This window comes from Hemiscyllium ocellatum, chromosome 45, assembly GCF_020745735.1.
Source record: "Hemiscyllium ocellatum isolate sHemOce1 chromosome 45, sHemOce1.pat.X.cur, whole genome shotgun sequence".
NCBI classification, from domain to species: domain Eukaryota; kingdom Metazoa; phylum Chordata; class Chondrichthyes; order Orectolobiformes; family Hemiscylliidae; genus Hemiscyllium; species Hemiscyllium ocellatum.
Genome location: NC_083445.1, coordinates 30,759,202 through 30,831,290, shown reverse-complemented (window position 1 = coordinate 30,831,290; position 72,089 = coordinate 30,759,202). Strand labels below are relative to the sequence as shown.

The following is a 72,089-nucleotide window of genomic DNA, read 5'->3' as shown; positions in this document are numbered from 1 at the left end:
GACAGGAATCAGAAGGCTGGAAAGCGAAGGCATTGAAATAACTGCCCAGAGGCCGGTACTTCGTCACCAAGTCACCATTTATTTACCGGTGCCCAGTATCCTGGCTGTGGCCATCCAGCTCTGAGTCAGCGCCCTGAATTGAGGAGATTCTCTATCCTTGCCACACAGCGGTACTGCGCGTTCCTCCCCAGCCCCCATGTCATGTGCAGGTAGGTGTAGGACGCAGTGAAGAAATGAGTGCAGAAAACTTGATTCATATCCCACCACCAGCGAGGAAAATCTCCCGAGTGTCCAGAGACAAGCAGTGCCCTTCTCTTACATTTTTATATTTTCAAAATTTCATCCAACTGTACAAAATACAAACAAACAGTTAACAATAAACAAGAAGCAGTTTACAAAAACCAGCAATTTACAGGGGCAAGGGGCACAAGGCCAAACCAGTTCACAGGAACCTCAAACCCCACAGTACCTTGTCAAAAAGGAAACGGAAAATACAATCCCAAATACAACAGTCTGAAAACGTGAACAGTAAAACAGTGCACAGACACCCCTGGCAAGCCAGCAAACCACACCCCCCGCCCCCCCCCCCCCCCCCCCCCCCACCCACCCCCCACCCACCTTCGGCTTCCCTGACCACTATTCTGCACCTTCCAGCCACCTCTAGGCCAGGCCGTCCTGGTACCTTCCCGGGATGACAGTGCTGAGGATGGCCGACCCAACTTTCGGGCTCTCGCTCTGCCCTGACATACCTTCTGGCTTGCGCCCACTCTAACGCACCATCCAGCCTGTTGACTGGCCTGACCCACCTTCCAGCCACCTCTAGGACAACCCAACCTACTCCTTCCTCGTGACAACAACGCTCAGGATGGCCGGCCCACCCTCTCGCTCTCAAGGCAGCCTACTCAACTTTGGGAACATGGGACAGACTACCTGTCTTCCGGTTCTTGGGGGTGACAGCTTTTGGGATGACCTATGAGCCTCCTAGCTTACAGTAAGGCCTGCCAGACCCAGGGATACACAAGACACAGTGGAGGTGATAAACCCAACAAGTAAAAAAGCAGACTCCATTCCAAAACAGAGCACACTTCAGTTTGCAGGGTCCATTATCAGAAATGGAGTCCACGCCCAAAGGCAGAGTCCACTCCATCATTCAAAGTCCACTCCTGAAGGGAGCAAATGCACACACCATAGCATACACACAGGTGTTCACTCTCTACAGAGGCCTAGTCCATCCACAGAGGATGGTCCAGGATGGTCCAGGATTGGCTATCCACACGGGGATACAATTCATTGTAAGCGTCCAGTTCGCTCACAGGGGCTCAGTGCACCCCCTGAAGGCACAGTCCACTCCCAAAGGCAGCAAATGCTTACCTCCCAGCACACACATAGGTGTTCAGTCTCTACAGAGGCCTGGTCTACCCACAGAGGCCTAGCCGCATTCACAGAGGAACAGTTCATCCGGAAAGGGGATGTTGACTCACAAGGGCTCAATCCAAAACACCAAAAAGTGAAAAAAAACATGCAAAAACACGAAGTGCAGACAGTAAAAACCGGAGTACAAGAGCTAAGTCCTGCCACAAAATCAGCATAGTCCTTTCTCAAAATAAAACAAAGGGAACAGACAGGCTGCAACAGGCCAGTGAGTTGATGTTGGGAAGAGGATGTGCTGAAAACGTTGGAAAACATAAGGATAGATAAATCCCCTGGGCCAGATGGGATATACCCAAGCTTACTACAGGAAATGAGAGAAAAGATTACTGGTGTCTTTGATGATGATCTTTGTGTCCTCAATGTCCACTGAAACAGTGCCAACGATTGGTGGGTGGCCAACGATTGGTGGGTGGCCAATGTTATTCCCTTGTTCAAGAAAGGGAATAGGGATAACCCTGGGAATTACAGACCAGTCAGTCTTTTGTCAGCAGTGGGCAAAAGTATTGGAGAGGATTCTGAGAGACAGGAATTATGATGACTTGGAAAACCATAGTTTGGTTAGAGATAGTCAACATGGCTTTGAGGCGGGCAGGTCATGCCTCACAAATCTTATTGAATTCTTTGAGGATGTGACAAAACATGTTGGTGAAGGTCGAGCAGTAGATGTGGTGTACATGGATTTCAACAAGGCCTTTGATAAGGCTCAAAATATCGGAAAGTAAGGAAGCGTGGGATACAGGGAAACGTGTCTGGATACAGAATTGGCTGGCCCATAGAAGACAAAGGGTGGTGGTAGATGGAAAGTATTCAGCCTGGAGCTCAGTGTTCTGCAAGGATCTGTTCTGGGACCTCTACTGTTTGTAATTTTTATAAATTACTTGGATGAGTAAGAGGAAGGGTGGGTTAGTAAGTTCACCGATGGCAGGAATGTTGGTGAGTGGTGGATAGTGTGGAGGGCTGTTTCAGGTTGCACCGGGACATTGACGGGACGTGGAGCTGGGCTGAGAAGTGACAGATGAAGGTCAGTCTGGAAAAATGTGAAGTCATTCACTTTTCAAAGGTCAAATTTGAATGCAGAATACAGGGTTAAAGGCAGGATTCATGGCAGTGTGGAGGAACAGAGGGATCTTGGGGTCCATGTTCACAGATTCCTCAAAGTTGCCACCCAGGTTGATGGGATTGTCAAAAAGGCATATGGAGTGCTGGCTTTCATTAGCGAGGGATTGAGTTTAAGAGCCGCGTGGTTATGCTGCAGCTCTATAGAGCCCTGGTTAGACCACACTTAGATGTTGTGTTCAGTTCTGATTGCCTCATTATAAGAAGGATGTGGAAGCTTTACTGAGGGTTCAGAGGAGATTTCCCAGGATGCTGCCTGGACTGGAGGGTATGTCTTATGAAGAAAAGTTGAGGGAGCTAGGGCTTTTCTCATTGGAATGAAGAAGAATGAGAGGTGACTTGATAGGGGTGTAAAGATGATGAGGCATAGATAGTGGATGGCCAGAGACTTTTCCCCAGGGTAGGAATGGCTATCATGAGGGAACATAACTTTAAGAGGAAGATTTAAGGGTGATGTCAGAGGTAGGTTCTTTACACAGAGAATGGTGGGTGCGTGGAATACACTGCCAACTGTGGTAGTAGACTTGGAGACATTAGGGACATTTAAGTGACTCTTGGATGGGCACATGGATGACAGTAAAGTAAAGGGTATGTGGTTTAGTCTGATCTTAGAATAGGATAGAAGATCGGCAGAATATTGAGGGCTGAAGGGCCTGTGCTGTTCTATGTTCTATGATAGGACTCTGAGAAACACCAAGAATCAGAAGTCCCTTGATGTCCATGTCCCACCGGTCCTTTAAGTGTGGTGTTGGAAAAGCACAGATCAGGCAGCATCCGAGGAGCAGGAGAGTTGACATTTCAGGCATAAGCTTTTCATCAGGAATGTGGAGGGGGAAGGGGCTGAGAGATAAATAGGAGGGTGGGAGTGGGGAGGATGTTAGCTGGGAAGGCGATCGGTAGTTGCAGGTGAGGGGGGGGGTGAAGAAGATGAGGCGTTCTTCCTCCAGGTGTCGGGTGGCTAGAATCTAGAGGTGGAGGAGATCCAGGACTTGCATGTCCTTGGTGGAGTGGGAGGAGGAGTTGAGGTGGTCAGCCACAGGGCAGTGGGGTTATGGGGTGCGTGTGTCCCAGAGATGTTCTCTGGAATTTTCCAAGAGTTGGCATCCTCTCGCCCCAATGTAGAAGAGACCACATTGAGAGCAATGAACACAGTAGATGAGGTGTTTGGAAGTGCAGATAAATCTCTGTTGGATGATGAAGGATCCTTTGGGTCTTGGATGGTGGTGGAGGTGGGGGAGACGTATTGGCACAGGTTTTACACTTCTTGTGGTGGCAGGGAAGGTGCTGGGTGTGGAGGGTGGGCTAATGGGGGGGGTGCACCTAATAAGGGAGTCATTGAGGGAATGGTCTCTGTGGAATGCTGATTGGGAGTTCTCGCCTCATTGAATTCACCCCTTGTTTAGAGTTCTCACCTTATTAAGAGTTCACACCTTTTATTGAGAGTTCACGCCTTTCACTGAGACTTCTCACCTTTTTTGAGAGTTCTCACTTAATTGAGAGTTCTCGGCTTTATTGGGAGTTCTCACATAATTGAGATTTCTCACCTTTTTGAGTTATCTCCTCATTGAGAGTTCTCAACTTATTGAGAGTTCTCACTTTACTGAGAGTTCTGACCTTGTTGAGTTCGCAACTTATTGAGAGTTCTCAACTTACTGAGTTCTCACCTTACTGTGATTTCTCACCCTATTGAGTTCTCACCTTACTGAGAGTCCTCGCCTTATTGAGAGTTCTCACCTTATTGAGCGCTCTCACCATATTGAGAGTTCTCACTTGATTGAGAGTTCTGACCTTATTGAGTTCTCACCTTATTACGAGTTCTCACCTTTTCTTGAGAGTTCTCACCTTATTGAGAGTTCTCACCTTTTCTTGAGAGTTCTCACTTTATTGAGAGTTCTCACCTCATTGAATTCACCCCTAATTGAGCGTTCTCACCTTATTGAGAAATAACACCTTTTATTGAGAGTTCTCACCTTTTTTGAGAGTTCTCACCTTATTGAGAGTTCTCACCTTTCTTGGGAGATCTCACATAATTAAGAGTTCTCACCATCTTGAGTTATCACCTTATTGAGAGTTCTCAACTTATTGAGAGACCTCACATCATTGAGAGTTCTCACTTTACTGAGAGTTCTGACTTTGTTGAGTTCACACCTTATTGAGAGTTCTCACCTTACTGGGAGTTTTGAACCTATTGAGTTCTCACCTGACTGTGATTCCTCACCTTATTCAGAATTCTCACCTTATTGAGAGTTCTCACCTTATTGAGAGTGCTCACCTTTTATTAAGAATTCTCATCTTATTGAGAGTTCACACTTTTTGAGAGTTCTCACTTTATTGAGAGTCCTCACTTATTGAGAGTTCTCACTTTATTGAGAGTCCTCACCTTATTGAGATATCCCACCTTATTGAGTTCTCATCTTTTATTTAATGTTCTCACCTTATTGAGAGTTCTCACCTTTTCTTGAGAGTTCTCACCTTATTGAGAGATCTCACCTTATGGAGTCCTTATTGAGAGTTATCACCTTTTCTTGAGAGTTCTTACCTTATTGAGAATTCTCACCTTTTCTTGAGAGTTCTCACTTTATTGAGTGTTCTCACCTTATTGAGAAATCACACCTTTTATTAGAGTTCTCACCTTTTTTGAGAGTTCTCAACTTATTGAGAGTTCTCACCTTATTGAAAGTTCTCACCTTTTATTAAGAATTCTCATCTTATTGAGAGTTCACACTTTTTGAGCGTTCTCACCTTATTGAGAGTTCTCACTTTACTGAGAGTTCTGTCCTTATTGAGATATCCCACCTTATTGAGTTATCACCTTTTATTTAATGTTCTCACCTTATTGAGAGTTATCACCTTATTGAGAGTTATCACCTTTTCTTGAGAGTTCTCACCTTATTGAGAGATCTCACCTTATTGAGTCCTCACTTTTTACTGAGAGTTCTCACCTCTTTGAGTTCTCACCTTATTGAGAGTTATCACCTTTTCTTGAGAGTTCTTACCTTATTGAGTCCTCACTTTTTACTGAGAGTTCTCACCTTTTTGAGTTCTCACCTTATTGAGAGTTCCCACCTTATTGATTTCTCACCTTTTATTTAATGTTCTCACCTTATTGAGAGTTCTCACCATATTGAGAGTTCACACCTTTTATTGAGAGTTCACGCCTTTTACTGAGAGTTCTCACCTTTTTTGAGAGTTCTCACCTCTTTGAGAGTTCTCGCCTTTATTGGAAGATCTCACATAATTGAGAGTTCTCACCTTCTTGAGTTATCTCCGCATTGAGAGTCCTCAACATATTGAGAGTTCTCACCTTACTGTGATTTCTCACCCTATTGAGTTCTCACCTTATTCGAACAGAGATGGCGGATGAATACGCATTAGTGCAGAGATGGTGGATGAATACGCATCAGTGCAGTCATGGCAGGTGAAAAAGCATCAGTGCAGAGAGGGCGGAAGAATACGCATGAGTGCAGAGATGGCTGATGAACACATATTAGTGCAGAGATGGCAGATGAATACACATTAGTGCAGAGTTGGCGGATGAATACACATTAGTGCAGAGATGGCGAATGAATACGCATTCGTGCAGAGATGGGGATGAATATACACTAGTGCAGAGATGGTGGATGAATATGCATCAGTGCAGAGATGGCGGGTGAAAAAGCATCAGTGCAGAGATGGCGGATGAATACGCATTAGTGTGGAGATGATGAAAGAATACAGATTAGTGCAGTGATGGCGGGTGAATACACATTAGTGCAGAGATGGCGGATGAATACACATTAGTGCAGAGATGGCGGATGAATATGCATTAGTGCAGAGATAGTGGATGAATACACATTAGTGCAGAGATGGTGGATGAATACACATTAGTGCAGAGATAGTGGATGAATACACATTAGTGCAGAGATGGTGGATGAATACACATTAGTGCAGAGATGGCGGATGAATACACATTAGTGCAGAGATAGTGGATGAATACACATTAGTGCAGAGATGGTGGATGAATACACATTAGTGCAGAGATAGTGGATGAATACGCATTAGTGCAGAGATGGCGGATGAATACACATTAGTGCAGAGATGGTGGATGAATACGCATCAATGCAGTGATGGCGGGTGAAAAAGCATTAGTGCAGTAATGGTGGATGAATTCGCATCAGTGCAGTCAGGGCGGGTGATAAAGCATCAGTGAAGAGATGGCGGAAGAATACGCATGAGTGCAGAGATGGCAGGTAAATACACATTAGTGCAGAGATGGCGGATGAATACTCATTAGTGCAGAGATGGCGAATGAATACGCTTTAGTGCAGAGATGGCGGATGAATACACATTAGTGCAGAGATGGCGGTTAAATTCGCATTAGTGCAGAGATGGTGGATGTATACGCATTAGTGCAGTGATGGCGGGTGAATACACATTAGTGCAGAGATGGTGGATGTATACACATTAGTGCAGTGATTGCGGGTGAATATACATTAGTGCAGAGATGGCGGATGAATACACATTAGTGCAGAGATGGCTGATCAATACACTTTAGTGCAGAGATGGCGGATGAATACACAGTAGTGCAGATATGGGGGATGAATAAACATTGGTGCAGAGCTGGCGGATGAATACACATTAGTGCAGAGATAGTGGATGAATACACATTAGTGCAGAGACGGGAGATAAATACACTTTCGTGCAGAGATAGGGGATGAATACACATTTGTGCAGACATGGTGGATGAATTCACGTTAGTGCAGAGATGAATAGTCATTAGTGCAGAGATGGCAGGTGAATACGCTTCAGTGCAGTGATGGCGAGTGAAAAAGCATCAGTGCAGATATGGCGGATGAATACGCATTAGTGCAGAGATGGCGGATGAATACACATTAGTGCAGAGATGGCAGATGAATACACTTAGTGCAGAGATGGCGGATGAATACACTTAGTGCAGAGATGGCGGATGTATACACGTTAGTGCAGTGATGGCGGATGTATACGCATTAGTGCAGAGATGGCGGGTGAATACACATTCGTGCAGAGATGGTGGATGAATACACATTAGTGCAGAGATGGCGGGTGAATACACATTAGTGCAGAGATGGCGGATGAATACACATTCGTGCAGAGATGGCGGATGAATACGCATCAGTGCAGCGATGGCGGATGAATACTCATGAGTGCAAAGATGGTGGATGAATACACGTTAGTGCAGAGATGGGGGAAGAATACACATTAGTGCCGAGATGGCGGATGAAGACACATTAGTGCAGAGATTGTTTACGAATATACATTAGTGCAGAGATGGCGGATGAATACACATTAGTGCCGAGATGGCGGATGAATACGCATTAGTGCCGAGATGGCGGATGAATACGCCTTAGTGCAGAGATGGCGGGTGAAAAAGCATTAGTGCAGATATGGCGGATGAATACACATTAGTGCAGAGATGGCGGATGATTACACATTAGTACAGAGATGGTGGATGAATACGCATCAGTGCAGTGATGGCGGGTGAAAAAGCATTAGTGCAGAGATGGCGGATGTATACACATTAGTGCAGAGATGGTGGATGAATACAAATTAGTGCAGAGATGGTGGGTACATACGCATTAGTGCAGAGAAGGGGGATTGAAACACGTTCGTGCAGAGATGGCGGATGAATACACTTAGTGCAGAGATGGCGGATGTATACACGTTAGTGCAGTGATGGCGGACGTATACGCATTAGTGCAGAGATGGTGGATGAATACACATTAGTGCAGACATGGCGGACGTATACGCATTAGTGCAGAGATGGTGGATGAATACAAATTAGTGCAGAGATGGTGGGTACATACGCATTAGTGCAGAGAAGGGGGATTGAAACACGTTCGTGCAGAGATGGCGGATGAATACGCATTAGTGCAGAGATGGTGGATGAATACAAATTAGTGCAGAGATGGTGGGTACATACGCATTAGTGCAGAGAAGGGGGATTGAAACACGTTCGTGCAGAGATGGCGGATGAATACACTTAGTGCAGAGATGGCGGATGTATACACGTTAGTGCAGTGATGGCGGACGTATACGCATTAGTGCAGAGATGGCGGATGAATACACATTTGTGCAGAGATGGTGGATGATTTCACGTTAGTGCAGAGATGTGGGATGAATAGTCATTCGTGCAGTGATGGCGGGTGAAAAAGCTTTAGTGCAGAGATGGCGGATGATTACACATTAGTGCAGTGATGGTGGATGAATACGCATCAGTGCAGTGATGGCGGGTGAAAAAGCTTTAGTGCAGAGATGGCGGATGTATACACATTAGTGCAGAGATGGCGGATGAATACGCATTAGTGCAGAGATGGCGGATGAATACGCTTCAGTGCAGTGATGGCGGGTGAAAAAGCATCAGTGCAGAGATGGCGGATGAATACACATTCGTGCAGAGATGGCGGATGTATACACATTAGTGCAGAGATGGCAGATGAATACACTTAGTGCAGAGATGGCGGATGAATACATTTAGTGCAGAGATGGCGGATGTATACACGTTAGTGCAGTGATGGCGGATGTATACGCATTAGTGCAGAGATGGTGGATGAATACACATTAGTGCAGAGATGGCGGGTGAAGACACATTAGTGCAGAGATTGTTTACGAATATACATTAGTGCAGAGATGGCGGATGAATACACATTAGTGCAGAGATGACGGATGAATACTCATTAGTGACGAGATGGCGGATGAATACGCCTTAGTGCAGAGATGGCGGGTGAAAAAGCATTAGTGCAGATATGGCGGATGAATACACATTAGTGCAGAGATGGCGGATGATTACACATTAGTGCAGTGATGGTGGATGAATACGCATCAGTGCAGTGATGGCGGGTGAAAAAGCTTTAGTGCAGAGATGGCGGATGTATACACATTAGTGCAGAGATGGTGGATGAATACAAATTAGTGCAGAGATGGTGGGTACATACGCATTAGTGCAGAGAAGGGGGATTGAAACACGTTCGTGCAGAGATGGCGGATGAATACACTTAGTGCAGAGATGGCGGATGTATACACGTCAATGCAGTGATGGCGGACGTATACGCATTAGTGCCGAGATGGCGGATGAATACGCCTTAGTGCAGATATGGCGGGTGAAAAAGCATTAGTGCAGAGAAGGGGGATTGAAACGCGTTCGTGCAGAGATGGCGGATGTATACACGTTAGTGCAGTGATGGCGGACGTATACGCATTAGTGCAGAGATGGTGGATGAATACTCATTAGTGCAGAGATGGCGGATGAATACACATTAGTGCAGAGATGGCGGATGAATACACATTCGTGCAGAGATGGCGGATGAATACGCATCAGTGCAGCGATGGCGGATGAATACTCATGAGTGCAAAGATGGTGGATGAATACACAGTAGTGCAGAGATGGGGGAAGAATACACGTTAGTGCAGAGATGGCGGATGAATACTCATTAGTGACGAGATGGCGGATGAATACGTCTTAGTGCAGAGATGGCGGGTGAAAAAGCATTAGTGCAGATATGGCGGATGAATACACATTAGTGCAGAGATGGCGGATGAATACTCATTAGTGACGAGATGGCGGATGAATACGCCTTAGTGCAGAGATGGCGGGTGAAAAAGCATTAGTGCAGATATGGCGGATGAATACACATTAGTGCAGAGATGGTGGATGAATACGCATCAGTGCAGTGATGGCGGGTGAAAAAGCTTTAGTGCAGAGATGGCGGATGTATACACATTAGTGCAGAGATGGTGGATGACTACAAATTAGTGCAGAGATGGCGGATGTATACACGTTAGTGCAGTGATGGCGGACGTATACGCATTAGTGCAGAGATGGCGGATGAATACACATTAGTGCAGAGATGTCAGATGAATACACTTAGTGCAGGGATGGTGGATGAATACACTTAGTGCAGAGATGGCGGATGTATACACGTTAGTGCAGTGATGGCGGACGTATACACATTAGTGCAGAGATGGCGGATGTATACACGTTAGTGCAGTGATGGCGGACGTATACGCATTAGTGCAGAGATGGCGGATGAATTCACATTAGTGCAGAGATGGCGGGTGAATACACATTAGTGCAGAGATGGCGGATGAATACACATTAGTGCAGAGATGGCGGATGAATACACATTAGTGCAGAGATGGCGGGTGAATACACATTAGTGCAGAGATGGCGGATGAATACACATTCGTGCAGAGATGGTGGATGAATACACATTAGTGCAGAGATGGCGGATGAATACACATTCGTGCAGAGATGGTGGATGAATACACATTAGTGCAGAGATGGCGGATGAATAGTCATTCGTGCAGAGATGGCGGATGAATACACATTAGTGCAGCGATGGCGGATGAATACACATTAGTGCAGAGATGGCGGATGAATAGTCATTCGTGCAGAGATGGCGGATGTATACACATTAGTGCAGAGATGGTGGATGAATACACGTTACTGCAGCGATGGCGGATGAATACACAATAGTGCAGAGATGGTGGATGAATACACATTAGTGCAGAGATGGCGGATGAATACACATTCGTGCAGAGATGGCGGATGAATACGCATCAGTGCAGCGATGGCGGATGAATACTCATGAGTGCAAAGATGGTGGATGAATACACGTTAGTGCAGAGATGGCGGATGAAGACACATTAGTGCAGAGATTGTTTACGAATATACGTTAGTGCAGACATGGCGGATGAATACACATTAGTGCAGAGATGGCGGATGAATACGCATTAGTGCCGAGATGGCGGATGAATACGCATTAGTGCAGAGATGGCGGATGAATACGCCTTAGTGCAGAGATGGCGAGTGAAAAAGCATTAGTGCAGATATGGCGGATGAATACACATTAGTGCAGAGATGGTGGATGAATACGCATCAGTGCAGTGATGGCGGGTGAAAAAGCATTAGTGCAGAGATGGCGGATGTATACACATTAGTGCAGAGATGGTGGATGAATACACATTAGTGCAGAGATGGTGGGTAAATACGCATTAGTGCAGAGAAGGGGGATTGAAACGCGTTCGTGCAGAGATGGCGGATGAATACGCATTAGTGCAGAGATTGTTTACGAATATACATTAGTGCCGAGATGGCGGATGAAGACACATTAGTGCAGAGATTGTTTACGAATATACATTAGTGCAGAGATGGCGGATGAATACACATTAGTGCAGAGATGGCGGATGAATACACATTAGTGCAGAGATGGCGGATGATTACACATTGGTGCAGAGATGGTGGATGAATACGCATCAGTGCAGAGATGGTGGGTAAATACGCATTAGTGCAGAGATAGCGGATGAATACACATTAGTGCAGAGATGGCGGATGAATAGTCACTCGTGCAGAGATGGCGGATGAATACACAATAGTGCAGAGATGGCGGGTGAATTCACATTAGTGCAGAGATGGCGGATGAATACACATTCGTGCAGAGATGGTGGATGAATACACATTAGTGCAGAGATGGTGGATGAATACGCATCAGTGCAGTGATGGCGGGTGAAAAAGCATTAGTGCAGAGATGGCGGATGAATACACATTAGTGCAGCGATGGCGGATGAATACACATTAGTGCAGAGATGGCGGATGAATACACATTAGTGCAGAGATGGCGGATGAATACGCATTAGTGCCGAGATGGCGGATGAATACGCCTTAGTGCAGAGATGGAGGGTGAAAAAGCATTAGTGCAGATATGGCGGATGAATACACATTAGTGCAGAGATGGCGGATGATTACACATTGGTGCAGAGATGGTGGATGAATACGCATCAGTGCAGAGATGGTGGGTAAATACGCATTAGTGCAGAGATAGCGGATGAATACACATTAGTGCAGAGATGGCGGATGAATAGTCACTCGTGCAGAGATGGCGGATGAATACACAATAGTGCAGAGATGGCGGGTGAATTCACATTAGTGCAGAGATGGCGGATGAATACACATTCGTGCAGAGATGGCGGATGAATACGCATCAGTGCAGAGATGGCGGATGAAGACACATTAGTGCAGAGATTGTTTACGAATATACATTAGTGCAGAGATGGCGGATGAATACACATTAGTGCAGAGATGGCGGATGAATACGCATTAGTGCCGAGATGGCGGATGAATACGCCTTAGTGCAGAGATGGAGGGTGAAAAAGCGTTAGTGCAGATATGGCGGATGAATACACATTCGTGCAGAGATGGCGGATGATTACACATTAGTGCAGATATGGCGGATGAATACACATTCGTGCAGAGATAGCGGATGAATACACATTAGTGCAGAGATGGCGGATGAATAGTCACTCGTGCAGAGATGGCGGATGTATACACATTAGTGCAGAGATGGCGGATGAATACACAATAGTGCAGAGATGGCGGGTGAATTCACATTAGTGCAGAGATGGCGGATGAATACACATTCGTGCAGAGATGGCGGATGAATACGCATCAGTGCAGCGATGGCGGATGAATACTCATGAGTGCAAAGATGGCGGATGAATACACAGTAGTGCAGAGATGGTGGAAGAATACACGTTAGTGCAGAGATGGCGGATGAAGACACATTAGTGCAGAGATTGTTTATGAATATACATTAGTGCAGAGATGGCGGATGAATACACATTAGCGCAGAGCTGGCGGATGAATACGCATTAGTGCCGAGATGGCGGATGAATACGCCTTAGTGCAGAGATGGCGGGTGAAAAAGCATTAGTGCAGAGATGGTGGATGAGTACACATTAGTGCAGAGATGGTGGATGAATACGCATCAGTGCAGAGATGGTGGGTAAATACGCATTAGTGCAGAGAAGGGGGATTGAAACGCGTTCGTGCAGAGATGGCGGATGAATACACTTAGTGCAGAGATGGCGGATGTATACACGTTAGTGCAGTGATGGCGGACGTATACGCATTAGTGCAGAGATGGCGGATGAATACACATTCGTGCAGAGATGGTGGATGAATACACATTAGTGCAGAGATGGCGGATGAATACGCATCAGTGCAGAGATGGCGGATGAATACGCATCAGTGCAGCGATGCGGATGAATACACATTAGTGCAGAGATGGCGGATGAATAGTCATTCGTGCAGAGATGGCGGATGAATACGCATCAGTGCAGCGATGCGGATGAATACTCATGAGTGCAAAGATGGCGGATGAATACACAGTAGTGCAGAGATGGGGGAAGAATACACATTAGTGCAGAGATTGTTTACGAATACACATTAGTGCAGAGATGGCGGATGAATACACATTAGTGCAGAGATGGCGGATGAATACGCATTAGTGCCGAGATGGCGGATGATTACATATTAGTGCAGAGATTGTTTACGAATACACATTAGTGCAGAGATGGCGGATGAATACACATTAGTGCAGAGATGGCGGATGAATACGCATTAGTGCCGAGATGGCGGATGATTACACATTAGTGCAGAGATGGTGGATGAATACGCATCAGTGCAGTGATGGCGGGTGAAAAAGCTTTAGTGCAGAGATGGCGGATGTATACACATTAGTGCAGAGATGGTGGATGAATACAAATTAGTGCAGAGATGGTGGGTACATACGCATTAGTGCAGAGAAGGGGGATTGAAACACGTTTGTGCAGAGATGGCGGATGAATACACTTAGTGCAGAGATGGCGGATGTATACACGTTAATGCAGTGATGGCGGACGTATACGCATTAGTGCCGAGATGGCGGATGAATACGCCTTAGTGCAGAGATGGCGGGTGAAAAAGCATTAGTGCAGATATGGCGGATGAATACACATTAGTGCAGAGATGGTGGGTAAATACGCATTAGTGCAGAGAAGGGGGATTGAAACGCGTTCGTGCAGAGATGGCGGATGTATACACGTTAGTGCAGTGATGGCGGACGTATACGCATTAGTGCAGAGATGGTGGATGAATACTCATTAGTGCAGAGATGGCGAATGAATACACATTAGTGCAGAGATGGCGGATGAATACACATTCGTGCAGAGATGGCGGATGAATACGCATCAGTGCAGCGATGGCGGATGAATACTCATGAGTGCAAAGATGGCGGATGAATACACAGTAGTGCAGAGATGGGGGAAGAATACACGTTAGTGCAGAGATGGCGGATGAATACTCATTAGTGACGAGATGGCGGATGAATACGTCTTAGTGCAGAGATGGCGGGTGAAAAAGCATTAGTGCAGATATGGCGGATGAATACACATTAGTGCAGAGATGGCGGATGATTACACATTAGTGCAGAGATGGCGGATGAATACACATTAGTGCAGAGATGGCGGATGAATACTCATTAGTGACGAGATGGCGGATGAATACGCCTTAGTGCAGAGATGGCGGGTGAAAAAGCATTAGTGCAGATATGGCGGATGAATACACATTAGTGCAGAGATGGCGGATGATTACACATTAGTGCAGAGATGGTGGATGAATACGCATCAGTGCAGTGATGGCGGGTGAAAAAGCTTTAGTGCAGAGATGGCGGATGTATACACATTAGTGCAGAGATGGTGGATGACTACAAATTAGTGCAGAGATGGCGGATGTATACACGTTAGTGCAGTGATGGCGGACGTATACACATTAGTGCAGGGATGGTGGATGAATACACTTAGTGCAGAGATGGCGGATGTATACACGTTAGTGCAGTGATGGCGGACGTATACACATTAGTGCAGAGATGGCGGATGAATTCACATTAGTGCAGAGATGGCGGGTGAATACACATTAGTGCAGAGATGGCGGATGAATACACATTAGTGCAGAGATGGCGGGTGAATACACATTAGTGCAGAGATGGCGGATGAATACACATTCGTGCAGAGATGGTGGATGAATACACATTAGTGCAGAGATGGCGGATGAATACACATTCGTGCAGAGATGGTGGATGAATACACATTAGTGCAGAGATGGCGGATGAATAGTCATTCGTGCAGAGATGGCGGATGAATACACATTAGTGCAGCGATGGCGGATGAATACACATTAGTGCAGAGATGGCGGATGAATAGTCATTCGTGCAGAGATGGCGGATGTATACACATTAGTGCAGAGATGGTGGATGAATACACGTTACTGCAGCGATGGCGGATGAATACACAATAGTGCAGAGATGGTGGATGAATACACATTAGTGCAGAGATGGCGGATGAATACACATTCGTGCAGAGATGGCAGATGAATACGCATCAGTGCAGCGATGGCGGATGAATACTCATGAGTGCAAAGATGGTGGATGAATACACGTTAGTGCAGAGATGGCGGATGAAGACACATTAGTGCAGAGATTGTTTACGAATATACGTTAGTGCAGACATGGCGGATGAATACACATTAGTGCCGAGATGGCGGATGAATACGCATTAGTGCAGAGATGGCGGATGAATACGCCTTAGTGCAGAGATGGCGAGTGAAAAAGCATTAGTGCAGATATGGCGGATGAATACACATTAGTGCAGAGATGGCGGATGATTACACATTAGTGCAGAGATGGTGGATGAATACGCATCAGTGCAGTGATGGCGGGTGAAAAAGCATTAGTGCAGAGATGGCGGATGTATACACATTAGTGCAGAGATGGTGGATGAATACACATTAGTGCAGAGATGGTGGGTAAATACGCATTAGTGCAGAGATTGTTTACGAATATACATTAGTGCCGAGATGGCGGATGAAGACACATTAGTGCAGAGATTGTTTACGAATATACATTAGTGCAGAGATGGCGGATGAATACACATTAGTGCAGAGATGGCGGATGAATACGCATTAGTGCCGAGATGGCGGATGAATACGCCTTAGTGCAGAGATGGAGGGTGAAAAAGCATTAGTGCAGATATGGCGGATGAATACACATTAGTGCAGAGATGGCGGATGATTACACATTGGTGCAGAGATGTTGGATGAATACGCATCAGTGCAGAGATGGCGGATGAATACACATTAGTGCAGAGATGGCGGATGAATAGTCACTCGTGCAGAGATGGCGGATGTATACACATTAGTGCAGAGATGGCGGATGTATACACATTAGTGCAGAGATGGCGGATGAATACACAATAGTGCAGAGATGGCGGGTGAATTCACATTAGTGCAGAGATGGCGGATGAATACACATTCGTGCAGAGATGGCGGATGAATACGCATCAGTGCAGCGATGGCGGATGAATACTCATGAGTGCAAAGATGGCGGATGAATACACAGTAGTGCAGAGATGGGGGAAGAATACACGTTAGTGCAGAGATGGCGGATGAAGACACATTAGTGCAGAGATTGTTTATGAATATACATTAGTGCAGAGATGGCGGATGAATACACATTAGCGCAGAGCTGGCGGATGAATACGCATTAGTGCCGAGATGGCGGATGAATACGCCTTAGTGCAGAGATGGCGGGTGAAAAAGCATTAGTGCAGATATGGCGGATGTATACACATTAGTGCAGAGATGGTGGATGAATACACATTAGTACAGAGATGGTGGGTAAATACGCATTAGTGCAGAGAAGGGGGATTGTAACGCGTTCGTGCAGAGATGGCGGATGAATACACTTAGTGCAGAGATGGCGGATGTATACACGTTAGTGCAGTGATGGCGGACGTATACGCATTAGTGCAGAGATGGCGGATGAATAGTCATTCGTGCAGAGATGGTATATGTATACACATTAGTGCAGTGATGGCGGATGAATACACATTAGTGCAGTGATGGCGGATGAATACACAGTAGTGCAGAGATGGGGGAAGAATACACGTTAGTGCAGAGATGGCGGATGAAGACACATTAGTGCAGAGATTGTTTATGAATATACATTAGTGCAGAGATGGCGGATGAATACGCATTAGTGCAGAGATGGTGGATGAATACACACTAGTGCAGAGATGGTGGGAAAATACGCATTAGTGCAGAGAAGGGGGATTGAAACGCGTTCGTGCAGAGATGGCGGATGAATACACTTAGTGCAGAGATGGCGGGTGAATACACTTAGTGCAGAGATGGCGGATGAATACACTTAGTGCAGAGATGGCGGATGAATACACTTAGTGCAGAGATGGCGGGTGAATACACTTAGTGCAGAGATGGCGGGTGAATACACTTAGTGCAGAGATGGCGGGTGAATACACATTATTTCCCATATGAATTTCCCATATTCCCCCCCATTTCCCATTGTCCCCATTCCCCATATTCCACCCATTCCCCCTCCATTCCCCATTTCCCCCATTCTCCATATTCCCCCCATTCCCCATATTTCCCCCATTCCCTGTCATTCCCCCATTCTCCCATTCTGATCATTCCCCATATTCCCCCCCATATTCTCCCCATTCCCCTTCCCTCCATTCCCCGTTCACCCCATTCCCCATATTCCCCCCATTCTGCACATCCCCCCTCCATTCACTACATTCCCTGCCCATTCTCCCATCCCCATTCCGGTCCATTCCCCATATTCCCCCCATTCCCCCTCCATTCCTCACATTCCCCCTCCATTCCCCATATTCCCCTCCCATTCCCCATTCTCCCCATTACTCACATTTGCCCCCATTCCCCATATTCCCCACATTCCCATATTAACCCCATTCCCCTCCAATCCCCATATTCCCCTCCATTCCCCATACCCCACTCCATTACCCATATTCCCCCATTCCCCACATTCCCCCATTCCCCACATTCTCTATATTCCCCTCCATTCCCCATGTTCCCCCACCATTCCCCATATTTCCCTCTATTCCCCATATTCCCCCATTCTCCATATTCTCCTCCATTCCCCATGTTCCCCTCCATTCCCCATATTCCCCCATTCTCCATATTCTCCTCCATTCCCCATGATCCCTTCCATTCGCCATATTCCCAACATTCCCCTTATTTCCCAACATTCCCCATAATCCCCCCATTCCCCATATCCCCCTCCGTTCCCCATATTCCCCCATTCCCCGTATTCCCCCATTCCCCTTATTTCCCAACATTCCCCATAATCCCCCCATTCCCCTCCATTCCCCGTATTCCCCTTATTTCCCAACATTCCCCATAATCCCCTCATTCCCCATATTCCCCCCTTCCTCCCCATATTCCCCTCCATTCCCCCCATTCCCCCTCATTCCCCATATTCCCTTCCATTTCCCATATTCCCCCATTCCCCATATTCCCCGCCTATCCCCCCATTCCCCATATTCCCCACATTCCCCTCCATTCCCCATATTCCACCAATTCCCTCCATTCCCCATATTCCCCATTATCCCCCCATTCCCTCCATTCCCCATTATCCCCCCCATTCCCTGCATTCCCCATATTTCCCCCATTCCCCATATTCCCTGCATTCCCCATATTACCCCCATTCCCCTCGATTCCCCATATTCCCCTCGATTCCCCATATTCCCCCATACCCCCCATTCCCCATATTCCCATTACCAACATTCCCATTTTACCCCATTCCCCACATTCCCATATTACCCCCATTCCCCACATTCCTATATTCCCCCATTCCCCATATTTCCCTCCATTCCCCATATTCCCATATTACCCCATTCCCCATATTTCCCCCATTCCCTGTCACCCCCCCATTCTCCCATTCTGATCATTCCCCATATTCCCTCCATTCCCCGTTCACCCCATTCACCACATTCCCTGCCCATTCTCCCATCCCCCCTCCATTCCCCATTCTCCCCATTACTCACATTTGCCCCCATTCCCCCTCCATTCCTCACATTCCCATATTCCCCCATTCCCCTTATTTCCCAACATTCCCCATATTACCCCCATACCCCCCATTCCCATAACCAACATTCCTATATCCCCCCCCATTCCTGATATTCCCCCCCACATCCCCCTCCCCGGGGCCTACACCGAGGCCTGAAGCCTGTGCTCTCAGTTATTTGCTGTTTGAAGGAGCCGGCGCTGGCCCCGCCCCTCCTCCGCCCGCGGTGATGGACACCTCCCTCAGCCAATAGGAGACCAGGCCGCGCGCCGGACTGGAGCCCACTTCCGTCCACTACCCAATCCTATCGGTGCGTTCATGTTGACGGACATCTGGACGGCCCAATGGATGGGCGTGTGGGGCGGGACTTCCGTCAGCAGGCGGCTCGGCGCGGAGCGTGCGGACGGAGCAGCCATTTGGTGTCGGAGCGGGATCGGGATCGGGATCAGGATCAGGGAGACGGCCAGGGGCAGGTAGGGGATGGGAGGCCGCGGGCCTGGGAACCGCAGCTCACACACGGGGGGGGTGGGGGAGGGGAGAGAGAGACAGACAGAAGGGTGGGGGGAAGGGGTGAGGGTGAGGGGAAGGAGTGAGGGTGGGGGTGGGGGTGGGGGTGGGGGTGAGGGTGGGGGGAAGGAGTGAGGGTGGGGGTGGGGGGAAGGAGTGAGGGTGAGGGTGAGGGGATGGGGGTGAGGGTGGGGGGAAGGAGTGAGGGTGGGGGTGGGGGTGAGGGGATGGGGGTGAGGGTGGGGGGAAGGAGTGAGGGTGGGGGGAAGGAGTGAGGGTGGGGGTGGGGGTGAGGGTGGGGGGAAGGAGTGAGGGTGAGGGTGAGGGGATGGGGGTGAGGGTGGGGGGAAGGAGTGAGGGTGGGGGTGGGGGTGAGGGTGGGGGGAAGGAGTGAGGGTGGGGGTGGGGGTGAGGGTGGGGGGAAGGAGTGAGGGTGGGGGTGGGGGTGAGGGTGGGGGGAAGGAGTGAGGGTGAGGGTGGGGGTGAGGGGATGGGGGTGGGGGGAGGGGGAGGGGAAGGAGTGAGGGTGGGGGTGAGGGGATGGGGATGGGGGTGGGGGTGGGGGGAAGGAGTGAGGGTGGGGGTGGGGGTGAGGGTGAGGGGATGGGGGTGGGGGGGATCAGAGGAAGGCTGAAGAGGGTGTGACCAAAGAGGAAAATTGAATGAGGGAGAGATTCCTGCAACAGGTGAGAGAGAGAGAGGGGGGGGGGGGGCACCTGGTGAGGAACAGTGTGAGATGGGGTATCACACTGGGGGTGGGGGGACCTGGTGAGGAACAGTGTGAGATGGGGGTCACACTGGGAGGGGGAGGGGACCTGGTGAGGAACAGTGTGAGATGGGGATCACACTGGGGGTGGGGGGACCTGGTGAGGAACAGTGTGAGATGGGGATCACACTGGGAGGGGGGACCTGGTGAGGAACAGTGTGAGATGGGGATCACACTGGGGGTGGGGGGACCTGGTGAGGAACAGTGTGAGATGGGGATCACACTGGGGGTGGGGGGACCTGGTGAGGAACAGTGTGAGATGGGGATCACACTGGGAGGGGGGACCTGGTGAGGAACAGTGTGAGATGGGGATCACACTGTGGGGGGGGGACCTGGTGAGGAACAGTGTGAGATGGGGATCACACTGGGAGGGAGGACCTGGTGAGGAACAGTGTGAGATGGGGATCACACTGGGAGGGGGGACCTGGTGAGGAACAGTGTGAGATGGGGATCACACTGGGAGGGGGGACCTGGTGAGGAACAGTGTGAGATGGGGATCACACTGGGAGAGCAAACAACATATGGGAGGACTATGAGACAATCTCAGCAGCTCTGCCCGTGTCCACGGGGAGAAAAACAGGTTTTTCTTAAATGAAGGGTCTCTGCGCTTTAAATGTTCGCCCTGTTTTTTCTCTCCAATGATGCTGGTGAAGAGGGTCAAAGGGGTCACCTCACTTGGCCATGCTTTTATAAACCTTAACTGTTTCCTTTGTTCAGAGAGAGTTTTTGCCACGACCCTGTGTTAAAGGTTCCTGTCGAAACCCTGTACTGTACTGTTTAATAAGTTTGATTGTTTGTTCAAGTAAGTTGGTGTATTGCAGTTGTATCAAGTGTGTGAGCATCTCGGGAGTGAAAGAACTTCACACTGCCCGACCTGAACCTCTCAAGCACTTTCTCTATTTGTTTCGGGTCGCCATCCAGTTTTTTTGTTTCACTCAGAATTGGGGAGGGGGGGCGGGTTGCAAAAGAACTACTGTGGGGAGTTGGGGAGTAGGTTGAGTCGGTGTTTGAGAGGGGCACAGAGGATAGCCCAGTGGGGTGGATCTAAAATGCCTGAGGTGTGTTTGGAGGAGTGATGTTGCCCTTAGGGAGCTGTACTCAGGTGTGCCAGTCAGATGGATCACCCGAGAGAGTTCTACCTGCTCCATCCCTTGCCTGACTAACAGCACTCTGCTAAACAAAGACCTTGGATGTACAGGTTCACCACTCCTTGAAAGTGGAGTCGCAGGTAGATAGGATAGTGAAGAAGGCGTTTGGTATGCTCTCCTTTATTGGTCAGAGTATTGAGTACAGCAGTTGGGAGGTCATGTTGCGGCTGTACAGAACATTGGTTAGGCCACTGTTGGAATATTGCGTGCAATTCTGGTCTCCTTCCTATCGGAAAGATGCTGTGAAACTTGAAAGGGTTCAGAAAAGATTTACAAGGATGTTGCCAGGGTTGGAGGATCTGAGCTATAGGGAGAGGCTGAACAGGCTGGGGCTGTTTTCCCTGGAGCGTCGGAGGCTGAGGGGTGATCTTATAGAGATTTATAAAATCATGAGGGGCATGGATAGGGTAAACAGACAAAGTATTTTCCCTGGGGTCGGGGACTCCAGAACTGGAGGGCATAGGTTTAGGGGGAGAGGGAAAAGATATAAAAGAGACCTAAGGGGCAACTTTTTCACACAGAGGCTGGTACATGTATGGAATGGTATATGAATAGGAAGGCTTGAGAGGGGTATCGGCTAGATTAGGTTAGGATATCTGATCAGCATGGACAAGTTGGAGCAAAGGGTCTGTTTCTGTGCTGAGTGCGTGTTGCTGGAAAAGCACAGCAGGCCAGGCAGCATCCAAGGAGCAGGAGAATCGATGTTTCAGGCATGAGCCCTTCATCAGGAGTGAGACTGGGAGCCTTCGGGGTGGAGAGATAAATTGGGGGGTGAGAAGGGGTTTGGGGGGGGAGGGGTAATTGAGTGTTTGTAGGAAGAGGAAGTAGGCCTCTTTGGAAGAGGTTTTGCAGTCAGGTTGAAATCCTGTTTCTGTGCTGTCCATCTCTGCCTCTACCCTGAAACGATCCTATTAGGGGGACAGAAATTGACTTCAATAGACAGAGGGTGGGAAAAATAATTGAATGGGCTCCTGTGAACCTTGTGAGATCTATTGTTTATTTCCAGCTGACAAGATGGCAGAGAATGATGTTGAGAATGAGCTGTTGGATTATGAAGAGGATGATGAAAACCAGACCCAAACAGAACCAGCAGCAACTCAAACTAAGAAAGATGTGAAGGGTTCCTATGTCTCCATTCACAGCTCCGGCTTCAGAGATTTTCTGCTCAAACCAGAGCTACTGCGAGCCATTGTGGACTGTGGCTTTGAGCACCCTTCCGAAGGTAACATTACTATCTGAGACCTTGGCTCTTTCTGATATGGTACATTTCGAGTCTTTACTCAAGGCTTGTGATTGACACCCTCTAACTGAGGCTTTTCCTTCTAACCTTGGGGATTGTAGTGTGGTTGACAGGGTCCTTAACTAATTCTAGACCAGAGGCGGGTAGTTTCTTGACCAGTAAGGGACTCAAATTATGGCGGGGATGGATCGTGACCTTATGGAGTGGTGGAGCAGATGCGAGGGGTCAAATGACCTGAGTCTTGTTTGTGTGTAAAGTTCCTACCTGATGGAACAAAGGTGGGTCAGTAGACTGCGATAATGCCAGAAGGAAAACCAAGTACTCCAAATTTATTGCAGCAGCATAGGAACTTGTCAATGTCTGAATTACTCAGGAAATTTAAGATTCCAATGGCATCTTCCCTAAGTTTGGAACCGTGCAAAAACGTTCCTGAAGTCTGAGGGTTCAGATTCTATTAAGTTACCAGGAAAATCGAGAAAACCCAGTTTAATTCCTGAGTAACGATGAAGCTGAGCCCCAAACTTAAGCCAGACACCCCAAGGACACATGTAATGGACCTAACAGGAGGTCTCCGACCACCAAAGGATTTTGTTATTTCCTTAGCACTGATGTGTCCTTGATAGCGGCTGTCAGTGTTTGGTTGTACGGCTGGCATTTTAAATCTCAGGCTACTACAATAGAGTGCTATAAAAATCAGCCTTGTTTTACTTCCTACTTATCCTGCCCAATCAGGCAGCTATGTTGGTTTTCAGAATATCTGGCCCATGTGTTAACTTTTTTCAGTTGTTTACTTTGATTATTCAGTGCAGCATTGAAACAAGACTGCAGATGTTCCTGAACAGAACATCAGTCTCTTTCACAAATACGGGGAAAAGCCCAAGTATCCGTACTCAAAAGTTTTTGTATATCTGTTTATATATGACAGATTTTGACGCACTGCAAGACAACATTTCAACCTGTTTACAACGCTATACTTTTGCAGATAGTCCTCTTCCACAGAAATTTCACACCTTAGCCCATCTCAATTTCTACTTTACTGACGTGGTTTCTTTTCCCTGGCTGGCACGGATAGTTTTATGATTCTCCTCCCATGTCTACAACACCTTTAAAATTAAAACTAAAGAATAATTCGGATGTATATCCAAACTCTCCATCTCTGCTTAGAAGCTTCACACACACAACTTTGCCTCAGACGACTGGTTCCCTGAACTAGAAGCTTGATGCTGTTGTTCAGAAAAAATTTCTGTTTTCACAACTAAACTGAATTCAAAGCTCCTGCTATTAATCTTCTGATTGGTTGTAAACTCAGCCGTACGAGCATTCATTCACACATCTGACATTTCTGTGTACCTTTCATTTAAAATCTGAATTCCAAACCGTATCAGCAACCTACCGTTTGAGCTGTTGCGAGAAAGGAGTTGAAGCCTGGAGCAGATCAATCCTGATCTTGTTTGTGGTGGAACAGGTTTCAGGAGACCAGTGGTCTGCTCCTGCAGCGATTTCTGAAATTGTTAGAAGTTAGTGCTTTGGTTAAACTAATCTACCTCTGTCTAGGCTTGTTCTAACAATGTGGCACAGTCATTGGTACTTTTTTTGTGGGTGAGATGACCACTCCACAAATAGTCTGTAATAAGTCTAGTTAGGACTTCCAATGAAAGCTCTAGATTAGATTCCCTGCAATGTGGAAACATGCCCTTCAGTCCAACCAGTCCACACTGACCCTCTGAAAAGTAACCTACCCAGACCCCCTTCCCTCTGACTAATGCACCTAACACTATGGGGCGATTTAGCATGGCCAGTTCACCTGATCTGCACAGCTTTGGACTGTGGGAGGAAACTGGAGCACCCGGAGAAAACCCACGCAGATACAGGGAGAATATACAAACTCCACACAGACAGTCACCCGAGGCTGGAATTGAATCTGGGTCCCTGGTGCTGTAAGGCAGCAGTGCTAACCACTGAGCCACCGTGCCACCTCAGACCAGGTGATGGGACTGAACGTATTCCAACAAGGAGTAGATACTGCAAACACCACTGACAATCACAGAAGAGAAAATTGGATTCAGAACAATATGTAGTTGAGTTTAGGTGGACAGGTTTTGGAGAGTGCGCTTGTGAAACAGAAACACATGTGGAGAGTATTTTGGCAAAGTAGCCTGTTTTCCTGTGCTTTCCTCTCAAATTAATCAGTGTCAATGTTTGTTTGAATGTTTTGTCTTCCAGTGTTTTATGTCTGGATAGGGTAGAGACTGCCATAGATTGACTAATGAATTAAGAGCAGCAGGAGGTCATTTGGTTCCTCCAGTCTACTCCATTTAATAAGGTCATGGCTGCTCCATTATAGATTCAATTCCATCTATCCCTATAACCTTTTCAGTCCCTTATTGGTCAAATTTTTCTCATGCTGCCTTGGAAGTGTTGTGACGTTGCCTCGTTCTCTCCCTGGAGAGGAGAGAGAAAAAATCTCTCCTCATCTACATCCCTTTGTAGACTTGTGCTCTTGACGGTGTACCTTTCTAATACCATTGTGCCATCAGCTCTATGATTATAAAATCTCTTCTGGAAATCTAAGTGCAGCACAATCACACCTTCCCTTGTATCCTCATTGTTTATTATTTCCTCAAAGAACTCGAGTAAATTGGCCAAATGTGTCATTTGCACCACCTTATTGAACATTGCTGATTACCGTAAGATTTTGAGTGCCCTGAAATAACCTCCTTTCTTTCCCTTTGGTAGATGTTAAGCTAACCTGTCTATTGTTTCCTGCTTTCTGTCTCCCTCTTGAGGAAAGGATTCCAATCTGAAAGGGCCTTTATATAATCTAAGGAATGTTGGGAAATTAAAACCAATACATCCCCGATCTCAGCAGTTACACCTTTTAGACACTTGGATGGAATTAGACTTTGTTAGACTTCAGTTACAGTAATTTTCTTCATATCCTTTCCCTGGTGATTGTAATTGTTCAAAGTTCCTCGTTCCGATTCATGGTCATTTGAGTTATTTGGATTGTCTACAGTATGGAGAAAACACTAAAGCTGTTTAGTTCTGCCATTTCCATTTTCCCTTTATTTTCCATTATTAATTCCCCTGACACACAAGGAACAATGTGGTGTATATTTTTCTAAATAGCTCCTATTACTGTGATAATTCTAACTAGCCTTCTCTAATTTCCCCCTCCTAATCTTCGTTCTTTATAACTTATCTGATATTCAGATCTGCTATTTGTTGTAATGTACTTTCTCTTTCCAGTTAATACAATGTTTAATTTCGTTGGCCACGGAAGTTGCATCTTTAGTTTCTTTGTTACTGGAATGAGTACTCTCTGAACGTTCTAAAATAACTCCATATGTCTGTCACTGTATCTCTACTCATCTATTCTTTAACTTGCTTTCCAAGTTCACTTGAGCCAACTGTCTTCATGCTCTCATAGTTTCCCTCCTTTAAATTTAAAACACTTGGCTTAGGTGCACAGTTCTTCAAATCAATACAAAATTCAATCATTTCCTGATCACTTCAATTAAGGGATACCTTTTCTACAAGCTCGTTAATTCATCTTATCTCATTGCACACTATCAGGTCTCGTATAGCCTGCTCTCTGAGTTGGTGGGAGGACTTGCTGCTGGTCAAATGGCTCTAACCCCAGTTTGTGTGGCACGGTACATAACTGTATGCATCCTCTCTTCGCAGTTCAACATGAGTGCATTCCTCAGGCCATTCTCGGGATGGACATTCTCTGTCAGGCCAAATCTGGAATGGGGAAGACTGCTGTATTCGTTCTTGCTACTCTGCAGCAGTTGGAAGCTGTAGATGGACAGGTAATCTGTCAGGATAGACTGACATAGTGTAGTGAACATGTACTGTAGATGGACAGGTAATCTGTCAGGATAGACTGTCATAGTGTAGTGAACATGTACTGTAGATGGACAGGTAATCCGTCAGGATCGACTGTCATAGTGTAGTGAACATGTCCTGTAGATGGACAGGTAATCTGTCAGGATCGACTGTCATAGTGTAGTGAACATGTACTGTAGATGGACAGGTAATCTGTCAGGATAGACTGTCATAGTGTAGTGAACATGTACTGTAGATGGACAGGTAATCTGTCAGGATCGACTGTCATAGTGTAGTGAACATGTACTGTAGATGGACAGGTAATCTGTCAGGATCGACTGTTGTAGTGTAGTGAACATGCATTGTAGATGGACAGGTGATCTGTCATAGTGTAGTGAACACGTACTGTAGATGGACAGGTAATCTGTCAGGATCGACTGTCATAGTGTAGTGAACATGTACTGTAGATGGACAGGTAATCTGTCAGGATAGACTGTCATAGTGTAGTGAACATGTACTGTAGTTGGACAGGTAATCTGTCATAGTGTAGTGAACATGTACTGTAGATGGACAGGTAATCTGTCAGGATAGACTGTCATAGTGTAGTGAACATGTACTGTAGATGGACAGGTAATCTGTCAGGATAGACTGTCATAGTGTAGTGAACATGTACTGTAGTTGGACAGGTAATCTGTCATAGTGTAGTGAACATGTACTGTAGATGGACAGGTAATCTGTCAGGATCGACTGTCATAGTGTAGTGAACATGTACTGTAGATGGACAGGTAATCTGTCAGGATCGACTGTCATAGTGCAGTGAACATGTACTGTAGATGGACAGGTAATCTGTCAGGATCGACTGTCATAGTGTAGTGAACATGTACTGTAGATGGACAGGTAATCTGTCAGGATCGACTGTCATAGTGCAGTGAACATGTACTGTAGATGGACAGGTAATCCGTTAGGATCGACTGTCATAGTGTAGTGAACATGTACTGTAGATGGACAGGTAATCTGTCAGGATAGACTGTCATAGTGTAGTGAACATGTACTGTAGATGGACAGGTAATCTGTCATAGTGTAGTGAACATGTACTGTAGATGGACAGGTAATCTGTCAGGATCGACTGTCATAGTGTAGTGAACATGTACTGTAGATGGACAGGTAATCTGTCAGGATAGACTGTCATAGTGTAGTGAACATGTACTGTAGATGGACAGGTAATCTGTCAGGATAGACTGTCATAGTGTAGTGAACATGTACTGTAGATGGACAGGTAATCTGTCAGGATCGACTGTCATAGTGTAGTGAACATGTCCTGTAGATGGACAGGTAATCTGTCAGGATCGACTGTCATAGTGTAGTGAACATGTACTGTAGATGGACAGGTAATCTGTCAGGATCGACTGTCATAGTGTAGTGAACATGTACTGTAGATGGACAGGTAATCTGTCAGGATAGACTGTCATAGTGTAGTGAACATGTACTGTAGATGGACAGGTAATCTGTCAGGATAGACTGTCATAGTGTAGTGAACATGTACTGTAGTTGGACAGGTAATCTGTCATAGTGTAGTGAACATGTACTGTAGATGGACAGGTAATCTGTCAGGATCGACTGTCATAGTGTAGTGAACATGTACTGTAGATGGACAGGTAATCTGTCAGGATCGACTGTCATAGTGTAGTGAACATGTACTGTAGATGGACAGGTAATCTGTCAGGATAGACTGTCATAGTGTAGTGAACATGTACTGTAGATGGACAGGTAATCTGTCAGGATAGACTGTCATAGTGTAGTGAACATGTACTGTAGTTGGACAGGTAATCTGTCATAGTGTAGTGAACATGTACTGTAGATGGACAGGTAATCTGTCAGGATCGACTGTCATAGTGTAGTGAACATGTACTGTAGATGGACAGGTAATCTGTCAGGATCGACTGTCATAGTGTAGTGAACATGTACTGTAGATGGACAGGTAATCTGTCAGGATAGACTGTCATAGTGTAGTGAACATGTACTGTAGATGGACAGGTAATCTGTCAGGATAGACTGTCATAGTGTAGTGAACATGTACTGTAGTTGGACAGGTAATCTGTCATAGTGTAGTGAACATGTACTGTAGATGGACAGGTAATCTGTCAGGATCGACTGTCATAGTGTAGTGAACATGTACTGTAGATGGACAGGTAATCTGTCAGGATCGACTGTCATAGTGTAGTGAACATGTACTGTAGATGGACAGGTAATCTGTCATAGTGTAGTGAACATGTACTGTAGTTGGACAGGTAATCTGTCATAGTGTAGTGAACATGTCCTGTAGATGGACAGGTAATCTGTCAGGATAGACTGTCATAGTGTAGTGAACATTTTCTGTAGATGGACAGGTAATCTGTCAGGATCGACTGTCATAGTGTAGTGAACACGTACTGTAACAAAGCAGTCACATTACCTCGCCCCAATTATATTGCCCACAGACGCTGATTTTAGCTGTCTATGTTCGATTTGAGCCTGATAAAACACATCTGTTATAAATTCAGTGGAAGCTGCTTCCATTAGCCGTAAGCCCAGTTCATCCACTGGAAATTTGACTGGAGCTGTTCTCTCAAAGCACTTTCATTCCACCGTTTGTTCCTGCCTGACAAGTTAGCAGAATCGGTTTCCATTCGTGTCTTGTGTTTCACTGTAGCCTTGTGGAATATGGCCATTCTTTCCCAGGCCGGCATGACTTGCCTGCTGTGAAATGTCCTTGAACTGAACAGCTTAGTCAGCAAGTTTACAGGTTATGTCTGGAACGTTGCTATGGGTTTGGAATTGCGTGTAGGCAAGGCTGGATTGGGAGGCAAATTTTTCTTGACCAGGTGGATTTTGAGCAACAGTTGATAATAGTGGTCCATCATCCATACTTCTGGTTTTGAGTTCCAGCAGCTCCCATGGTAGGATTTGAAGCTGCCTCCAAAGTAGTAACCTGGGTCACTTCAATAACATTTGTTAAATGTAAGCGGTTTACTAACTATGTGCAGAGTCCCTATGTTTAATGATGAAATATTATGATGCTGTACTGCCAGCGTGGTGATGTTCAGACGGTGGTCCTATTCCTCATAATCCCACTGAAGATGTGTGGATAGCTGCCAAGACTTTGGCATGAGATGCCCATCCCCTTTGCTGGCTGAAGTTTCTTGAAATGTTTTGAGCTCAGATGTGAGCGATATCATCCAGGCAAGTCATTGTAGCTGCACATCTCATCTGTACTCCTCTTCCTTTTAAATCAGGTGTCTGTTCTTGTCATGTGTCACACAAGAGAGCTGGCTTTCCAAATCAGTAAAGAATATGAGAGATTCTCAAAGTATATGCCAAACATCAAGGTAAGTGCCCATGCGTATCTTGTATCTGTGTGTCAGTCTCATATGTGAATGGCTGGTCTTTAGATCTTTTAAAACTAATGAACCTCAAACTGCCAAAATCAGTAAGATTGATGTGAAGCCAGCCAGCTCCAGTGGTAAACGCAGCCCCTACAGAGAGTGTTAGCAGCATCATTAACAAAAATCGGTAGTTAGACACCGTAGACTCGCAGTGCCAGGGACCTGGGTTTGATTCCAGCCTCGGGCGACTGTCTGTGCGGAGTTTGCACATTCTCCCCATGTCTGCGTGGGTTTCCTCCAGGTGCTCTGGTCTCCTCCCACAGTCCAGAGCTGTGCAGATTAACTGAATTGGCCATGCTACATTGCCCATAGTGTTCAGGGATGTGTAGGTTAGGTGTGTGAGTCACGGGAAATTTCATGTAATAGAGTTGGGGAATGGGTCTGAGTGGGATACTCTTCAGCGGGTTGATGTGGACTTTTTGGGCCAAGTGGCCTGTTCCCACACAGTAGGGAATCTATTCTTTAAACCCCTAGAACCCATTGCAATCTCATGTACTGGAACAAGGCAATAATAGCAAAGGATTACTAAAAAATAATAAAATGTGCAAAGGTAAATTATGACAGAAAAGAGTGCAAAACATAAAAGTGGATAGAAAATGCTTCTATAAATGTATGCAAAGGAAGAGTGGCTGAAGTGAATGTTGATTCCTTGGGAAGTTGGTGTACACACAAATGGCAGAATCATTAAATCAAAACTTGGCTTCTGTTTTTATGGTGGAGGGCACTCGTACCATCCCAATAATAACCAATGATATAGTTTATAGAAATGGAAGAACCAACGTTGTATTCTCCAGATTACTTCCAGTGCCGTGCCTTAAAATAGGAAGATGCTCATGTGGCGAAAGGACTGTTGTAGGAAGGAGGGCTTCTGATTGCTGGGATAGTTACTGGGCTGGGTGGAACCTGTACAGCATTGATACGTTGTACCTGAATCTGAATGGGGTCTTGTATCTTTGCTGGGAGGCTTGTTCGTGCTGTTGGGAGGTCTTTGTGTAGTTTGGTGAGGGGGTGGGGCACAGTAGATGTAAAGTCAGATATGAGCATGGTAAGTCAAATGGGAGAGCCAAAATTAGATCTATTGCCAGGAGCATGATTGCGAAAGTGGGCGAACTTAGCATTGATCAGCTCGTGGGAGTATGATATTGTTGTAATCACCAGAGACTTCGCTGAAGGAAGGGCAGGACTGACAGCTTAGTATTCCAGCACATCGAAGTTTCAGGTGTGATGGGTGACATTGCACTACTGATAAAAGAAATCATAACTGCAAAGTTATCCCTCCTTTCCTTGTCTAAATCCGTCAAGATGCCTCTTAAACTTTGCTATTTTATCTGCTTCATCAACCACCTGCGCATTCCAAAAAAATTTGCTTCTCACATATTTTTTAAACTTATCCTCTTTACCTTGAACCTGTGTCCTGATAATTGAGATTTCTACCCTAGGAAACAAAGACTCCCAACTCTCCATGCCTCCCATAGTTTTCTAAATTTTAATCAGGTTGCCCCATATCTTTCATTCAAGTGAAAACCAACAAAGTTTGTCCGATCTCTCTACATAATTAACATCCTGGTAAACTGTTCCTGTACACTGTACAAAGCCTCTACATTCTGCTTATAGTGTGACCAAGACTGTGCACAATGTTCCCAATGTGGTCGAAAGGTCTACACAGCTGCAGCATTCCCATTGTTTGTGCTCGGGGCCTGACTGATGAAGGCAAGCATGCTATGTGCCTCTTTGACCACCCTGTCCACTGTGTTAGCACTTTCAGGGAACTATGGACCAGTACATCCAGATCTCTCTCTCTCCCTGATGCTGCTAGTGATTCTGCCATGATCTGTATACTTCACTCCTGCATCAGATCTTTCACAATGCATCACCTCACCTTTGTCTGGATTAAGCTCAATCGCCCATTTCCCACTGACATCGCCAGCCTATCTATATCCTGCTGGATCCTCGAGCTATCTTTCTTACTGTCCACAGCTCCTCCAAATCATACATACTAGGACTATAATGGTCCCATTACTGATCCTGGCAGAATACTGCTGGTCATGGATCTCCAGTGAGGAAAATGCCCTTCCACCACCACGGTCTCCTATGACTAAGCCAGTTCGTTATCCATTTTACCAGCTCACTGTGGATGCTATGTGACCTCACCATTTGAAGTAGCATGTCATGGGTGACCATGTTAAAGGCTTTGCTCAGGTCCATACAGATAACATCTACTGCCCTGCCCTCATTATTCATCTTTGTCACTTCCTTAAAACACTCAATCACGTTTGAGACATGATTTTCCCCACACAAAGCCATGTTGCCTATCGTTATTAAGTCCATATTTTTCCAAATGAGTAAATCATATCCCTAAAGATCTTCTCCAATAATTTCCCTACCACTGACTTAATTCTCACCAGGGTATACTTTCCTGGATTATCCCATTATTCCTCTTAAACAAAGGAACAACACTGGCTATTGTCCAGTCCTCTGGGACCTCTCCTGTGACTAAACAGAATACAAAGATTTCATGCAGGGCTCCAGCAATTTCCTCACTGTATCTCAGTATTCTGGAATAGATCCCATCCGATCCTGGAGACATGTCTACCTTGGTGCTTTTCAAAGCACCAAACACCACTTTTTTTTATATTGACATACCCCTCCTGAGACTCATCACCACAATGTCTTCACTTTGCATCTATGTTCACAAAAGATGGTCATGAGGGACCTCACCTACGGTGTCCTCCTGCAGTACAAGCCGTGGTATTCTCCCTTTTTCGGTAATGCAACTTCCCTCAACCTCTTCCATGTCCTTTCTCATCTGAGAAACCTAAATCCCAAAACATTAGATGCTAGTCTTATCCCTGTCTCAACCATGTCTCAGTAACAGCTGCAGCATTCATATGGCTTCGTCCAAGCTCTGCGGTCATTGACCTTATCTGTCTTACACCTGGTGTTAAAACAAATAACCCTCAGACAGCCAGTCCTGCTGTGTTCAGTAACTTCACCCGATCGGTTTTTCTGTTAGTCTTACAAGCCTTGTCTCTGACCCCTCCTCCATCACTTACTGGCTGACCTACTGCTCTGGTTCCTGCCACCCTGCAGCACCAGTGTAAACCCTCCTGAGTGGCATTAGCAAACCTCCTCGCCAGTGGATGCCCCCTTCAGTTTAGGTGCAACTCATCCTTACGTTAAGGACAGGGTATTAAAGGCTGAGGCCATTCAGGAGTGCAGTGTGTGTGTGTGTAGGTGGTGCTCAAAAAAGAAATTAGGGCACAAGAGGCAGCACAAAACATTTAGGCAGAAAGGTTGAAGGAAAATCCAAGGCATTTTGATTATGTTCAGAGCAAAAGCATTACTAGAGAAAGAGGTCTTATTTCAAGACCAAGGGGCATACTGTGCATGACCATCCAAGAATGTTTCTCTGTCTGTTGTCTTTGTGAATAAAATATTGTAGCTGGAGATTTTGTTGGGAGTATAGAGACTTAATGAGGAGGAGGTGAGGTTCGTGTTGGCAGGCATAAAGCTGCATGAATTTTCAGGGCCTGATAAAATGTATCCCAGGCTGTTATGGGAGGGAGGTAAGGGAGGAGATTGGCGCCCTGACAGAGACATTCATATCTTGTGCCCCTTTCACCAGCAGCCAGCATGACTGAAGGGTCACTGTTGTGGCTCCTTTGTTCAACAAGGATAGCAGGGATGGACGAGATGACCACAGACCAGTTCGTGTCACATCAGTGCTTGGGGAGATTACTGGAGAAAATGGTGAAGGACTGGATTAGTCAACACTCAGAAAAGCGAGCATTAATCAGAAATAGCCAGCAGATCGGAGGCAAAGGGTGATGATGGAGGGATGATTTTATTATTGACCAATGACGTGATATTGGGACACTTGCTATGTGTTAGGGACGTTTTTTTGATTTTGGTGTACATACGGAAGGGATGATGAGTAAGTTTGCAGATACTCAGATTGGTGTGGATAGTGAGGAGGATGGTCTCAGGTGACTGCCTGACTTGGAGCAGAGCAATGGCAGGTAGAATTTAACCCTGGTCAGTGTGAACTTATCTCTACTTACCTTGACACAGTCCTGTGCCCCTTGGCCTAGGAACTTCCCATATACATTCAGGATACCACCCATGCCCACCACTACCTTCAATGGCTTTTGTTTCCCCGGCTCCCTGTGCCTTAACTTCACCATGGACCACCCAGTCCCTGTACATGGCCATCCACCATGACGAAAGCCTCCAAGCCCTCCGTTTTATCCTCTCTGGTCGTCCCCACCACTACCCTTTCACCAACACACTCATTCAATTGGCTGAACTGGTCCTCGCACTCAACAATTTGTCCGTCGAATCTCCCACTTCCTGCAAACCAAAGAGGTTGCCATGGGCCCCAGCTATGCCTGCCTCTTTGGGTACATGGAGCAGCCCATCTTCGGCTGTTACACCGGCAGTATTCCCCACCTTTTTCCCGTGCTCCCACGAGGAAGTTGAATAGTTCATTAACTTCATGAACACCTTCCAACCTGACCTCAAGTTCACCTGGACCACCTCAGACACCTCCCTCCCCTTCCTGGACCTCTCCGTCTCCATTTCTGGCGACCGACCCAACATGGGCATCTACTTCAAGCCCACTGACTCCCACAGCTATCTGGGCAGCCCCCCCCCACCCTCTGTTTAAAAAAAACGCTGTCCATTACTCCCAATTCCTCCACCTCCCATGAGGGCCTGTTCCACTCCAGAACATCCCAGATGGCCTCCTACTTCATGGACTGCAATTTCCCTCCAGTGTGGTGAACAATGCCCTCCTGTGCATCTACCCTTGTACCCCCCACCCTTCCAACTGCAACAAGGACAGACCCACTCCCACCGCCTTCGGTCTCACCTTCCACTGCTCCAACCTCCTGCTTCAACACATCATCTTCTGCCAGCTACAGCCAGACCCTGCCACCAGAGAGATATCTCCCTCCCCACCCCTTTCAGCGTTCCACAAGAGACCGTTCCCTTTGCGATTCCCTCGTTAAATCCATGTGCCCCCACCAACCCAGCTTCCACATCCGGCACCTTCCCTTGCCACCGCAAGACATGTCAAATTTGCGCCCACACACCACCACCTCCCCCAACCCCACCCGAGGCCCCAAAGGATCCTTCCACATCTGACAGAGATTTACCTCACCCCCTCGATGGGACACCAACTTGCGGAATGTTAGAGAGAACATCTCTGGGACACCCGCACTGAAAAACCCAACCATCGCCCTGTGGCCGAACACTTAGAATTCCACCCTCCCCCAGCAAAAATCTGCCAAGGACTTCTGCTGTTCACCGCTTGCTTTCATTAACCAGGGCCAGGAATTCTTGTTCCAACTTTCTAAAAGCTTGGTTGGAATAGTGTGTGCGCTATTCTGGTTGTCTCACTGTCAGAAGGATGTGCCTGCACTGAGGAGGGTGCAGAGGAGATTTGCCAGGATGGGAATTCTCAGTTATGCCAGTTTAACTCTGACCAGAGGAGACTGCGGAGTGACCTGATTTGAGGTCTGCAAAATTGAGAGGCCTGAAGAGGATAATGGTGACAGTCCTATCCTGAAATGTCTAAAACCAGAGGGCACGTAATTTATGGTGACAGGTAAGTGCTTTAGAGAGAATGAGGCAAATAATTTTTCACCCAGGATGGTAGAGATATCCAATGAAAGGGTGATGGAGGCATGTGCTGCTGCAACTTTTAGGTAGCGTTTAAAATGCCAAGAAATCGTAGCCTATGGGCAGAGTACAGGAAAATAGGAATAGTATAGTTTGGTGTTTGTTGCTTGTCAGAAACCTGTGGACTGTACGGTCTGTGTCTGTCACTGATCATCATCTCTATGGAACGTGTACTGTGAAAACTATTGGGATTGAAGGCAGGCAGGGCCTGATGGTCTACATCCTAGAGTCTTTAATGAAATGACTGCAGAAATATTGGATCCATGGGTTCTAATATTTCAAAATTCCCTGGATGCAGGAAAGATTCCAGTGGATTGGAAAAATGCAAATATAATGGCCTTATTCAAAGGGGGAGGGAGACAGAACGTAGGAAGCTATAGACCCAAGACCTGACTGGTGAGGCAGACAAACTTAGCAAGATGGGAATGTGGCTCTGGGATATTACAGTTATTCTAGAAACATGAGGGAGGGGCAGCTCTCTGTTCTGTGGTATAGTTGTTACAGGAAGAATAGAAAGGGAGGAGAGAGAGAGGAGGGAAATGGCATTTTTGATTAGGGACAAAATTATGGTTGTATTTAAGGTATTCCTGAGGGATGGTCCAATGAAGTTATATGGTTGGAACTGAGAAATAAGGGGAAGATCACTTTGATGGGATTGTACTATAGCCCCCAATAACGTATATGTAGGGAGAGCTCAGATATCAAAGATCAAAGTCCAAACCAAAGAGATGTGATAGGAAGTTACTTTCCTCCGTCTTTTTTCTTGATTTGGCGATACCAGTGTTGGACTGGGGTGGACAAAGTTAAAAATGATACAACACCAGGTTATAGTCCAACAGGTTTATTTGGAAGCACTAGCTTTCGGAACGATGCTCCTTCAGGTAGTTTTGGAGGGTGAGATTGGGCGGCGGAGGGTAGGGCGAGAATGGGCGGCGGAGGGTAGGGCGAGAATGGGCGGCGGAGGGCAGGGCGAGAATGGGCGGCGGAGGGCAGGGCGAGAATGGGCGGCGGGGGGCAGGGCGAGATTGGGCGGCGGAGGGCAGGGCGAGATTGGGCGGCGGAGGGCAGGGCGAGATTGGGCGGCGGAGGGCAGGGCGAGAATGGGCGGCGGAGGGCAGGGCGAGAATGGGCGGCGGGGGGCAGGGCGAGAATGGGCGGAGGGGGGGAGGGCGAGAATGGGCGGCGGGGGGTAGGGCGAGAATGGGCGGCGGGGGGTAGGGCGAGAATGGGCGGCGGGGGGTAGGGCGAGAATGGGCGGCGGAGGGTAGGGCGAGATTGGGCGGCGGGGGGTAGGGCGAGAATGGGCGGCGGAGGGCAGGACGAGAATGGGCGGCGGAGGGCAGGGCGAGAATGGGCGGTGGGATTCTTAACTGTTTTTCTCTTGCGTTTTGTCACTGATGTTATCCAGTTGATTGCAGCAATCCTCAGATTAGTAGCTGGTCAGTTGGACCAAGGTCCTGACTTTATTTGGAGTTGTTTTCTTTTTTTGAAAGTTTTGGAGTGTGTCCTTTGTCTTCCTCCCTCCCCCGGCCCGCTCCCCCCCACAGATTATAGTCTGTACAAAAATCCGCCAGCCATTGAAATTAGGCAGACTGGCCTATAGATGGCAGACTGACTCCTTCCTTTTTTTGTAACCTGGGTATAATATTTACTACCTTCCAGTACTCTGACTCAGCTCTCACCTCAGAGCATGGTTAAAGGTTGTGATAGGTGCATCTGCTATTCCCACTCTTTGTTCCCTCAGCTACCTAGGATGCATTTTATCTCTGCTACTAGGTGGTCACTGCCACTGGCACAATCCTTATTCCGAAAGAGGTAAGCTCAATATTTCCAGTCTTCCACTGACTCCTTAAGAAAGCCTTTGATCAGCCCTGTATTTTTGGTGTGGCTTTGTACAAATTTCCCAAATAACCCCTATTGATACATACTGAATATTTATTCAACACTGGTATCCTCTGGTTAAGTTTGTTCCTTTTCATTTACTGGATTATGATGTGTTGATGCTGTTGCTGTTACCCTTTGGTTTAAATTATCTTCAAGGTAAAGAAAGAGATGTTAAGCCATGTTTACAACAAGTTTGTAACTCTGCCGGTTCGCCTCTCCCTGTTCCATCCCCAAGGTGTGTACTTTCACAGGTAGCCCTCTAAATGCACCCCTGTTGTTTTTGTTTTGTTTTAAACAGGCAGCTGTATTCTTTGGGGGCTTGTCAATCAAAAAGGACGAAGACATCCTGAAGAAGAATTGCCCTCATATTGTTGTGGGAACTCCGGGGCGCATCCAGGCCCTGACGCGTAACAAGTCACTCAATCTCAAATACGTCAAACACTTTGTCTTAGATGAGTGTGACAAGATGCTGGAGCAGCTTGGTTAGTGGACTGTTTTTCGACTAGATTTTTTTTAAGAGTTAGGATTTTCCTTTTAATAAGTGTCTTAGACTGACTGACTGGGTCTGTCCTCCGATTCTAACTGGGGACCAGGTTTGGCTATTTTAACGTCCATGGTTGCAAATCACTTAAGGACAGAACAGAGCATTGCAGTTTGTAGTGGAGTCCTACACAGAGACAGGCCCTTCAGCCCATACTGGTCCATGCCGACCAAGACGTCCATCATGTTAACCCCATCTCCCTGCACTTGGCCCATACCCTTCATCCTTTCCTATCCATGTATCTGGCAGCTCATTCCACATGGGTACCACCCTCTGTGTAAAAAAAGTTGCCCCTCAGGTTCCCTTTTATTCTTCCCCTCTCACCTTAAACTGATGCCCTCTAGTCCTCGCTCCCCCAACCCTGGGAAAAAGACTGAGTGTGTTCACTCCACCCAGGCTTCTCATGACCTTATACACTTCTAGAAGATCCCCCCCCCCCACCTCAATCTCAAACACTAAGGAGAAATGTCCTAGCTTGTCCAACCTCTCCCTATAACTCAGATCATTGAATCTTGGCAACATCTGTGGAAAATTCCTTCTGTACTCTTTCCAGTTTAATAACAAACTTCCTATACCAAGGTGACCAAACTAGAACACATTAGTCCCAAATGCGACCTCACCAGCGTACTGTCTAACTGCAACAGAACCTCCCAACTTTTATACTCCGTACCCTGACTGATGAAGGCCAGTGTGTCAAAAGCCACCTTCACTGCCCGGTCTGCCTGGGACTCCACTTTCAGAGAACCGTGCACCTGGACTCCAAGGTCCCTCAGTTCTACTCCACTCCTTAAGACCCTACTGTTCACCATGAAACTCCGACCTTGATTTGACTTTCCAAAGTGCAAGACCTCACACTTATCTATATTAAACTCCATTTACCATTTCTCGGCCCACTTCCCCAGCTGATCAAGGTCCTGCTGCAATTTCTGATAACCTTCCTCACTGTCCATGATACCGCACACCCAAGTGTCATCAAACTTACTAATCATGCTTTGTACATTCTCCCGGCCTCCACTACACTCTGCAGCAATGAATTCCACAGGCCCACCACTCTCTGGCTGAAGAAATGTCTCCGCATTTCTGTTCTGAATTGACCCCCTCTAATTCTAAGGCTGTGTCCACGGGTCCTAGTCTCCTCGCCTAACGGAAACAATTTCCTAGCATCCACCCTTTCCAAGCCCTGTGTTATCTTGTAAGTTTCTATTAGATCTCCCCTTAATCTTCTAAACTCCAATGAATACAATCCCAGGATCCTCAGCCGTTGCTCGTATATTAGACCTACCATTCCAGGGATCATCCGTGTGAATCTCCGCTGGACACGTTCCAGTGCCAGTATGTCCTCCTTGAGGTGTGGGGACCAAAACTAGACACAGTACTCCAAATGGGGCCTAACCAGAGCTTTATAAAGTCTCAGTAGCACAACGGTGCTTTTATATTCCAACCCTCTTGAGATAAATGACAACATTGCATTCGCTTTCTTAATCACGGACTCAACCTGCATGTTGACCTTTAGAGAATCCTCGACTAGCACTCCATGATCCCTTTGTACTTTGACTTTACAAATTTTCTCACCGTTTAGAAAGTAGTCTATGCTTGTATTCTTTTTTCCAAAGTGCAAGACCTCGCATTTGCTCACGTTGAATTCCATCAGCCATTTCCTGGACCACTCTCCCAAACTGTCTAGATCCTTCTGCAGCCTCCCCACTTCCTCAGTACTACCTGCCTGTCCACCTAACTTCGTATCATCGGCAAACTTCGCTAGAATGCCCCCAGTCCCTTCATCCAGATCATTAATATATAATGTGAACAGCTGTGGCCCCAACACTGAACCCTGCGGGACACCGCTCGTCACCGGCTGCCATTCCAAAAAAGAACCTTTTATCCCAACTCTCTGCCTTCTGTCAGACAGCCAATCCTCAAACCATCCCAGCAGCTCACCTTGAACACCATGGGCCCTCACCTTGCTCAGCAGCTTCCCGTGTGGCACCTTATCAAAGGCCTTTTGGAAGTCTAGATAGACCACATCCACTGGGTTTCCCTGGTCTAACCTACTTGTCACTTCTTCAAAGAATCCAAGCCAATTGTGTATCCAATCTGCCAGCTCCTCCTGGGTTCCATGTGATCTGACCTTCCAGAGCAGCCTGCCATGTGGAACCTTATCAAAGGCCTGACTGAAATCCATAGAGACTACATCCACCACCCTGCCCTCGCCAACCTTCCTGGTCACTTCATCAAAGAACGTGAACAAATTTGTGAGGTATGATCTCCCACCACAAAGCCATGCTGACTACTCCTAATCAAACGCTGTCTTTCCAAATGCAAGTATATCTTATCCCTCAGAATCTTCTTCAGTGACTTACCTACTACCACAGATGTTAGGCTTATTGGTCTATCGTTCCCAGGTTCCCTTGAATAAGGGCACAACACTTGCTACCCTCCAGTCTTCTGGGACCTCACCCGTGGCTACTGATGATGCAGAAATATCACTCAGGACCCCCACAATTTCTTCTCTGGCCTCTTTCTGTGTTCTTGGAAATATCTTGTCAGGACCAGGTGATTTATCCACCTTCATACATTCTGATACGTCCAACACCGCCTCGACTGTGATATGGACTGTCCACAAGATATCACTATTAACTTTCCCAAGTGTTCATTAAGAACCTCACCCATCTCCTGCGGTTCCACACATACATGACCACTTTGGTCCTTGAGGGGTCCTATTCTCTCTCCAGTTATTTTTTTTCTCTCTAATATACTTTGGATTCACCCTAACCTTCTCAGTCAAGGCTATCTCCTGCCCCCTTTTCACCCTCCTGATTTCTTCCTTACAATAAACTCCTGGATCCCAATATACCTCCAGGGATTCCTTTGATCCCAGCTGTCTGTACATGAACCATACCACCTTTTTTCTGGTCAAAGCCTCAATATCACTTGTTATCCAGGGTTCCCTATTCCTGCCAAACTTGCCCTTCACCCTCACAGGAACATATCCACCTTGACTGCACCTACCTCACTTTTAAAGACCTCCTTCTTGCCAGAGGTCCTTTTTTCCTGCAAACAAACCTCTCCAAACCACCCCCTGCAAGCTCCTCCCTAATTTCACCAACATTTGCCTTACTCCAGTTTAGGACTTGAACCCGTGGGCCAGTTTTGTCCCCCTCCATTTCTATATTAAAATGAATAGAACGATGGTCACTGGTTCTAAAGTTCTCTCCCACTGTCACCCCAGTCACCTGTCCGACCCTATTTCCCTAGGGTAGTCTGGGTTTTGCCCCTTCTCGAGTAGGACCCTCTATGTACTGCTTGAGGAAAGTTTCCTGAACAGACTTCACCAATTCCACCCCCTCTAAATCCAATACTGTCACTATTCCCCTCCTTATTTCCAAGCTCCACCCACTCACCCTCCCTGGATGATCCCTCGGTTATTTCATCTGATTACTGCTGTGATACTTGCATTAATCAAAAATGCTGCAACTCCTTCCACCATTTCTGTCCTGGCTAAAGCACATTAAGCTGCCAGTCCTGTCTCTCCCTCAGCCATGTTTCTGTAATGGCTATACTATCCAAGTCCCACATGCCTATCCACGCCCTGAGTTCATCAGCCTTACCTCTTGCATTGAAATGTAAATGCATTATATCACCGTAATCATGAGTTCTGCTTTAGTTCCTGGATTGGGTGAATGAATTGCCATTCCTCTGCAGCTGTAGTTGGCCTGATTACCTTGGGCGACTGATGCTGGAATACCAGGGAAGTTCCTTGTCCCTCTTCACAGACTAATCCCTTTCATTCCCTCCTCTTCCTGTGTGGTTGAATGTACAACCATCTGAAGCGAGATCCGTGATCACAGACAGTTTGCAAACCAACTACTCTACTAATTGGACCTAGCTGCACTGTACTTGAGAGCTGGGACACCAGATGTTGTAGCCAGTGGTGCTCAGCCAGTATGTTCGGGACAAAAGATCGGTCCATTCTCACTCAATTACCCAAGCTCGATTTAATGAAAGGATGTAAACCAGGCAAAAAGTGAAAGAAAATTTAAAGAATGGACAAAATAAAATCGGAAGAACAACAAAAAACATCATAATCTATTCAAGCAGAATCAACGTGGCTTCATAAAAGGAAAATTATTTTCTAGAATTATTTGGAGGAGGTGTTGACCAGAGTGGTTAGAGGCGAATCAATAGATAGCTTGTATTTGTGTTATGGACTAAGTGCCCTCTTCTAGATCATTTATGTATATTACAAACAATAGTGGCCCCAGCACTGATCCCTGTGGCACACCACTGGGCACCTTTCTCCTTTCAACTACTACTCTCTGTCTCCTGTTGCTCAACCAGTTCTTTATCCACCCAGCTAGAACACCCTGCACACCACGTAACTTCACTTTCTCCATTAGTCGACCATGGGGAACCTTATCAAACACCTTACTAAAGTCCATGTATATGACACCAACAGCCCTTCCTTCATCCATCAACTTGGTCACTTCCTTGAAAACTCTATTAAGTTGGTAAGGCACGATCTCCCCCACACAAAACCATGTTGCGTATCACTGATAAGCTCATTATTTTCTAAATATAAATAGATCCTATCCACTAGTTAGTAAATCTATTCATTATGGCAGTGATTGAGATGGATTGGGAAATTAAATTGAGAGTTTGGTAGGTGAGCTATTGTAAACATGCTGTAAAAACATTCTCAATTAATGTACATTTCCTTCAAGAATGAACTAGTGCAGGCATACAAATTTAACTCTGTCAGTTTAGGGGAATGTTAGTCCAAGTGAAGCTTGGTATTCTAAAACCAACCCAGCGCGTTTTGTTATGACGCACATTTTGTCAATGCAGGTTCACCGTAATGCTATTGACAAACCGGGGATGTTGTTACTACAGCATGAACGTTTGAAATGTGTCTTGGTTGTAATATTATTATAGTGCCAACACTTTTTAACCGCTAGTTTCTAAAGCACAATTTTTCCATAATGGCTTGCATAGAAATGCAACCATCGTATGAGAAGAACTGACTGCAAGGGATTTTAACGAGGTGGGCAAAATATTGTTGAAGTGGGAGAAAATTGGATTAAAGTAAACTGGCAAGAAACAGGAAAAATATTGTTATCTGTTTTTTTAAGTATATAGAGAAAGAGGAAAGTGAGAAGTTGACCAGTATATTTCAGTTTTCACAGCGAATGTGTAGAGGATTGTGGGGTGACAACTCTTTAATAAGATTGAGGGGGTAAAAGCAAATAATATTGAAGTAGTGGAGGCATGGAAAAACTTCTCATGAGATTAATAGCTGCCACCTCTTGGACCTGACTCCCAAGATATTGAATGCATCGGCTTTGAGCTTCCAGAATTCCTGGGATTCCAAAAAGTGTGCCTGTGGTTTGGAAGCTAACACAAGCAGCATTGCTATTTGAGCAGGCAGAATTGGACGCCAGTTAGCTTGGAGCTGATCGTCTGAACATTGCTGTAACCTGTTACTGCTGCCATAGTAAGAAATCTAATGAGACAAATCGACGTGGGGTGATGAAAAAGGAATTAGTTTGACAAAACCATTTGATTTTATTTTGAGAAGGAAACTAGCAATGTCGGGAAAAGAGCATATTTAGATTTTCAGAGAATGAACTGATGCCAGATGAGATGGTTGTACATGATGGGGGGTGGGGTGGGGGTAATACATTAATGAGCACGGATTGAGAACTGATGAATAAGCAGAAAGAATCGATGGATGATTTTCCGGACGGTAGTGGTGAATATTGATTATAAATCGGGATTTAGTTTGGGGATAGGAATCGGTAAGGATAATGCAGGGTGTGTTCCTGATGCCTCCAACAATCTCTACTGGACCCATAATCTTTCAGTAATGGATGAAGAAATCAAGTTTGATGACAGGTTCACAAGGAAGAACATAATAGCACAGAGATTTGAAGGAAGCTGACCCCTAAGTAGTGAGGAGGAGGTAGAGAAGAGACAGATTATAGGAACCTGCTGGATAGGTAGGGTTGTGATCATTATTAACATGGACTGGGTCAGAGGTAGAGTGTGAGACGAGGAGGGGGCAAAATTCCTTTTCACTCCCCCCACCCCCCCACCCAAATAACCTCAAACACTTGTAGGGCCATCTGCACATTGGCATAAAAAGCTCCCCTACATACATTTCCCAGAAATATGTTCCTCTTTAAAGCCTTTATACTATGGTACTGATGCTGGAGTAGTTGAAATCCCTTGATAGAGATACCCTTGTTATGTTTGCATGCCTTAGTGAATTGACTACATATCTGCTGACTGGATGTCTATAATACACTCCTAACAGTGTGACTGCCCCCTTATTCCCAAGTCCCATCTCTGAAGCCTCATTTGCTGAACCTTCGAAGGTATCATGCCTCCTTAAGTGCACTGACTGGCTCCCTAACTAATAATGCAACACCACCTCCATCTTTGCATCTTCCCTATCCTTCGTGAAGGTCCTATGCCCTGTGATGTTAAGTTGTCTGTCTTGTCCCTCCCCTGGCAAGAGCATCACAATTTCAATTTCATGTCATTCCATACCTTTCACTCATCGATGAAGCCTCTAATACTCCTGGCATTAAATTAGAGGCCACGCAGTTTTGCTGTACTTCCTTAAGATATCACGTAGCTGAACCCGTTCTGCCTTTGTTCCTTTTTCAAGTTGTGCTGTGTTGCTATTGATCTAATGCAGTGTTCCCTGCTACTGCCATATCGACTTAATGCAGTATTCCCTGCCCCTGCTGAACTGACTTAGCGCCTCCTATCAGGACTAACAATGATGTTCAGGTGCAGACCATCTGACTTAGAGAGCTCCCACCTTTCCTGGAAATAGTCCCAATGAAATCTCAAACCCTCCCTCCCATGCCAGTTCTTGAGCCAAGCATTCTTCCATATCCTCTAATGTCTGTGCTCACCAGCACATGAGACCAGAGGTAATGCTGAGATTATCTTGGAGATCTTACTGTGCTACCTCGCTCCCTGAATTCTTGATGCAAGATACTCATCCTTCATTCTGCCTGTATCAATGGTACCAATTTGTACCAAACCCTCTGTCTCTCAACTCTCCCTGTTTGGGATGTCCTGCAGCTTCTCAGTGACATTCCTGACCCCAGCACGAGAGGCGCACCACCATCCAGGACTTCCGTCTGCAGCTGCAGAAACACATTTCCTCCTGTCCTGCCTGAAACCTAACTCTGACTTGCACTCCCTTCAGAAGGGAGCCGCAGCTTCAGAACAGCAAGCTGATGTATGAGCAGGAGCACAGGGGACTGCCGGCTCCTCATTGACTGCCTGGTGATTCCCTCCTTCAGTGCCTTCAGCTGTGGTGTGACCGTTCTGAATGTGCCTCCGCCTCGCGATTGTGCCGCTGTGTCTGCAGCCGCTGCTCAAGTTCTGAAACCCAGTGCTCATGTTGGTGCTGTGTGCCCTCCTTTTCTATTTTAAGCTTGTACTTCCAAACTCCAGTGAAAAGAAGGCCAGGTCGTCCAACCTGTCACAGAGATGTACAGCACGGAAACAGACCCTTCGGTCCAGCTCGTCCCTGCAGTATTGGAGGCTGAGGGATGGCCTTACAGAGGTTTATAACATCATGGATAGGATGAATAGGCTGGGGTTGGGGAGTCCAGAACTAGAGGGCATAGGTTTAGGGTGAGAGGGGAAAGATATAAAAGACACCCTAGGGGCAACTTTTTCATGCAGAGGGTGGTACGTGTATGGAATGAGCTGCCAGAGGAAGTGGTGGAGGCTGGTACAATTGCAACATTTAAGAGGCATTTGGATGGGTATATGAATAGGAAGGGTTTGGAGGGATATGGGCCGGGTGCTGGCAGGTGGGACTAGATTGGGTTGGGATATCTGGTCGGCACGGACGGGTTGGACCGGAGGGTCTGTTTCCGTGCTGTACATCTCTGTGACTCTGTATGCAGCTTAGCTGAAAAAGCTAAGTAAGTAAGTGGTCTGAAACCATCAGGGGTCTCTGGAGATGCTGGCTAAGGGTCCTCTGATTTCCAGTGTGCTAGCATTTTGCACACAGATCATAATCGAAATCTAAAGGAGCTTCATTTCCACATCTTCCCCCACTTCTGCTCCCCAGCCCCCCCGTCATAAGTTTGGTGATGAGGGTTTGAAGGAATATGGGTTTAATACAAGTGAATAGAGTTAAAATTCAGACTGACCTTGATTAAATTGAATGACCACAAAGAAAGTGGGCAGAATGACAATAGCTATTTAGATCTGTTCCTGATCTCAGATAGGCCCACACTGCAGGTGGAACTGTGACCAGCAGAAACACTGAAACATCATCAACCCGGGAGTATTTCATGTAACCTTATTCAACTCCATTTGACATTAACTTGCAAGTTTATGTGGAATAAACTCTGGCATTAATATCTGGACTAGCTGAAAAACCACTGATGTTGCTTTGGTGTCGAGCGTACTGGCGCAGCCAGCGGCTGGTGTTGACAGCTTTGTTCTGGTTTCTTTACAGATATGCGCAGGGATGTCCAGGATATTTTCCGCTTGACTCCTCATGAAAAGCAGGTTATGATGTTCAGCGCCACCTTAAGCAAGGAGATCCGTCCCGTCTGTCGCAAGTTCATGCAGGATGTAATTATTCATCTTTCTTACCACTACCCCACCAGTTTTTGATGAGCCACCATCAAGGGTGCTTGCATTCCTAAGAGTGAAGCCTACCCCAGTCTGGAATGGAATGGAACGGCACACTGCTCCTCTGGAAGCTCATCACCACACGGTTGTAACCTTTGCAAGATGCAGTTTTCACCAGCTAGTTGTGGTTAGTGCAGTTTAGACCACAGAGCCATAGGTAGTGACAACTTTTACCCCATCCCAGCTCCAGAGATACTCACGATAGATCAGATCAGAAGCAGTAGACTCGATCCTGTTCGGGTCAGTGTTAATAATGAGCGCAGTTAGATTCAGAACCAACCCACAGAGCTACAGTAAAGCCAGACCTCCCACAACTTTCTAAAGCAGTTAGTTGCGTTTTCCGGAAGATCAACGGTTTCGGGTGTAGGCAGGCAAGGCCGTCACGTTAGCCCACTTCTGATAAACATCTACATTCTGCTGCCTCTGTTGTGTTCCCCAAAACGCGGTCTAGCTGAGAATTGAGCATTCTAGCACAGCACATCCCTCCCGCTGTACTTAGTCAGCTCCTAGCTACATTGCCCAGAAGATTGCGTTCCTGATCGTGAAGAATGATGTAGTTTAGCGCCTTAGCACAGTGTCCGATTATCTGCGATCTCCAGAAGACCAGCGTGTTCAGGGTGAAGCAATTAAAGAATTTGTCAAATTCCTGGTTTTAAACGATCCTCTGAGGAGAGATGTAGTGTTAGTCCCTTCAGAGGTGATCCCTGCTGTCGTCGAATGGAAGAAGATATCCCCATATCGCTAGGGTGCAAGCGGTGGTCAACGCAAGCAGTAAGCGCTTGTGGTTAATCACGTTATCTATCCAATGGACTGGTTCACACTTTGTGCTGCTGACCTTGAGACCTGCAACGGTCAGGGATGGCTGCGAGAGGACTCCATCTTCAACCCAGCTTTACAAAGTTCCATTTCTTACTGAGGAATGGTTTGTATACAGCAGACTAAACAAGGTGACTGTCGGCTATTGGCAGACTCCCTGCAAGCATTTTGAAACCACAGAGCAGCTCAATGCTGCTGAGAGCCAGAACTGGCTGTTTGGCAGGCTGCCCATGGCGGTGCATGGTAGTTGTGGGTGTTTGTGAGTGTGCGTGGTATTTACGGTATGGGAGCCTGAACTTTGTGCCGATGGTTTTATATGAGCTCCATTTCAGTTTGTTTGGTACTTGTGGATCAGTGAACCAGGATTCTAGCTACATTGGTGGCATAGTACTCTTGTTTTAACTAGTTATCTGTGGTAAGACAGCATCTATTGCCCATTTGTGATTCCCTATGGTTACAGCCAAATTAAACTCCAGAGCAGTTAAGAGTCAATGATGTTGGTGTGAAATCAGAGTCGTGTATAGGCCAGACTTGATGTATGCACGACCTTAGTTTATCTGTAGAGTCTAACAGCAGCAGTCTGTCAGCTTTATTGTTAATTTTGCTGATGGATTTGTTTTGGGGGGGGGGGGGGGGGGGGTTGCAGGTTTTGGAGTTGCCTCATTCTAAAGCTGTTAGTGTGTTTGAAAGGTCACTCTATTCAAGCACATCTTTGGCTAACTGGTCCAGGGACTTAACCATTTACAGTGCCTAGAAAAGAATCTGCTTTCCTTGGCTGACTTGTGGCTGTGGTGGAATATGTTGTATTTAGTCTAGACCCCTCCATGCACCATGTCCAGTAATAAAACGATCCAGCCCAGAAGAAGAGCTGTCAGCCCAGTGTGCCTGTCCCAGTTTGTGGTAATTAGTCCCATATCCTTACTGTGTCATTCCTTCTCAGTCTGCTTGTGTTAGCCTTCCAGATCATCAGAACTTCCTACTCTCCTCACCACACCTCTGGCTCTTTTGCCAATCCCTGTAAATTTGTCCTTGCACAATTCAGATACAGTTCTTCTTATTTAATCTTTTAAAAACTGTTAAGTATTTATTGCTGATTTAACCTCCTGTTCTGTGGCTTAAGGAAGAGCAGCCCCAGCTCCTTGAGACTTTACTAGAATGAGGCCCTTGTCTCTGGGATAGTTTCAGTAAATCTCTGTAACACTTCAGAGGTTTTGGTATTGTTGACAGTAATGCTCACACGCCAACAATGTTTAACAAAATAAGTTGTCACAACTGTGGCCTGGCTATAACTTACCATAATATCCCTGATTTTAATAAAGCCCACTTCCTGTCTCTCTTTCCCATTTGGAATTGTTCTCACCACAAAAATATCACCTCACCTTTGAATACATTTCACCTGCTGTGGTTTTGATAATTTTATCTATCTATCTGCTCCCTCTGCAACTTGTTATAATCTTTATCACTGTTCTTCTTGAGTGTTTTCATTTTAAATTACTATGGTGCCCATTCTGGTCTTGGATGAGTGTGCTGGTACTCCTGGGGTCCAGTTCCTGGTACATTTGCTCGCCTGTCTCGCTCTCTCGCTCGCTCTCGCTCTCTCGCTCTCACTCTCGCTCTCTCTCAGGTAGCTGTCATTGTGTGAACCTGACTATTACTGTAGGGCTGTTGGATGATTGTGGCTCACGGAGAAATCTCGCTCCCGAACCTTGTAGCAGTGTTGAATTCTTGTTTGATTGTTGACTGACAGTGCAGCAGCTGATCATAAACTGAATCACGTGAAGCTGCTTCTCAAACCTGTTGCCTTCGTGTTACAGCAGGCCATTGAGAACTTGGCTCTTGAGCTGTTAGTGTATTGTACTTGATTTAAACGGGCTATATTCCGCAGTGTTGGTTGAAGGCTGTTGTTAAGTTATGGTTGTGCAGAAAATATTACTTCAGCTGCTCCCACAAGTACCAAACAATACTGTACTTACGTTGTGACAGAATTAAATTAACCTACCTTTAAAAGCCTGGGGGGGTGGGTGGGAAACGGCGCGGTGGTTGGGATGTCCATCCATGGCAGTGGGGGGGAGGGAGGGGGATTACCTGAACCATCCAAAGGCAGCAGGCCTTTAGCCCTGGGGAGCCAGGGTTTGAGTGGTTTAGCTGGGCCAGTATTGCCCAGTGTGTGGGGATTCAACTCTGTAACTGCTGCCTATCCAAGTGCTCACCATACTGTGGCTTCTCAGGGGTGGTCATTGATGTTAAAGTTCATGGTCGTGCACTGTTGGATCTACTTAAAGCCTGTTGTACTGAAGGCACTTTGGAATGCTAGAGAGTGCATAGAATCATTGGCAGTTTCAGGATCAGAGTTACTTTCAGTTGAGGACTACTGTAGGGGAAAGACAGATAACATAAAACAATGCTGGCTCTTTTTAAAAAAAATTCTTCCCTTATAACCTTTTTAAGTCTCTAGTTAAACTTTTCAGTCCCTTTAGAGGCACGTGGCTCTAGTTTCCAATGGTCTGCTGATTGTATGGTTATTGGAAGCCCCAAGTGCCGGTGTAATTGTGTGTGTGTGAAGCACATTGCAGGGTTAGCTGTAAATAAGTACTTGAGAGCGGAGCCAGTTAATTTCAGGCCAAGTGTTGAATCCCTCAAAGTGCATCCCCAGTTTACAGCACTTAGTTAGTCACACAACCAAGGGAGACTTGCAGAGGAATCAGACGTGCAGCCAGCACACTGAGTTTTGGAGTCAGTTGCCCATACTGGTGATGGCCTGAAATTATTTCACTATTTCGCTGCCCTGGGTCTCCCTGCCTTGCACTGTCTGTGGTCCAAGTGGTTTGTTTTGATCCCATGTCTGGAGTAGTTTGCAGTGTTGCCAAGCTAGTGAGGACAGTTTCACACTGATTTAACTTGTTTGTAGAACGTCAGTTGAAAAGATCTAGTTGCTTAATGAAGGTAGATAGAAATTTCTGAATCTGCTGAGTTGATGTCTGAAATTGTCCCACCAAAAGGGCTCGTGTTATCCAGAAAGTTATTGCTGCCCATTTATGCCTCCTGGAATGAAATGTTTGTTGAGGGTAGTGTTGGTTGAAGAGTTGTTTGCGTAAGCATCTGTAGTACTTATAGAAGGCGTGTGAAACTTCTGCAGTACTTTAGCCAGCCAGCATCTTGAGTGCAGTATCTGGTCAGTTACAGAAGGGAGAGCTTTGACTGTGAATCAGTTAGAATAGTCTAAACAGCGTGCACTTCACTTGTTAGCTCAGGGTAAACGGCAGGGGGGTTGCTGGATAGAGAGACAGAAATGCACGCTTGTGCCTAATACCTGGACGTTGTTGATATGAACAGTAATGACCTCACTGAAAGGGTTGCCACGCTGAGGCTGAGGCCGGAATCCGTGCAGAAGCAGTGAAGTACTGTGGGTGGTGGGTTAGTTCCCAGCTGGGCTGACAGCTCTCCATGATCCATATTGGTAAATGGTCCCGAAAAGCACTGCAGGTGATTGCTGAAATGTCACCCCTTTCTGGTTTTTCTCTCTCGTTTAGCCCATGGAGGTCTTTGTTGATGATGAGACTAAGCTGACTCTCCATGGACTGCAGCAATACTATGTTAAACTAAAGGACAATGAGAAGAATCGCAAGCTGTTTGATTTACTTGACGTCCTGGAGTTTAATCAGGTGAGCCACTCTTGAATGAGAATCTGGTGGAGGTTTGAGCTTTGTGCAGAGTTACAGGTAATGTTTAACCTTTACCAGGTTTGCAGTCCCATCACTTTAAAGGCAGTGGCTTCTGTTTTCAAATAGCCAAGGCCAGTAGGTACGACCTCTGAACTTGAGGTGGCTGCTAAGGGGGCAGAGTTGTGAGAGGTCAACAGACATGCCATAATTGTCTTAGGGCCAGCCTCAGTATAGGAAACAGTAGGCCATTCAACCCCTTGAACCTGTTCAGCAATGGTTAGACTACATCATAACCATTGATCCCTGACCTGACACACAACTGTCAGTGAATCTCTGCCACAATACTTATCTCTGGGAGTGGCACTCCCCACTTTCATTCCCACGTGAGAAACTGTTTGCCAGTATTGTCGTTAGGTGGACAAGCTCAGATCTCCCCATTCTCCCACCAGAGGAAACCATTTCCATAATCCAGCTGGTAAAACTTTGAACCTTTCAAATGATACCATTCGTTTAAGATTGTTCAATCATGGTTTAAGTAACCTCCAAAATACACGATGCTCCAAATGTTTTGCTCATCTAGATCTCTTAAATCCTTGCATTTTTAACTTTGAAAGTGTAGGTGATGTTTGTTCTGTAAGTGTATATGGTCATTCCTACACCATATTTGTTAAGATTCTTTGCCCCTTGACTGACCAGTCTTGGTGATATTTGAAAGCTTTTCTATTGGGATAGTTAATCCAAGCCCAAATTGTTCATACACATTGAATGTCAGTGCTCCCAGCAGTGACCCTTCTGCCTCCCTTTGCTCTCCCCTCCTTATTTGAACAGCTCCCATTAGTCTGCTTTTAGCTAATTTACCATCCAACAGCCATTGGCCCCTGACTCCACATACACAGAACCATGCCACAAGGTTACTGTGTGGTCAGTACTTTCCCAAATCCTGTTCCTGCTTTAACAGACTCCGAGCAATGACATTTACCTTTCATGGATAATGCCTGCTCCCCGGCCCATCGACGTGGGTGGTGGTACAAGGCAACATGACCAGACCTTGTTGTGTTTGGAGCAGATTGGGAAGCCCCTCAGTGTATTTTAGTCCGGATGACCCACATACCACCACATCAACCATATGGAGGCTGCGATAAAACAAAGTGCTGGAGAAACTCAGTGGATGTGGAAAAAGAAACATCATGAACGTTTTAAGTGTGGAATAACTGTTCAGCTGAAGAGTCACATTGGAGTCAGCATGGACTCTGTTTCTCTTACCAGAGTTCATGCTGAGCTGAAAATGTGTTGCTGGAAAAGCGCAGCAGGTCAGGATTCCTGAAGAAGAGCTTATGACCGAAACATCAATTCTCCTGCTCCTTGGATGCTGCCTGACCTGCTGCGCTTTTCCAACAACACATTTTCAGCTCTGATCTCCAGCATCTGCAGACCTCACTTTCTCCTCGAAGAGTTCATGCTGAGTCCGGTTTGACTCTTCAGTTGGAAGGTTCCAGATTCAAAGCATTAACGTTTCTGTGCCCACAGACCCATTGAGTTTCTCCAGCATTTTGTACTTATTTCAGATGTCCAGCATCTGCAGTATATTGCTTTTTTATTTCATAGACCCGACAGTGTGGAAGCAGGTCATTTAACCCATTGAGTGCACACTGACCCTCCAAACAGTAGCCTACCCAGACCCACCCAATCCCTGTAGTGCTGCATTTCCTATGGCTAATGCACTAACCTGCACATCTTAGGACTGTGGGATGAAACCAGAGCACCTGTAGGAAACCCACGCAGACACGGGGAGAATGTGCAAATTCCCCACACAGCCCCCTGAGGCTGGCATCAAACCTGGTGTTGTGTGGCAGCTGTGCTAACTGCTGAGCCACTGTGCTGCCCTGTTGCACCCTTTCTGAAGGGTAAATATATCCTTCCTTGGGTATGGAGACCAAAGCTGTGTGCAATCTCTAGTTAGGGATGTGGTAACTGGCACTTGGGAACCATTGCAAAATCTTGTTTCCATGTTTGAAGAAAACATTCAAGGGGTAGAAAAATCAGTCAACTTTACAACGTGAGTCTGACATTGATAGTAATGGAAAACATGAAGATTTATTCTTAGATTTCACAGTGTGGAAGCAGTCCTTGTAATCCGCCGTTTCCCTAGTTAATCCACCTCACCTGCACAATAGGGACAATTTACCCTGGTCAATCACCTAACCTGCACATCTTTGGATTGTGGGAGGAAACTGGAGCACCCAGAGGAAACCCACACAGACAGTCACCTGAGGCTGGAATCGAACCCAGGTCCCTGGTACTGAGGCAGCAGTGCACAGAGCCACCGTGCTACCTCGGGAAGTAGGGGTTTGGGCTTGGGGCTGTCTGATCAATAAGTAACCCCCCTCCCCCCGGCAGTCTCCCAAGGCTGACATGTGCCTTTCATGGTGGTGTGCCTTCTGTATTCCAGGTGGTGATCTTTGTGAAGTCAGTACAGCGCTGTGTGGCACTTGCCCAACTACTGGTGGAGCAGAACTTCCCAGCTATCGCTATCCATCGAGGCATGGCACAGGAAGAAAGGTATCACTGGCATTGTTTCAAAACTCCCTTGATCCTAACACACGATTCTGGTGGTGTTTTCATATAATATTTGTCAAATCAATGTGCTTTTAAGGAAGCTTTTTTCCACCCCTTCCTCCACCTTTCGCTCTTAGGCTGTCTCGTTATCAGCAGTTCAAAGATTTTCAGAGACGTATCTTGGTTGCAACCAATCTGTTTGGTCGAGGTATGGACATTGAGCGAGTGAATATTGTTTTCAACTATGACATGCCTGAGGACTCTGACACGTACCTGCACAGGGTGAGATTGCTCTTCAGTAAAATTCTTGGGTTACTTACCAGTTCCTGATTGTAAATCTATTCGAACTTGTTGAATGCTGACGGAACAGATAGTGTGGACCTAAACCCTGTATGTTCTCTTACTCCATTGCACTCAGCCCCAGCTTTCTCCCACTTATTAACTATACTGTATTAGAGGGAAGGGATGATTGGCTAATGGGTTCTGGTGGAGGTGTTAGTGTGGCTGATGCACCCATTAATGGTTGACCATTAACCTCCTGATATTTTCAGGAATAAGAGAATATGAACTGTAGGTTTCTCAGTTTGGGAGAGCACAAGAATGTTAATAAAACAGAAAATGCTAGAGAGACTCAGCAGGTCTTCAGCATCTGTGGAGAGAAAAACAGTTCAGTCCAGTGAGTTGAGAGGGAGAATTAATGTTCTGTGCAGAAGGACTCATTGAGGGGACATCCAGTTTAATCTGGGTTTCTCCTCACTGGACAGTCGCACTTTACAGCAGCTCTACAAACGAAAACCAGGAGCTGTCAGCACTGCCTGGGAAGTGGATATCTGGGAACGCTACTTCTAGGGTCCACAGGTTTGATATTCTGGGAAGTGTCAGCAGAAATTCCATCGTTCTGTTAAATCCCTGCGTGTACAGGGGAGCGCTGTTTTGACTTTTGTGTCTTAGTTGGTAATGTGTGTTTAAACCTGCCAAGTTACTTTAGACTTCAGACCAGATTCATAATACCTTGTGTCTCCTTTCTGCTAATAGGTTGCTCGTGCTGGTAGGTTTGGGACGAAAGGATTAGCAATTACCTTTGTGTCCGATGAAACAGACGCGAAAGTACTAAACGATGTTCAGGATCGATTTGAGGTCAATGTTGCAGAACTGCCGGATGAAATTGACATTTCCACCTACAGTACGTACCAAGCGTTGAGTTTTCTCATGATGGCAGTACACTTTTCCTTTCGAACACAACACTCTCCTCCAGGGTGCATGGTGGAGGGTGTGCGTATGTGTGAGGTGGTGATTGGATAACTGGGGTGATGGAGCTGGAAGGGATGTAACAAGGTGAAACAATTTTGAAACCTGGTGATGTGGAATAATTGAGCACCCTTTTGCTAATGGAGCTGGGGAGCAGGCAAAGCTAGCAGTGGAATAAAACTGTTAGTTTTTAAATATTTGTTAAATTGAGAAATGGAATCAATTTCCTTTATCGTGGCTAATTTGTTTCAGTGAAAATCTAATCTCGTTATGAGTTGTTTTCTTCCCAAAGATGAACAGTGTTCAGGGAGGTACCCTTGAATAAAGAGGGGAAGATCCTGCCTGTTTCTAATGTCTGCCTTGACCTCTGTACTCCAGGCCAATAGGAGTGATTCACAGGAGCAGATGCTGTTAATAATACGGGGAAGAACAGCCAAAACAGTGATCACATAGTGACCGGACTCTGATCTGATGTTGGGCTGAGTGTTACAATATTAGTCACATGTCCCTGAGCTGGCTGGCAGCACAATGGCTGGATCTTACATCTGATTCACAGACACAATTAATACCTTCTTTCAAACTGAATCATCAATCTGTAAATGTGCTTGGTGTAGGCTTCTTTAATCAGTGGTGCCATTGTACTAATGACTGATCTCTCGCCCCCTGTTTCTCTCTCCCTTCCTTTGCTGACGAGTAACATACAGTACAGAATCAGACCGTTCGGCCCAACCCGTCCGTGCTGACCAGGTTTCTCGTTTTCCGGTATTTGACCCATTATCCCAGTAAACCTTTCCTGGTTGTGTAGTTGTCCAAATGTCTTCCCTGTTTGTAATTGTATTCGCCTGTACCACTTCCCTTGGCTGTTTGTCTCATATATGCGTCACTCTGTGTATGGAAAAGGTTGCCCCAGGTCCCTTTTAAATCGTCCCTCCCCCCGCCCCACCTTAAATCAATGCCCTTTGTCATCGACTCCCTACAGTGTGGAAACATGCCATTTGGCCCATCAAGTCCACACTGACCCTTTGAAGAGCATCCCATTAGACACACCCCTATCCCACGCCTGTAACCTTACATTTCCCGTAACTAATCTTTTATTTCACGTGCTGCCTTAGTTTTGAACTCTCCTTCCCGTGAGGAGACAATTGTTGCTGTTTGCCTTACCTATGCCTCTCATGACTTTATAACCTTCTGTAAGGTCACCCCTCAGCTGCCTCCTCTACAGGGAAACAAACTGATCCTTGTGGCTAACTGCTGGTCACAGACTTCCAGCCCGAACAACAACCCTCTACCACCAACCTGTTTTCTCCCATCAAGCTAATTTTGTATCCAGTTGGCTGGCTGTCCCTGGATTGCATGTGATCCACCCTTCCTTACCAGTTGTCTTTTTAGTTTCCTGGGGTGTTTTGGTATCAGTTACTTGGATCGGTTTTTGATCTGTGCTCTTGTTTGCCTGTGTGAAGGACAGATACCTGATGATTTCTTCTCGAAGGAAGGTTTACCTCACTCACTCTCCTTTTTATAGACCTGTAAAACCAGTTTATACATTCTGACTCTTCTGGCCAGTTTACTCATTTAATTTTTCCCCTTTTGGTGTTTTGTTAGTTTCTAAAACTCCAATCTTTTGGCTTACTACGCTTTGCAAATAACCTTTTAAAACTTTTCTAATCGATGTGTTGAACAGCTTGAACCCAGCCCTCCTGACCCTGGGATAGGGACACTTGCCCTTTCATAAAGCCCATTCTAATCTTGTGCTGCGCTTAACCCCCTGAGTAAGCAATGGGTGTGTGTTTCTTGGTGAGTTTAACCCCCTGAGTAAGCAATGGGTGTGTGTTTCTTAGTGAGGTTCTTCAGTTACATTTTTGAATATTTAACGTATTTCCATTGAGGCCGCCTTCAGTTTCCTGATGAAGGGCTTATGCCCAAAACGTCGACACTCCTGCTCCTGAGATGCTGTCTGACCGGAGGTGGTTTCTCCAGCACCACACTATTTCCAGCAGCATCTGCACCCCTCACTTTCTGCACATCTTTCCACTGAGTCCACTACCAGCCTTTTTTGTGCCTATTTGCCAAATGGGCTTTCGCCAGCTCTCCCCACATTGTTAGATAATTGGCTTCACTTAAATCTAACTTCCTTCTTTTGGGGTCAGGTTTATAAACTCTTAAATTTGAGTATGAAATTCAATTGCAGTAGATGAGGTTACTCGTTAACTCTGAGTTGTAAAATACCAGATTTAAAATCACTTTATCCTTAATTACACTGCAGTTTTTGGCAAAATCTGTTACAGAAGAATTCTCCAAACTTATCTTTTGATTACTATTAGCAGTTGGTTCTGTCGGGTCCATATAAAGATTTCAGTCTACCACAACGGTTACATTGCCTTTGTTAGAAGCTCCGATTCCAGCTCTTGTCAATAACATAATTGTTGCTCGGTGCATCTGTAAACTGCTTTCACCTTGTAGTTCCTGATCCCTGCTCAGTGATTCAGCGTTTACACCTAGTGGTGACGTTGCTGGTTAGGGAGGAAGCTTTTGTTCTGTCTGATGAAGCTGTAATCAAGAGTTCCAGCTGTCCAGTTTGTTTTTAAGTTATCGAAGTACATGTTACTGTTTCGCAAACCTTATTGAGGGAATGTACTAAACAGGTAGCAACACATTAACAGCTTCACCTGAGTTTGCTGGATTTGGAGAATAATTTGGATCTTCCCCTCTGTTTGATGAAATAGATCCTGACCAGGTCTGTTTTTTTTCCCCTTCTAGTTGAACAAAGCCGATAAAGCCAGCACTTGGTGAGGTTACAGAACTGTCCCACAGAAATTCACAGAAGTTCACAGATGGGCATCAGCGATGCCTTTTACCTACATAAGGGGGAGAGATGACTTTTAAAATTCCTTTTGTTGAAATGTTTTTAAAAATTGTTTCAATTTTGTGTGGAAGAAATGAAGCTTTTATAAAACATTGAATCTGTTTAAATTTGTTTGTACATTGCTTTTCCTGCCTGTCTTTACCGAAAGGTGGTCTGTTGGTTAATAAATCTGTTTTCAAATACTCAAGTCCTGTGTGCTCCAGTGCACGTCCATGGTGATTTATGGAATTGTTGGGGGTCCTGAGTGCTTTGGAATCTTTATGTGGCATGAAGCTGTGTCCTGGAGTTTGTAGTTTCAGGTGATCTGGATGACCCTCTCCTTCCACATGTTGAATGTTGTGTTTTGCTGGTGTCACAGATGTAATGTGAAGAGAGTGGGGGCCATATTGTGCACACACTGGCAACAACCAGCTGCACTCCTCCAGCTCTCTCTCTATTTCTGTCTAAGGCCTGCCCAGCATCGGCCTCCAAGCCCCACGAGCATTTCGATGGAAATATGAGCCTGCCACCGTCAATGTCCACAAACACTTGTGACTTACTCCTCCGTGTGGCTGACATTTCAGCCACAGATGTCAAATACCTTCACTTCCAACCTGTCACCTGCCCATGTGTAGATGAAACCCTCTCATATCTTCATGTTTGTCTGCCAGAATCCTATCTGCAGCACGTCATATTCACTTAAACTCCATATGTACCTACATTAGCTCCAAATAAAACAATGCCCAAACTGAAACTTATTTTAGTGTGTACTATGTATGCGAAACTTGACAGAAAATCCATCAAGGTCCCATAAGATGGTATCAGCGTGGTGTGGCAGGACAAGGGAGCTCCAGCACCTGCAAACTCCCCTCTTGAGTCACTCGTCATCCTGACTTGAGATTGGAGAAGTGATGGCCAGCAGTATTGTCACTAACCTGGGTTTGTAGATAAGTCATGTTCTGGGGACCTGGAATTGAATCAAACCATAGCAAATACTAGAAATTGAATTCAATTTTTTAAATCTGGAATTAATCTACTAGCGATCATGAAACAATAGTCAATTACTGGTAATGTCCTACAGGGAGGGAAACCTGTCATCCTTACCTAGTCTGGCCTCCATGTGACTGTAGACCCACAGCAATGTGGTTGTCTCTCACACGGCCTGGCCAGCCACTCAGTTGTATCAAACACCATGAAGTCTCAACGTAGGAATGAAACTGGATGGACTAACTGGTTTCATTGACACAAGCAGCCCCCCTGTTCATCCTGCAGAGTTGTCCTTACGTCTGGGGCCATGGGGGAAGAGCAGTCTCACAAGACGGGCCAGGCAACAGCCTGATATCGTCAATGTTCCAAACAGCACCATCATCCCTACGAGCCAACTAGCAAGACAGACCCAGCAGACCTGGTGGCTCTGTGCTATACAGCCAGGAGGCAATTGCCCTGGGAGTCCTCAACATTTACTCTGGACCCCATGAAACCTCAGGTTAAACCTGAGCAAGCCGCCCCCTGCTGATTACCAGGGACCGTCCTCCCTTAGCTGGTGAACTGGTACTCTTCCACGTTGCACTCTTCCCTTGGAGGAAGAACAGTCACACAGGAAACAGACCCTTCGGTCCAACTAGTCCATGCTGACCATAATCCCAAACTATAAACTGGTCCCACCTGCCTGTACTTTGTCCTCCATCCACCATTCCCTTTGGAAATTCATTCTACACATGAACCACCGTGAAACAAAATCCCTCTTCTTTGAAAAAATTGCTCTCTTCCCACCTTAAAAATATTCCCCCTCATCTTGAAATCCCCCACCCTAGGCCATTCACCTTATCTATCCCGGGAGAAAGTGCAGATGCTGGAGATCAGAGCTGGAAAAGCCTTATCTAAAACCCTGATTATTTTATAACCATCTACAGGGTCACCTCTCAACCTGTTGTGCTTCAGTGACAATAAACCCCAGCCAATCCTCTTCTTAGAACTCAACCCCTCCATTCCAGAAACCTCCAGGTAACTCTCTTCTGAACCCTCTCCTATAACTGGGAGACCAGAACTGGACACAGTACTCTAGAAGAGACCTCACCAATGCCCTGGACTGCCTTAATCTCCCAACTCCTATCCTCAAAAGGGCTGAACAATGAAAGCAAGTATGCTAAATGCCTTCTTAACCACCCTATCTATATGTGATGCAAACTTCCAAGAATTATCGACCTAAACTCCTAGGTGTCTCTGTTCTACAATACCGTCTAAGGCTTCACTTTTCATCGTACAAGTCTTGCCTCGTTTTGTTCTAATACTTCACATATATAAATGACAAACAAAAGTGGACCCCATCGCTGATCCTTGAGGAAAATTGCTGATCCCAGGCTTCCAGTCTGAAAAACAACCCTCTGCCATCCCTTGGCCAAATTAAGCCAATTATGTATCTAATTGGCATGCTTGCCCTGAATCCTGTGTGGTCTAACTTTAATTAGTAAAGTCCAAGTAAACAAAGTGTACCGCTCTGTCCTCGTCAATCTTTGTTACTTCCTCTGAGTACTTTGAGACACGCTTCCCCTCACACAAACCCCCGCTGACAATCCTCTTCAAATGCATAGAAACCCTATCTTTCGGAATCACTTCCAACATCTGCACCACCACTGATGTCAGACTCTCAGGACTGTAGTTCCTAGGCTTCTCCTTGCATTCCTTCCTAAAGAAAGGCTAACATTAGCCGCTCTCCAGTCATTCAATACCTCACCTGTGTCTGTAGCTGATAGAAATATTTCCGAGGGGCCCACCGTTTCCTCTCTCGCTTTCCATAAATTCCTGGGAGACACGTGATCAGCTCTCAGAGGTTTACCGACTTATATTTTCTAAGACCTCCTGCACTTCCTCTTTTGTAATGCGAACTGGTTTTCAAAACATCAATATTTATTTCCCTGGGTTCTCTGGCCTCCATTTCTTTCTCCACAGAAAGAAACTGATGCAAAATATTCATTTAATATTCTCCCATTTCCTGGGGTGCAACACGAAGATGACCTCCTTGATCTTTAAGACACTGTACTCTCTCCAATGGCTATCTTGCTCTTAATGTACTTGTAGAATCTCTTTGGATTATCCTTAACCTTATTCAGTAAAGGTGCAAAATGTACTTTAGGTGGGGTTTTCAACAGCATTGGTTTAACAGCAGCACTACTGATCGAGTCCTGAAGGACATAGCTGTGTTAGTGGTAGTTGGTGAGGGAACCAACAAGAGGGAAAAACATACCAATCCTCATCCTTCCCAATCTGCCAGCTGCAGACACATCTGTCCATGACAGTATCAGTTAGAGTGACCACTGAACTGTCCTCGGGAAGATGGAGTCCCACCTTCACGCTGAGAGAATCCTCCATCATGTGTAGCACGATCACCGAGCTAAATGGGACAGGCTTCAAACAGATCTAGCATCCATGATGCACTGTGGACCGTGAACAGAAACAGAATTATACTCCAATCTGTAACCTAATGGCCTGGCGTATCCTCCACTCAAGGGATCAACTCTAATGGAGGATGCAGGAGGGCAAACCAATAGCCATGTTAGGCATTACCTGAAAATGGGATGTCAATTTGGTGAAGCCACAAACAGAACCCTTTGGATGGTGAGCAGGATAAGCAGTAATTTTCAGGCAGAGTTGAGAGATTTCAAATCCCACAGATCTAAGCTCTGCAGTCCTGCCACATCCAGTCACGAATGGTGGTGGACGATTAAACAACTCGCTGGAGGAGGAAGAGGAGGCTCCAAAATCTTCAACGATGGAAGAGCCAAACACATATACAAATACGTTGGGCAAACAGGCAGAAAACTAGCCACCAGGAAACATGAACACCAACTAGCCTCAAAACGACATGACCCTCTCTCACTAGTATCCTCGCATACGGATGAGGAAGGACACCACTTCGACTGGGACAACACATCCATCCGAGGACAAGCCAAACTGAGAATTCCTAGAAGCATGGCATTCCAACCGGAACTCTTATCAACAAACACATTGACTTGGACACCATTTACGACCCCTGGAGAAAAAGAACAGGAAATGACATCACCACAGGAAATGACATCACCGATCCAAGGAAACCCAAATATATAAATAGAGTTCAGGAAACACCAGCAGTGCTTTGTCCAGCGACTCACTGAAAATGTTACTCAGTATGGTGATGAAACGTCTGAAAAGGAACCTTCCAGCTCAGCGAGCTAACCTACATCTACATATTACTAGTCATTAGATTCTATCTACAGGTAAACTGTTAAATTAATTGAACTCTAAAAATTGAAGCTCTCACTCTCTCTCTCACACTGACATAACAGGAAAAAAACATGAATGGAAGGAAAACTGGGAAGATATTTCGAAAGTCTTTGTTCACAAGGTCTGTTTAGTTGGTTCTTGCTTGTCCTTTATCTCTTTTTCCAAACGTTCCCATTGGTTTTACACAAGGCCCAGGGTGGCTGTTTCATTTCTGAAAGATCTTTGACTTATCCAATTCAAAAACATCTAATTGCAGCAACAGCTGAAAGAAAAATCAGCTTTTTTTTTCATCAGGAGTAAAGTGGCTTACTGCAGAGAAACTGAGAGGGAAAATATTTTGTTCACTGCAGCCAAAGCTGTTCAGCTCCCCAACCAGCAGTCACAAATAATGACAGCGAGATAGTCCACAATCCAATCAGCTTCATTTGGAAATGATAACATGGTTCCAGTCCCTCCGTACATTACTGTTAGCCACAGCTACAAAAACAGGGCTCGTTAATAGGTATCAAATTCCTTGGTTTTAAAACAGGCAGTCATTCCTGAAATCCTGGAATTGCAAAATAGTTATTTCTTTTGAGATCACAGTTTTAAAATGTACAAGAAGTTTTAAAAATCAAGGTATTTATTGTTACGACACAGTTGTGAACCCTTCTGTTAATTAAACCAAAACTCCAGAAAAGGACACCGCATCTCAAAATCTGTTAAAATATGAGTGACAGAGAACTCCCAAATTCCACTATTTAAAGAAAAAATATCAATTTAGTCATTAACTCTAAAAGTGACCATTAAACAACAACTATTTACAACTCTCAGCCTCTTTTCTCTTAAAGGTTTGTTATCTACCTCCAAACTCTATAACAATACCCGGTTCCAATAAAAATCCGGACTAGAGTTACAGCAACTTAGTTTCAAATCCTCACAGTGGCTGTCACCTCTGGTGTCCTCCTTCCTTGTGGCTGACGATCACCCTGGGTCATCTCCGGCTGGGAAGATGTTTTATATGAGAAAGGGACCTTTGATAGAGAGTGTTTTGAATGGCAGTCACTCTCTGTCTAACTTTCAATCTGCCTGCCTGGTTACTTCCCCCAACATCAGATCGTCTCCTTGGTTCAATGTTGGCAAAACAATAAATTCAAAATTGATTGGGTTTTAGTATCCTGGAGCATAACTTAAACTGATTGATCAAATTTGAAATATTGTCAAAATAGCAACCAAAACTCAGGCATCTGTTTCACAGCCAAATATTACATATTTTCAATTTTCCAGTACACTCAGAGACTGCTAGTTAATCATATGACAGGTGCTTGTAAGCTCTCGGTGCTTAACAGCTTTCACTCTCTCTTAAAGGTACAGTACACGCCTTCAACTTCATAACATTATAATGTTTTCCTCACCATTTATTGGATGTAAGGAATATCAGATCAGCTATGATCCTATTGAATGCTCAATGGGCTAAATGACCTAGACCTTTTCCTGTTTATTATGGTCTTTACCCTCCCATCTACTTGTTGTCATCTATAAAGTTGATGATAATACAGTCACTTCCCTTATCCAGGTCATTAATTTATATTATAAATCATTGTGGCCCCAGCCCTGATCACTGTGCAACTCCAGCAGTCACAAGTTGCCATCCTGAAATTGCCCCCCTTCTCCCAACTTGCTGCCTTCTTTAGTTAGCTAATCCTTTATCCATGTTCATAGACCACACCCCACAGCATGGGCCTTTATCTTATTGAGTAGCTTATAGAATCATAGAATCATTTGTAGGCACTAGCTTATTGAACACATATATCACATCTACTGCTTCTCCATTATTTATTCTGCTCTGGACCTCCCCAAAAAATTGAAACAAATTTGTTAGACATGGTTTCCTTTTCATGAAACTGTTCTGACTGCTTGATCATATTCTGTATCTAAATGTTCTGCCATTATATTTTTATAATAGACTCCAACATTTTCTCAATGAAAGATGTTAAGCTGACTGACCAAAATCACCTGCTTTTCTCTCCCTCCCTTTTGTAAGGTGGTCAAATCTGAAACATGAATTCTGTTATCCTCTCCATAGATGCCGTCTGATTGGCTGAACACTTCCAGTATTCATTGTTTCTCATTTCAGATTCCCAGCAACTGGAGTATCTGCTTCATGTTGCTGGGAGGTTTGTGCTGTTGGAATCAATGAGCATGAAGCTGGGTAAATGCAGTGCCATGATCTACCTTGGTCATAACAGAACAGGTTGTAATTGGAATGGCCTCATGACTCAGGTTAGCAATGCTGCCACATTGCACCAGGAACCTGAGGGTGTAATTCCAGCCTCGGGCGACTATGTAGAGTTTGCACATTCTCTGCGTGGGGTTCCTCTGGGTGCTCTAGTTTCCTCACGAACTTGTGGAGGGTTGGTGGATGGGCCATGGTAAATTTGCCATCGTACACATGGAGATGAAGGTTTGATAGATTAGCCGTTGGAAATGCAGAGTTACAAAGATAGAGTAAGGTGTGAGTTGGATACTCTCTGAAGGGTTGGTATGACCTTGCTGGGTCTTATGGACAACTTCCAGACTATAAGGACTCTCTGATCCTGTGTCTTAGTACAGTCCTACAAGACTCCATCTGGACTGTTGGATGTAACTTTGGTCACTGTACCCAAGAAAGGGTCCACTTACCACAGAGGGGTTGCTGCAGAGCTTCAGTCGTCTACACCAGGCAAGGTAGGACTGTCCTGGTTGGGCAGATTGGTTCCACAAGGCCTATTTTCACTAGAGTTTCAAAGAAATATGATAGGATATAATCAAAATGTATTAAATTCTCACAGGGCAAGCCAGACTGGGTGCAGAGAGGAGTCTAGAATCAGGGGACACAGTATCAGGATATAGAGTGAAAAATTTAAGATGGAGATAAAAGATTTCCTCAGTAAAATGCTGGGGAACCTGTGAAATCCTGGACCACGGAAGGCTTGGAGATCAAATCGCTGAATATATCCAAGAAAGAGGTACGTTTTGAGATTTTAAAAGGCATCAGAGACAATAGAATATGCCACTGCCACAGCTGAGCAGCTGTGTTCATATTGACTGACAGAGTGAACATGAAGGAATGAATTAGTGATCCTAGTGTGTGTGAGGACCTCAATGGCTTCCTCCTGTTTCTATATACTACAGTGGAGAATGAATCAAAATGTTAGCATCTTCAAGTCAGAGAACAGGGAAAGCTGCAAATCAAGTCAGATAGTAAACACTGATCTCTAGAAAATAAAATTTATTTCATTCTTATAATTTTCCAAAATACATATTTTAAAATCCACTATAATACAATTGATAAAAATATGCCACACTTTGATAAATACTATATACAATGCAGGAATGAATGCACAAGTTCAGCTGCTGACTGGTGTCGGGGAGTGAGATTGACGATGGGATGCAGAATCTCAGGCAGACATTATAATCCTGATGTGAAAGAGCCGGTGTTGGACTGGGCTGGACAAAGTGAAAAATCCCACAACACCAGGTTCCAGTCCAACAGCTTTCAGGTTATGGTCCTGTTGGGACCATAACCTGGTGTTGGGGTGATTTTTTAAAACTTTGTACAATCCTGACATCTGACAAACACAAACAGAACACTGGAGCAGATACTGTAACCTAGGCTGGATGTCCGAGGGGAGTTACAGGCGTTATACACTGCCACCTTTTCATTTTGACAAAAAAAAGACTTCAATGCATTTTCTGTATCATTGAGAAGTTTTAAACCTACAAATAAGTTGAGGAATTAAAAGTTGTTGTCAAATGTATCGAACCTGGCAGAAAACCCAGGAACCAGTGATAAACCAACTGGTTTAAAAGTCGTGGTTAATCAGCCAACAGAGATGACCAGGTTCAGAGATTAGGCAGAGCTAGACGACATCACACCAGTTTCCCCTTTTGGTGGTCGGTGGGGAACAAAGAAAAACAAACACTGCTTTCCCTCCGTATTCCTCTCCTTAACGAATGGCCGGCAGCTCTTAAACACGGTCAGTTTCAGAGGAAATGGATGTCCACCAACAAGTCCCTCAGCTCCAGACCGGCCTGTCACAGGCAAGAGGCTGCCTCATTCTAACAGGAAAATAATCAGGCACCTTTTCCACCGCATCACCTGCCTATTTAACATGGAGATCCATGAGAGACACAACACTTTCACACTGCAAACAAGTCCACCCTTTGGCTGGTATGGGAGTTCAGTAACTCAGTCTCAGACAGGACAAACAAACACGCAAGCACACAGGCACAGTTTCACAAAAGGCTCAAATCAGACAGAAAGGATACAGGCTTCTGCAACACAGCCATTCATAAACTGCAGGATACCTGAAGATGCCTTGTGAAATTTGAAATACAGAGAAACTTTTGAAGTAGGTTAGAGGGGTAGCTGCCAAAAAGTGCCAAAAGGTTCCAATCTGTGTTGTTGGTGCAGGTAGTAAGCAAATTATTCGCTGAGGAGATGCTACAGTCCAATTAAAAATAGTTTAACAAAAACTAAAGATGCACTAGAGCAGACTATGGGCCTGCAGGAAATAGTGCTACGCTCACACAAACAGATCGTTATCGTCTGAAAAGCCTACTCTGGAGAATAATGGAGCGCTCTCTTGTTTGTACAATATTTTCTTTGAAAGGAGAGTCAGCCCGTTCACCTTGTCCTAGAATGAGAGCAGAGGGACGGCATGCTCCAATCTGATTAGCCTTCGGCCTCTCCTTCAGCCCAGTCTCTCACCGGGGCTCAAGGGGTTGGAAAGTCAGCTTTTAGTCTAAGAAGCGGTGGATGTCATTGTTGAGCCGGAAGGATGGCTGGATCACTTGGTTCAGGTGGGGGCAGTCGTAGCTGCATTTACAGGATTGGATCATCATCATATTCTTGCTGTAGCTCTGACCATCCTCACAGTAGAACTGGACACGGATTGTTCGGGTTTTTCGCGGTGAACAGCAGCGCTGGTCTGTGCACAAGCCGCAGGAGATTGGCTGGTATTGTTTTACGCTCTTGCAGGCAGCACAGGTAAAACGGACTGGTTCCATCGCCCTTTGGGTCCTGGTGCACTTCCCTTTCTGAAAGAGGGAACGGGACAGTTTCAAGGAGTCTGACCTGCTCAATCATCTTAACTACTACGTTCTTAAAACTCTTTATGTTTAACTAAGAGAATCATTCTTTGCCCCCCCTAACTTAAACAGGTGGCTCAGTGGTTAGCACTGCTGCCTCACAGTAACAGGGACCCTGGTTCAATTCCAGCCTTGGGTGACTGTCTGTGTGGAGTTTGCACATTCTCCCCGTGTCTGCGTGGGTTTCCTCCGGGTGCTCCGGTTTCCTCCCACAGTCCAAAGATGTGCAGGTCAGGTGAATTGGCCATGCTAAATTGTCCATCGTGTTAGGCGCATTAGTCAGAGGGGAAATGGGTCTAGGTGGGTTACTCTTCGGAGGGTCAGTGTGGGACTGGTTGGGCCGAAGGGCCTGTTTCCACACTGTAGGGAATCTAATCAATTTAATAAAAAGGTCATTATTAGCTTACCCTGTGGGAATATTTACAGGAACAAATCATTCAGTTTCTCCAAAGCATTGGAGTAAATTCTCATCAGGTTCACTCAAGACATTCCTGGGATGAAGGGTGGGGTTTGTTTTCCAAGGACCAGTTGTGAACTGAAAATGTGTTGCTGGAAAAGCGCAGCAGGTCAGGCAGCATCCAAGGAGCAGGAGAATCGACGGTTCGGGCATGATGCCCTTCTACAGGAATGAGTCTTTGGATGCTGCCTGACCTGCTGCGCTTTTCCAGCAACACATTCCCAGCTCTGATCTCCAGCATCTGCAGTCCTCACTTTCTCCCCAAGGACCAGTTGAGCGAGTTGGGAAGCTTCTTTGGGTAGGCAACATGGCTGCTGGGAAGGTGGCGGGGGCAGGAGGGGGGGAGGGTGGGGGTGGGGATGGCGGAATCTAGAACTGGGGACACATTTTAAAGCGATGGGTCTCCCATTTACAAAATGGAGAGGAGGAGGTGGAATTTACTCTCCGAGAGGGTGGTTAATCTTCAGGATTCCCTTCCCCCAACAAGTAGCACAGCCTTGGTCACTGAACAGATTCAAGGCTGAGGTGGACATTTTAGACTGTTAAGGGAATTCAGCGTTATTGGGAATGGGGACAGGGGCTGACAGGAGGAGATGACACTACACACGATGGAGCCACGATGGAGGAGGCTTCAGGGGCTAAACGCTCTGCTCGTTTTTATTAATCTTCCATTGGATACAGGAGGAGCAGCGAGGTCAGCATTGATGACCCAGTCCTAACTGCCATTACTAGGACCATTCTCAGGCTTAGAGTGAAGACTGAGCCACATAACTCTAGGTCGGCAGTCACAGGTGGGTCAGACCACATGAACTCGGCAGATTTCCCTCCCGTGAAAGGATTCGAGGGAACCAGGTGGGTTTTTACAATAATCAATGATAAATTCACTATCACCAGGTTTACAATTCTACATGTTGCTAACAGAGTTTAAATTCCACCAGCTGCCATGGGATTTGAACCATGTCTAGGGTTCCAAGGAGAAATCCAGTGAATTTCTTGCAAACGTCAGCTGGTTGCTGGTCCTGAGGGATGAGCATCTCCACTTCATACCCATCCTGCAGCTACAGCATCAGCTGTCATCTTCCTCCTTGGAACCCTCCAACCCCCCCACGGCATCAATGTGGGATTTCACCTGTTTCCTTGTCTCCCCTCCCCCCCCATCCCAATCCAACCTTCCAACCCGGCACCACCCTCTTGAACTATCCAGCTTCCTTCCCATCTATCCCACCTCTCACCTTCACCCCCACCTCCATCTACTTTCCCCTAGCCCCACCCGTTTATCTCTCAGCCCACCTCCCTCCCGGCCCACCAGCCTCATTCCTGATGAAGGGCTTATACCCGGAACGTCGATCCTCCTGCTCTTCGGAAACTGCCTGACCTGCTGTGCTTTTCCAGCAATGTGCTGTTTGACTCCATCTTCAGTGTGCCTCCCGTTACTCAGTAACTGGCATTAACCTCCTGGTTTGTAGAACTCCTCTCACCTTGAGTTTGGGACTGAAGGTGTGGCCGCAGCCTCGAATCTGACACAAGCGCGTCTCTTCCTTCAGCTTGCAGCCAGGGTTATCATTGCTGACCCTCGTGGACACGCCAAGCCCACAGGACTTTGAGCATTCAGACCACTGGGTTGTCTGAACTGTGCACCTGTGTCGAGGGAATCTCTGTCCTCCAAACAGAGCTGGAACAGCAAATGACAAGTGGTTTTAAAAATCCAGTCAGGCAAAACATAATATTTCGTAAACAGGACCACAGGGATTTCTTAAAATAGAAAACTCAGAGGAACTCAATTGCAAAAAGGTTTTGATTTCATGGAAACTATTTGGATGATATTTTAGTCGTGTTTAGTCAAATAAACAACCTAACACATGCAGCGGCTAAAACTGCTCTGTGGGTCTTCACAACCAACAGGGCACTGAGCTGATTAACCGACTCACCGGGCTGCTTTGTCCGAGAGTGATGCTTGTTTTGAATGAGCTCCCTGCTGCTGATGCCGGCCCGGTAAACCAGCTGGTGAAATGCCGCGCCCTGAGGTTTTGGTTCCTCCCGATCACAGACAAAGGTCTCGCAGCACTGCCCAGGGACTTTGACCAGGCGGCGCCGGGGGCAGTTGCCCCCGGTCAGGGGGAGTTGCTGAGGGCAGAGGGGAATGCAGCCCACTGCCCCATCGATGCAGGCGCACTGGTGTTTACAGTTGGGCTGGAAGGGCTCACCGTGCTGGTAAATCCTCCCGTTGTACTCACATGTCCTGCCCTCGGAGCTTGCTGTTAAAGAGAAGGTGAGCACAGGTCAGAGCTACTCTGTGGAGAAAGTGAGGGCTGCAGATGCTGGAGATCTGAGCTGAGAGAGTGTTGCTGGAAAAGCGCAGCAGGTCAGGCAGCATCCAAGGAGCAGGAGATTTGACGTTTTGGGCATGAGCCCTTCTTCAGGAATGGCTTATGCCCGAAACGTCGATTCTCCTGCTCCTTGGATGCTGCCTGACCTGCTGCGCTTTTCCAGCAACACATTTTTCGGCTCTGAGCTACTCTGTACCTCCCCACTCATTCGCCAACATCAAACCGAATCCCACTGAACAGGAAAATGTTCAGCTGCAGGACATCACTGCCCCCTCTCCCCATGCACTGCTCATTTGTCTGGACACCATGCCCCCCTCCTCCTTCCCCCCTACCCCCCCACACAGTGGCACTAACCTCTGCAGATGCCTCCTCCTTCACTCACTCCTGCCCCCTGGTTACACTCCAGCCCCTTCAGGTGGTCACAGGGTCTCTGCAGACTGCAATCATCATTGAGCTGCCGGGCACAGACTCTGCAACATCCACATCCATCGAACAGCAGGGAGACCCCGGGGGGACAGAGGCCGGGCCTGGGGGGACACTTACACTCACCTGGGCACTGCTGCCTCACCTACAAAACATCAACCAACACACAGTCACTCACAACACAGCGCGGACACCCCCCCACACACAACACAGCGCGGACACCCCCCCACACAATACAGCGCGGACACCCCCCCCACACAATACAGCGTGGACACCCCACACACAACACAGCGTGGACACCCCCCCACACACACACACACCTCACACACACACACACACCTCACACACACACATACACACACACACACCTCACACACACACACCTCACACACACACACACACACACCCCCACACACACACCACACCCCCCCACACACACACCACACCCCCCCACACACACACTCCCCACACACACACACCTCACACACCCCCCCCACACACACACACCTCACACACACCCCCACACACACACCCCCCACACACACTCCCCACACACACACTCCCCCCCCACACACACACACACACCTCACACACACACACACACCTCACACACACACCTCACACACACACCACACCCCCCCCACACACACACCACACCCCCCCACACACACACAACACCCCCCCACACACACACTCCCCACACACACACTCCCCCCCACACACACACCTCACACACCCTCCCCACACACACACCCCACACACACCCCCCACACACACTCCCCACACACACACTCCCCCCCCACACACATACCTCACACACACACCCCACACACACACCCCACACACACTCCCACACACAAATACACTCTCACACACACCCCACACACACACACCACACACCCCACACACACACACACCACACACCCCACACACACACACCACACACCCCACACCCCACACACACACACCACACACCCCACACACACACCACACACCCCACACACACTCCCACACACACATACACTCATACACACACCCCACACACACACACACACCTCACACACACACCCCCCACACACATACACTCACACACACACACCCCGCACACACACACCCCAAACACACACACACACTACCCCACACACACACACCCCAAACACACACACACACTACCCCACACACCCCACACACACACACACCCCACACACACACCTCACACACATACACTCACACAAACTCCCACAGACGCACACACTCCCACACACACACTCCCACACACACGCACACACACTCACACACACTCCCACACACACACACTCACACACACACCTCACACACCTCACACCCCACACACACACCACACACCCCACACACACCCCCCACACACATACACTCACACACACTCCCACACACACACTCCCACACACACACACTCC

At 46.3% G+C, this 72,089-nt stretch overlaps 2 protein-coding genes across 2 annotated transcripts in view; one reads left to right on the top strand and one right to left on the bottom strand.

The window, feature by feature from the left end:
• The first annotated feature begins 19,624 nt into the window (after positions 1 to 19,624).
• LOC132835833 (ATP-dependent RNA helicase DDX39A-like) lies at positions 19,625 to 58,282 on the top strand. Its single transcript, XM_060854929.1, has 11 exons — positions 19,625 to 19,729; positions 22,684 to 22,899; positions 26,605 to 26,732; positions 30,021 to 30,113; positions 38,035 to 38,218; positions 46,772 to 46,890; positions 51,297 to 51,428; positions 53,878 to 53,987; positions 54,122 to 54,266; positions 55,020 to 55,167; positions 57,990 to 58,282. The coding sequence occupies exons 2-11, from the start codon at positions 22,692 to 22,694 to the stop codon at positions 58,004 to 58,006; spliced, it is 1,284 nt and encodes a 427-aa protein (XP_060710912.1). The 5' UTR covers positions 19,625 to 19,729; positions 22,684 to 22,691; the 3' UTR covers positions 58,007 to 58,282.
• Positions 58,283 to 65,630: 7,348 nt separating this feature from the next.
• LOC132835793 (CCN family member 1-like) overlaps positions 65,631 to 72,089 on the bottom strand; it is a 7,559-nt gene continuing 1,100 nt past the window's right edge. Inside the window, exons 2-5 of the mRNA XM_060854862.1 lie at positions 70,585 to 70,798; positions 69,832 to 70,158; positions 69,382 to 69,575; positions 65,631 to 67,395 (exon numbers count right to left, since the gene is read on the bottom strand). Coding sequence (XP_060710845.1) covers positions 67,096 to 67,395; positions 69,382 to 69,575; positions 69,832 to 70,158; positions 70,585 to 70,798 — 1,035 coding nt within the window. The 3' untranslated portion in view covers positions 65,631 to 67,095. The remainder of the gene's footprint in view (positions 67,396 to 69,381; positions 69,576 to 69,831; positions 70,159 to 70,584; positions 70,799 to 72,089) is intronic.

Bases quoted from the DNA above. Each gene is read 5' to 3' on its own strand.
- LOC132835833 (XM_060854929.1), top strand. From the start codon at position 22,692: ATGGCAGAGAATGATGTTGAGAATGAGCTGTTGGATTATGAAGAGGAT. The intron at 38,219-46,771 runs GTTAGTGGACTG...GTTTCTTTACAG, and splicing joins CAAGATGCTGGAGCAGCTTG to ATATGCGCAGGGATGTCCAG. The intron at 51,429-53,877 runs GTGAGCCACTCT...TCTGTATTCCAG, and splicing joins ACGTCCTGGAGTTTAATCAG to GTGGTGATCTTTGTGAAGTC.